Here is a 71,774-nt window from a genome sequence, read left to right as displayed (position 1 = left end):
GGGTGAGTCAGCTCAGATTTTCCAGCAAGTAAGCCTGGTATATTACTGCTTTCCAGGACAACCATCTTTAAAAAGCACTAGGTGATACTTACATAATGTGCAACCACTGGGGGAAAGTGGGTAGAGGCATAGGGAATCTCTCTGTACTAACTTTGTAACTTCCTCTGCATCTATAATTACTTCAAAATAAAAAGTTAAAAAAAAAAAAAGGGAAAAAACTCCAGCTGGCTAGACGTAATGCTGCATCGTAATAGAGGTCATTATTTTGGATTCTATCCTCAAACTAAAAGAGGCACAAAAATGCCTGAGTGAATTAGGCATTTGGATGGGCTTTTATTGTATCCATTTCTTTCTATCTTCTGATAGGTTTTTTTATTTTTCTGTCTTTTCCAGCTGTGTATCTTGCTACAGTAGAGACAATGTGATTGTTACTAGGTTGCTGGGAAGGCAGTGCCGTCCCAGAAATAAAGAATCCAAACTTTTTTGTGTGTGTATCATTTTGTTTTATTGGTAGAAAACTAAAGAACAAAACTGGAACATGAATTTTCCAGGTTAGAAGACACATTTTATTATTCTTCATAATCCCTTCCCCTTTAAGCCACGGCCACCTCCCACTCCCAATGCCTTGGGATATAATTGGACTTAAAGACTCATCAGTGTTAGTAGAATCCAAGCTTTCTAAAGCACAAGAGAAAAAAAACAGAACAACTCCCCTGGTATGCCTTAATTCATAGTTTTTGCAGGTGCCTCAGAAGTTTTTGCTGTTAAAAAGCAAACAAACAAAAACCATAATAGCTGATTCTGGAGATTGACGGAGCCAGGATATTAGGGTATCTGAACAGCAACAAGGTCAAATGACTTGGGTGTGAGGCCAGCGTTACGGGTTGAATTGCAACCCTCCCCAAAGAGGTTGGTGTCCTAACTAACCGTCTGTACCGGTGAATGTGACCTGATTGGGAAATAGAGTCTTCACAGATGACTGAGTTAAGATGAGGTCACGAGGGTGGGCCCTAATCCAATAGGACTTGTGTCCTTATACAAAAGGGTCATTTGGACCTATAGACAGACACACACATACAGAGCACCATGGGAAGATGAAGGCAGCGATTGGCGTGATGCTTCTAGAATCCAAGAAGGCCAAAGATTGCCAGCAAGTCACCAGAAGGTAGGGCAGAGGCATGAACAGATTGCCCCTACAGCCTTCAGAAGGAATCAACCCTGTGATACCTCGCTCCCAGGCATCCAGCCTCCAGGACTATGAGCCAATCATTTTCTGTTCTTTTAAGCCACCTGTTTGTGGTCCTCTGTTACAGCAGCCCTAGCAAACTAATACAGCCCAGCCTTAACTGTGAGCCCTTGGCAAATTCCTTTCTTTTATAAGATGTCACCAGCATTATCCATCCCATGTGCAGCCTGAGATAGCTGTGAAAAATAAAAATAAATATTGATTAGGCATATGTCTTTGGGGCACTGGGATAATACATATGAAAATATTTTAGTAAGTGTAAAACAGCAGAGCATGAGAGCTTATGATACCTGTTACCTCCGCTGAGTCATAATAAAGAAATGGATGGAAGATGTAGACGGGTTAAGAGTTAGGGGCAAGTTCTAGCATATTTACAGGACAAGATTTTTTACAGTACTCCCTGTAACAGTAATACCAGGAGCTACTGAGCACATACTGTGGACTGAATGCTTTCTGTCATGATCTCATTTAATACATACAGATCCCCAATGATGTGGGTGCTGCTATTATTCTGGCTTTGGACACAAAGGAAATTAGGATTGGGGCACCTGGGTGGCTCAGTCGGTTAAGCGTCTGACTCTTGGTTTCAGCTCAGGTCGTGATGTCAGGGTCATGAGATCGAGTCTCCCAAAGGGCTTCATGCTGGGCGTGGAGTCTGCTTAAGATTCTCTCTCTCTCCCTCTCCCTCTGCCCCGCACCCTGCTCCCCCAAAATAGGAAATTAGGATTAAGTAACTTGTCCAAATTTGCGGGACTAGGTCATGGTTGCCCCACATCTCAAGCCTTGCCTCTGAGCTCACCCTATTAATGGCTGCAGTCCTCTGCATGACTGTAAGGAGAGTAAAGCCACCTGGTCACCCACCTCCCTTTGCAACTCAGCTGCTGTTTGTCCAACAGTCTTGCTTCTCCAGCAGCTAAGCAGCTATAGATGAGAAGAAACAGGCAACAGTAGCTCACAGACTGTGAGACTGTGGTAGAATTGTCTCCCCCCACCCGCCAAGGTGGAGTTCTTAAAGGAACATGTGGTTCTTACACGTTGTTCTCAGATCCTAGAACTCATCCAGTCCCCGTGACTGCACAGAAGGGGACAAGCAAACCTTTCTTTCTAGAAGGAGAGGCTTTTCCTAGGTTAAATACTCTCCTGCAGGAGTGATTCACACAGCTTTGGGGATTTGAAGATCCAATAAGATCCACATGTGGGCACTCTGGACTCTGGACTCTAGCAGAGAAAGGCAAGAGTGAGAGATCATTCTAGACCACGACTCCACCCAGGGATTCACTGATGGAGCGCTGAGGTCGGTCATGGAGTCTAACCAAAACTCCCGATCATCCTGCAGACTTCGGGGGAAGTGAGACCGAGGCACAGCTGGAGGCGGGAACTATCTGCCTCAAACCGTTTCCATCTGTATTTTTCCCATCTCAGGAGGACTGACTTTGAGTTTCAATGAGAAAATGCAGGTTGTTTTTTACCCACTTACCATTGTTACTTGAGTATTCTGATCGCTTTTGAGAACTCCTAAGCAAGAGGTGGGCAGCGTGAGTGGCTGGCAGCCTGTGTCACTCACCCCTCCAGCATGGTGCCAAGGCTCTGATGTGATCCCAATGCCGCTGTCAAGCTGCAGGAAGACAGCCAGACAAGTCCTTTGCTCTGTACCAGCCTCACACGACTGTGCAGCAACTCTAAGGACCCGAAGGGCCCCTTTCCAGTACTTTCCAGCACTGCCTGATTTACTTGGCCAGGCACTGGGTTGTGTAGTCATAGCTCCAGTGTCACTCTGTACATCTCTAGCAACTTCAGGGAAGTGGCTCAATGTAGGGGGAGTTCCCAAACTCGGAGACAGAGGAACCCACTCACTCTGCTACTCGCTCAGCTATGTGATTTCTAGGCAAGTTGCGTAATTTCTCTGAGCATCTGTCTTTTCCTGTATCAAAAGAGGATTTTATGTCTATCTTGCAAGGTGGTGGCTTTGACTAGAAGTATTTTGTCTCTTCTATGACACTTCGTTGGAGATCAGTAGATGGTAACAATTACACAACAATTGAAGAGACTGTGTTGACTCCATTGACCGTATGCTCTCCCACCTCACAATGTTTCCATAACGATAACCACATTTCACTTTATCCATTCAATACACATTGAACGCCTTCTCTTTCCCAGTCACAGCCCGAGGTACGGGGTCTCTAACAGCTTCGGCACAGCTACCCTCCGCAAGAAGTTTCAGTCTCCAGCAGGAAATATATGAGTTGAACTTACAGGGCTATAAATCCAGGTAAAAAGCGATGAGTCTCTGTTCTAAATAGATAAAGTTGGTGGGTAAACAGCACCCCCAGGTCTGGCTCATGCAGAGCCAAGGTCCTAAAGAACCAGTAATTAGGGAAATAGAGACAGGAGAACTGGGCCTGTCCCAGTTATCTCTGGGGTGCTGACAGACATCTGGCATAAGTAGTAAAGAACCCGGGAGTTCCTTTGGTCCCTGGGGCACATTCGTCCAGAGCTGGGCTTGTGTAATTAGCAGCAGAAGCAGGCCTCTCTGGCTATAACCACAGGTGATTGGAGATTCTGTTTATGTCTCCCCAGCTGGGGATCATCACCCCCACCCCCCTTCAAATACACCAGTAAAAGCCTCTTCTTCTCATTGTAAAAGGATGCGCCACCCAGTTAAGCACCCGCTTCCCAGTACCCAAAAGAAAGGGGTCAACCAACACTTGGCTCTCTCCTTCAAAAAGTTTTAGACCTCCTAGAGGGGAGGAAGAGACATCTAAAATGGAGATTGGTTCTCTCTACAATCGCCTACTAGATGTTCAATGTAGAAAGTCCCAGCAGATGGGGGCAATCTACCCAAAGCCAAGAGTATTTCTGCATATTCCAAAGACTCCTGCACCTGCAGAGATCCTTAACGTAAGTCATCACCATGACAATGAGCCAAGGCCTGGGAAGTTTGGGCACTGTTGTCTTCTGTATTCACCTTCAGTCGTCTGGGAAGTGTTTTTCCACAGGCCCGACCCTCTGGTAAACAAAGTTTGCATGACAGATGGGATTACTCCCTCACTCCTTGCTTTTCAAAACCAGCTCAGGAAAAGAGTACGTATCCAGCTCTGACTTATTGCTTTTTTGACACAAACCTGAACAGGGGCCAAGGCAAGAGTTAAAAATAAGTCCGTCTGTAGGTGGAAGAAATTCCCAACTGAATGTTTGATTTCTAAGAAGTACTGGGAAAAACACTCAATTTAAAAACCAGACAACCAGACAAGTGTGATAAGGCAGATAATAGAAACCCTGGTCATGTGTTATTTGTAAAGTGCTTATATGGCTATATGATTGCCAGTGAGTAAGAGGAACTTGAGAAACTATTAGTAAACACTGTTATGATGACCTAATATTGTTGTTAGAAAAGGATGTGGAAGCTTGGAGTACGTGTTCAGGCTAAAAAAGAAAATTAGACATCATTGAGATTCTGAAATTGTAGAAAAGAGCCAGCAACAGCTGGTCACACCAAATGTCACAGATTAAGAACTGTAAGGAATGGGGTAGCGGGTTGTTGCCTTTTATGTTAAGGAAAGCTTACCGGGGGAAGAAACAAATATACCATACATGAGTTCTCCCGATCACTCCCTGCCAGACCAAAAAGAGTTGTTTTACCATCAGTAACACAGCCGGTCGGTCACAATGGGCTCCCTCCCCTACCGCGTCCGGAGTCCCAGCTGCTTAGCCCAGCGGCACACCCGCCCCCCACGCCGTTGCCCCAGCTACTGAGCAATGCAGGCTGAGTTTCAGGCAAATTTCATCAAGCAAAGCTAGTGTTTTCCCCACGTGCCCAGACGTGGCGCTCCTGGAGTCTACGACTTCACCCGCACAGCGGTTTGTAAGTCAAACGAAGCAATGATGTTTTTCTATCATAACCACGGCATAAAGGAAGGAAGATATTCCTCACCTAAGTTGCTTAAGGTCCAAGTAGAGATTTCCAGAGTGTTTCAAGAAGATTATGCCATGTCCACGCCATCCTGCAGGCTTCCAGGCTTTCCCGCCAGAGCACCCCTGCCTGTTTGTCCTCATTCCCTCCCACCCCTCTGCTCTTATCTTTCTTTCCCTTGACTTAACCTCATTTTAGATAAGACTGATCACAATTCAGTGCTACGGAAAAACTCGTGGGTGAAATTGGGACGCCAAAGGGAAGAGACACGGTTCTCCCATCATAAGGTCATAACTGCATAAAGACTTCACCACACTTTCCTAAGAAGTACAGGAGCGGATGAAGCGGCCCTTCCCTTTCAAGGAATCCATCACAGACTTTCCAGGAAGGTCACAGGCACAGAGAGTGTTTGTTTACCTAGTTTTGTTTAGCATAGAGTAGACTATTAGTCATTAGTCCTTGGTCCAAGGTTCAGGAACCGGGACAGAGTCCTCACCATTGCACCCCACTTCATTTGCTCGTGCTGGTGCTGGGGCTGGGGCTGGTGCTGGTCGGACTGGGCTCTGAAAGCAGAGATGCACTGAAACAGTAACCGTGACCGTGAACGGACACGCATTGATTGCCGTGCAGAAACTTTTCTGAGCATTCCCCCACAATCATCAGGAGACCTTCAAGGAAAGTATTATGAGCAGGCTAGTGACAAGCAAAACTGCAGCAAGTAATAACAAGGATTGAGTAAGAACTTCAGCGGCCTCAATGCGGTTAGGATAGGTGCTTGCAGCAAGTTTAAAGAGGAGATATTTCCTGGTGTGGCTGCCCAACAATGAGATAATATGCAGATATCAGTGGAAATTTGTACAGCGGGATGGGAAACATCATGCTCTTGTTACTTATGCGCCTACATACAAGGGCGCCTGGGGGGCTCCGTTGGTTGAGCACCTGCCTTTGGCTCAGGTCATGATCCCAGGGTCGTGAGATTGGAGCCCCTCATCAGGCTCCCTGCTCAGGGAGGAGTCTGCCTCTCCCTCTCTGCCCCTCTCTCTGCTCATGCTTTCTCTCTCTCTCTCTCTCTCAAATAAATAAAATCTAAAAAAAGAAAAAGACTAAAAAGAAACGTGCAGGTATAAATGGTGATGTCTTAGAGCCGGGGGAAGCTGTGGGAGGGTCAGGATTCCAAATCCAGAACTTTGAAATAGGGAGATGCAAAGTCATAGGTTTTGAGACTTTGAGTATGGTAGGCAAGGTTTATCATAAAAATAATTTGTTTTCTGTGTTGACCTGGTTGCCAGGGTGAGTGAAAAGCACTATTCTATAATTACTAGGGTTAGCGGAGATGGAATGTAATTTGGAGCCCAGGCAGCTGTTACTCCAGAGCCCTGGCTTAAAGGAAAAAGTATATTCTGTTATATTACACAGCATTTTATGTATGTTATGCATGTATTTTGTTTTACGTATGCATCACATGGGTAAATCAAAGCAGAGACAAATACTTTAGTCTATGGCAATCACGAAGTGTCCCGTAAGAGCATCTTATGGGGTATTAGGTGCTGGGTGAACACCAACAGCTCTGAATCCCTTTCCTTTCCTGCTGGCCACGCCTCCCTCCTAACCCTTTCCCTGGTGGCCCTTTTTTGGGGAACCCAGGCTCATACACCTGAGGCCCCCATCAATAGGTGAGTGTTAGCATGAGAATGAGTCATGCTTTGTTGTTGGGGAGGGGTTTGTTTTGTCCTGGCATTTACCCTAAACTGTTTGGAAAGTTTTCTCTCCTCCTTCTCCCCCCACCCAGCCCTGGCCCTCACCAAAGTGTTTACCTCCAGACAGCACAATCTGAGGCTTTATCTGCGGTCACTCACACTTTAAAATACAATTCAAAATATTTGAATATATATAATGAAAAAAGGGTCATATCTTTCATATGCTTCTTCTGGATTTTGTTGTAAATGTACATGAAAATATAAAGAACTCTTGCAAATCAATAATAATAATAATAATAATAATAATAATAATAAAAGCCCAACAGAAAAATAGAGCAAGCAAATAACTAAACAACTTTTACAGAAAAAATAAAAATTGTTAATAAACCTATGTTAAAGGATGGCGTCATGAAAAATAATGGAAATGGGAAGTCAAGTCAGAAAGAAATGTTTTTTTCTTTCCAAATTGATAAAATATTAAAATGAAAGACAATACGCAGTGTGGCCCAGGACTATGAAAACGCTTATTTTCATTCATTGCTGGTGGGAGTGTAAATAAACATAAGCTTTCTGGAGGGCAGTTTATTTTCCTATGGCGGGAACAAAGAAAGAATTAACTAACGAAGCTAAAGAAAACACTGGTAGGGGCGCCTGGGTGGCACAGCGGTTAAGCGTCTGCCTTCGGCTCAGGGCGTGATCCCGGCGTTATGGGATCGAGCCCCACATCAGGCTCCTCCGCTATGAGCCTGCTTCTTCCTCTCCCACTCCCCCTGCTTATGTTCCCTCTCTCGCTGGCTGTCTCTATCTCTGTCGAATAAATAAATAAAATCTTAAGAAAAAATAAATTAAAAATAAAGAAAACACTGGTAGAAAACAGCGGAAGGTATTTTTATAAGCTTCCTGGGGTAGGACCCTCTTAGAATAGAACCAATACTAAAAGCTGTAAAGGGAAAAACAAACTAATCTAACTACTTAAAAAAAAGATTAACGTTCTGTATGCAAAACTATATCATAAGTTAAACACAAATATCCCCCTGGAGAAAATCACTTCTGCAGTGTGTATGAGAGACGCTGTGGCTCATGCATTCTCAAATGCCATGAGACGGAATGTGAATGGCTATGCAAACTTTCTGCAGAGTAGTAGTATATCAAACATTAAAATGCAGTTGATGGGGCACCTGGCTGGCTTAGTCGGTAGAGCTAGTGACTCTTGATCTCAGGGTCGTGAGTTCAAGCCCCAGGTTGGCTGTAGAGCTTACTTTAAAAATATATTAAATAAATAAACTATAGCATTAAAACAAACAAAAAACCTATAGCATTTTTTAAAAAATGTGTTGGATCCCTCCTACATTGTTGGTGGGAATGCAAGTTGGTACAGCTGCTCTGGAAAACAGTGTGGAGGTCCCTTAAAAAGTTAAAAATTGAGCTACCCTATGATCCAGCAATTGCACTATTGGGTATTTACCCCAAAGATACAGATGTAGTGAAGAGAAGGGCCATATGCACCCCAATGTTCATAGCAGCATTGTCCACAATAGCTAAATCGTGGAAGGAGTTAAGATGCCCTTCAATAGATGACTGGATTAAGAAGATGTGGTCCATATACACAATGGAATATTACTCAGCCATCAAAAAGAATGATTTCTCAACATTTGCTGCAACATGGACGGGACTGGAGGAGATTATGCTAAGCGAAATAAGTCAAGCAGAGAAAGACAATTATCATATGATTTCTCTCATTTATGGAACATAAGAACTAGGAAGATCGGTAGGGGAAGAAAGGGAAGAAGAAAGCGGGGGGTAAACAGAAGGGGGAATGAACCATGAAAGACTATGGACTCTGGGAAACAAACTGAGGGCTTCAGAGGGGAGGGGGGTGGGGGATTGGGATAGGCTGGTGGTGGGTATTAAGAAGGGCACATATTGCCTGGTGCACTGGGTGTTATATACAAGTAATGAATCATGGAACTTCACATCAAAAACTAGGGATGTACTGTATGGTGACTAACATAATATAATAAAAAATACTATTATAAAAAAATAAAATAAAATAAAATAATTTTGGAAAAAAATGTGTTTGACTGAAGGTTGCTGGAGGGGAGGGGTGGAGGGATGGGGTCACTGGGTGATAGACATTGAGGAGGATATGTGTTGTAATGAGCACTGGGTATTATATAAGACTGATGAATCACAGACCTGTACCCCTGAAATAGACAATATGTTATATGTTAATTAATTGAATTTAAATTAAAAAAAATGAAGAACCCTATGACCCAGCAATTGCGCTACTAGGGATTTACCCCAAAGATACAAATGTAGTGATCTGAAGGGGCACCTGCACCCCAATGTTTATAGCAGCAATGTCCACAATAGCCAAACTATGGAAAGAGCCCAGATGTCCACCGACAGATGAATGGATAAAGATGTGGTGTGTGTGTGTGTGTGTGTGTGTGTGTGTGTATACATCCATATATATATATATACATATATATATCAACACACACAATGGAATATTATGCAGCCATCAAAAATGAAATCTTGCCATTTGCAATGATGTGGATGGAACTAGAGGGTATTATGCTAAGCTAAATAAGTAAATCAGAGGAAGACAATTATTATATGATCTCACTGATACGTGGAATTTAAGAAACAAGGCAGGGGATCATAGGGGAAGAGAGGAAAAAATGAAACAAGATGAAACCAGAGAGGGAGACAAACCATAAGAGACTCTTAATCTTAGGAGACAAACAGGGTTGCTGGAGGGGAGGTGGGAGGGTGATGGGGTAACTGGGTGATGGACATTGGGGAGGGTATGTGTCGTAATGAGCACTGGGTATTATATAAGACTGATGAATCACAGGCCTGTACCCCTGAAACAAATAATATATGTCAATAAATTGAATTTAAATTTTAAAATATGAGGAAGAAAAAAAAGTAAAAATAAAGAAAAAGATAAAAAATGTGTTTGAGGGGCGTCTGGGTAGCACAGTCGGTTAAGCCTCCGACTCTTGGTTTGGCTCAGCTTGGATCAGTCTGATCTCAGCGTCATGATCTCAGAGGTCCTGGGATTGAGCCCTGTGTTGAATGGGGCTCTGCACTCAGAAGGCAGGCTGCCTTCCCTCTCTCTCTCCTTCTGCCCCTCCCCACCCCACCACTGCTGTGCACTCACTCTCTCTAAAATGGATAAATACATCTTTTAAAATAATAAAATAATGTGTTTGATTCAACAATCCCACTTAGAATTTACCAATTCAGAGATATGTATAGAAGGATGTTAAAATGAAAAAAAAAGTTGAAATATGTATGTTCAAGGATATTCCTTGTAGCATTTGTATCATAGCAAAATACTGAAAACCAACAAAATGTCCATCACTAGTAGATTGGTTACTAATGATAGCATGTTATATTATTTATGTGACTGACTTAACGAGAGAGCTACATGGAAAAGATGTTTAGATAGGTCACCAACTGTAAAAGATTACAAAAGAGGAAATGCAGTATAATCTGTTCTAAATATATATGTACACATATGCTTGTATATTCATATAAACAAGTCTAGAAAGTTATACACTAAAAATAAGGAGTTATCTCTGGTTGAATGAGCTAACTTTCAATTTCAATTTTCAAATGAGATTTACTGTTCAATTCTCACTTTTCTGTGCTTTTGGGTTTTTTACAATGAACAGACACGAATTACTTACATAATCAGAAAGATATATTTCTGTTTTAATAAAAAAAATAAGAAGATAGGAGAATTATGTCTTTTCCCTATTCTTTCTACTATTTTTTATTTTTAATGCACCCAACAATACTGCAACATTATGGACATGGGAAATTATTTTCTCCAAGGGATGGCTGGCTGGCTTAGTGGAGCTTATAACTCTTGATCTCAGGGTCATGAGTTTGAGCCCCCATGTTGGGCATAAAGATTACCTAAGATAAATAGATAGATAGATAGATAGATAGATAGATAGATAGATGATAGATAGATAGATAAACAAAACGGACATTGTTGTTGAAAAAAGCACATGCGTGTTTCAAGGAAAGAGAGCATGTTGAAATAAAAAGGAATTTCACCACTATAGAAATAGGTGAAAAGCATCCCAATTTTACGGAGCTATTTTGTGATGTGGGAATGAGATGGGATAATGAATATGAAAGCCAAGAGAGGGACAGCATGGGCAGATGCCCCATGGCCAATTACGATGAAGACTGTTGCTGTATTGAAAAGTGCTTTTAGAGATGTGATATACACACACACACACACACACACACATACACAATGGACTGTTACTCAGCCATCAAAAATTGGAATGTTACCATTTGCAACGACATGGATGGAACTAGAGGGTATTATGCAAGTAAATAAGTCAATCAGAGAAAGACAATTATCATATGCTCTCACTTATATGTGGAATTTAAGAAACAAAACAGATGATCATAGGGGAAGGGAGGGAAAAATAAAATAAAATGAAATCAGAGTGGGAGACAAACCATAAGAGACTCTTAACCTTAGGAAACAAGCTGAGGGTTGTTGGAGGGGAAGTGGGTGGGGGGATGGGATAACTGGGTGATGGGCTTTAAGGAGGGCACTTGATGTCATTAGCACTGGCTGTTATATACAACTGATGGCTCACGGAACTCTACCTCAGAAACTAGTAATACACTATATGTTGATTAATTGCACTTAAATAAATTTTTTAAAAAGTGCTTTTAATATCACCTAAAGACTGACAGTTCCTTTTTTGAAAATTTCTTGACTATGCAGATGAGAAATGTGATACTTAGAGTAAACAAAGTTCAGGTCCTGGTATAAGTATTCAACAAAATATTATTTTCCCTGAAATCCAGAAACATGAGGTAATCTGCCCAAGATCACATGCTGAGTTAGACACTGTCAGAATAGAACTCCAGATTCCCAATCCTAAACTTGTTTTCCTTCTCTGTTTTATGAAATGACTTTAGTTCTAATTCTATCCCTCTTTATTTTTTAAAAATATTTATTTACTTAAGTCATCGCTCTGCCCAAGGTGGGCCTCAAACTCATGACTCCAAGATCAAGAGGAGTCACATGTTCTTCTGACTGAGCCGGCCAGGTGGCCCATGAATTCTATTCCTCTTTCAAACTTCGTGCTGGGCACTGAGTGGCTCAGTCATTAAGGGTCTACCTTGGGCTCAGGTCGTCATCCCAGGGTCTTGGAATCGAGCCCCGCATTGGGCTCCCTGCTCAGCCGGAAGCCTGCTTCTCCCTCTCCCACTCCCCCTGCTTGTGTTCTCTCTCTCGCTGTGCCTCTCTCTGTCAAATAAATAAAATCTTAAAAATGAATAAATAAATAAATAAACAAACAAATAAATAAAACTTAGTGGTTTTAGGGGTAGCTGGCTGGCTCATTCAGTAGAACATGTGACTCTTGATCTTGGGTTGTAAGTTCAAGTCCCATGGTGGGCATAGAGTTTAATCAAAAAAGATAAATAAAATCTTAAAACTTAGTGTTTTTGAGTATAACCTCTCACTATTTTCTGGTTTCTTCTGAAAACTTAATGAGTTACATATATTTTAGCAGCTATGTCTGAAATTTACAAAGGATACAAAGGCTTCTTTTTATTTTTTAATAAAGATTTTTATTTTATTTTTTTTAGTAATCTCTACACCCAATGTGGGGCTCAAACCCACAACCCCGAGATCAAAAGTTGCACGCTTCACCGATTGAGCCAGCCAGGCGCCCCAGAGGCTTATTTGTCTTGAAATGTTTTTGTGGATTTCTTTTTAGTGTTACACCACTTTTTTTTTTCTTTTAAGATTTTATTTATTTATGTGACAGAGAGACAGCCAGCGAGAGAGGGAACACAAGCAGGGGGAGTGGGAGAGGAAGAAGCAGGCTCCCAGCGGAGGAGCCTGATGTGGGACTTGATCCCGGAACGCCGGGATCACACCCTGAGCCGAAGGCAGACGCTTAACGACTGCGCTACCCAGGCGCCCCCACACCACTTTTAAAAACCTAGAATTATTAATAATTTGCCTTTGGATAATTAATTATGCTGCTTCTTGTTATTTATTCAATGCTTCTGATACTATTGAAGTACAATTCAAGAGATTCCCTTAAATAAGTTATGTCCAGGGGTGCCTGACTGGCTCAGGGGGTAGAGCATGAGACTCTTAATCTTGGGGTTGTGAGTTCAAGCCCTACACTGGGTATGCTTACTTAAAAAAAAAAAAGTTATATCCGGATTGGAGATCTATCCTAATATTAAGTGTTGGACATCGGGCCTTTACAATGAAAACTGACTTTCACCCTTAATTCTTTAAAAAAAAAAAAAAAAAAGGCACGAATTTTCAAATTTCTTCTTTGTATCTGGGTAGGGCAGGAAATGACTATATCTGATGCTGGTCTAAGAACAACCAGGTCCTATCTTTATACTTACACAAACATGTCAGTTAAGCATCCACTCTTGATTTCAGCTCAGGTCATGATCACAGGGTTGTGAGACTGAGCCCCATGTTGGGCTCTGAACTGGGCATGGAGCCTGATTAAGATTCTCTCTCTCCCTCTCTCTCTGCCCCTCCACTCCCCTCTCCCTCTCTAAAAAAAAAAAAGAGAGAGAGAGAGAGAATCTCTAGACATTATGAACCTTCAGTCTGTTAGAATGAAAGTCCAGTTTTTGTGCCAAGACTATGTTCTCCAGTTTCCACAAAGAATCCTGGAAAACAATGAGAAAAAAAAAACAACTGGAAAATTTCTGAACTAGGAAAGCAGAGGAGGCTTTCTATGTTCTCAAGTAGAAGAATGCTTCCTACATTTTTTAAAAATATTTTATTTTTTAAGTCATCTCTATACCCAATGTGGGGCTTGAATTCACAACCCCAAGATCAAAAGCCATATACTCCACTGACTGAGCCAGCCAGGCACCCTGAATGCTTCCCACTTTAGAGGCTATTCAAATAACTCCACTTTTGTGCGAGATAAATCCTTTTAGGACAAAACTCTAACTAGATATGGTTCCATTATAGAGTATTACAGCCTATCCATTGCAAAGTCCAGCTGGAATGACAGTTTTTCAGAATAGCTCCAATCAAAGACTGAATAAAAAACAGCTAATATCTAAAATAAAGCTACAAGGGGTGCCTGGGTGGCTCAGTCAGTTGAGTGTGTTCCTTCAGCTCAGGTCATGATCCCAGGACCCTGGGATCCAGCCCTGAGTCTAGCTCCCTGCTCAGTGGGGAGCCTGCTTCTCCTTCTCCCTGTGCCTGCTGCTACCCCTGCTTGTGCACTCTCTCTCTCTGTCAAATAGATAAATAAAATCTTTAAAATAAAATAAAATAAAATAAAATAAAATAAAATAAAATAAAATAAAATATAACTGCAATATATTCTCTCACTTCTATGAGGTTGTTTACAAAATGACTTTACAAAGATTTGGCCGTTTGAGCAATCAAAGGAGAAATGATATTATGTTGATATGTTTTCAAATTACCTGGACTTAACCTTCCTCGGTGGCATTCATAAGATAGTGATGTGATCCGCTATTGAGCTTGAATCTTTCCCATCCGCCCAGAACATACCAATCACCTGTCAGACTTCACTGTTCATATTCAAGTTCAGATGTAGATCTCTCTTTAAGACCTGCCCAAGAGAAACCCATGAAAATAGGCTTGAAGGGTAGTCTGGAACAGTGCAAAGATCCTCAGTGTCAGGAAATCCCCTGCATTGCAAAACTAAAATCTTATGTTTGAATCCCAACTCTGTCCCCTTTCACCAGCTATATAGCGAAGGACAGTTTTCATATCTTGAAAAATGGAAACAATACTTCTTTTACAATGTGGCAGTGACAACTGAAAAGACGCTATGAGATTTATACCCATTTACATTATCTTAGATCTCTAGGAGCCTACGGGTACAAAAAACAAAAACAGGAGACGCATTTGCTGAATAATGATATAAAACTGAAAACTTGTGACTTAAAAACAAAAACAAACCCTCAGCCAAAAATAGTATCTCGGGGAGATTCCCCTCCTGCTGGAAAGTGACATTAGAACCCACAACCACGACGAATCTTCTCAAGACAAGGCAACTGATGGAGGGCAGGGGTGAGTCTGGACATCTCAAGGAGTGTCTTATACAAGCCATCACTTTTCAGTCCTAGTCGGTCAGAATTTTGTGCTTCAGTCCCTAAAGTCCTTTTCCGATAGTAGAGTGTCCTTCCCTGAGCTCCATCAGAAATGTTTAACATACATACAGGTTACGACATCGTGGTAAAAAAAAAATGTATAATCAGAGAAATCACAAAGAGCATATTTATTTTACCAACTTGTCCTAAGGTAAAATCACATTTTTTAATTTTTTAATTTTTTAATTTTTTGCCGCTGGGAGCAGGGTGGAGGAGGAGCCTTTTTTTTCTTCCTCTTTTACATAGATGGATATCCAAGGAACTAAGAATAGAGCATTTCCCCTTTTCACTAAGGAGATCTTACCCAAGTAAGAAAACATTTGATTACACCAACAACCTAGTCCTCCCAGATGTCATTTTCCTCTTTATTTTTTCTCATTCTATTATTTTTTACTTTATTATTTTATGTATTGTGTTTGATTAGAAATGTATTGACTTGTTTAAAATTGTATCTAGGCTCCCAAGAAACCATAGCCATATGTATATTTCTTTTTCTCATTTACAAGATATTTCTTAACTCAGAAATGAGAAATCCTTGCCTTTCATACCGTTTCCATTTGCCCTGGCTGTTGCGTGCATGCGTGCATGCATGCGGGGGGTGGGGGGGTGGGGAGTGTGTCAGTAGAATCATAGAATGATCTTGGACATTGTGACCAAATCATCATGCAAAGCCATGGCTTCTGTCCAGATTCTAACAAGAGACTTCTTATCATTAAGAGTTTATGGTCCTGGGGCGCCTGGGTGGCTCATTCATTAAGCATCTGTCTTCAGCTCAGGGCGTGATCCCAGCATTCTGGGATCGAGCCCCGCATCAGGCTCCTCCGCTGGGAGCCTGCTTCTTCCTCTCCCACTCCCCCTGCTGTGTTCCCTCTCTTGCTGGCTGTCTCTATCTCTCTGTCAAATAAATAAATAAAAATCTTTTGAAAAAAAAAAGAGTTTATGGTCCTTTCAGTTTTAAGATAAATAAATTTTGGGGATCTAATGTACAGCATGGTGATTACACTTACCAATACCATATTATATACTTGAAAGTTGCTAAGAGAATAGATCTGAAATGTTCTTACCATAAAAAGGAAAGGTAATTATGTGAGGTGCTGGCAATGTTACCTAAAACCACGGTGATAATCATTTTACAATATAGAAATGAATCAAGTCAACACCTTGTATCCCTTAAACTTGCATGATGTAGTGATTACATCTCAATAAAGCTGGGGGTGGGAGAGTGTGGTCTTGAGTTTGGAAGTTTATGAAGAGAATCCAGGTGAGGTGGAAAGCACGTTTATATATTTTAAGATCCAAAGAAATACAAAATCAATTAAGGGATGACAGGATGGGAATTATAGGAGCCCATGGGTAGGAGAGTATGTTGTCAGGTCACCGTGGGCAATGGGACCTACAAGTGACGAAGTCCAAGTTCTAGACCGTAAATAAGGCTAAGGATATTTCATCAGGGTGGCTGATGAGAATCCAGTGAGCATTTCAACCCCCAGAATCACATGGGAAGATAACTCTCACATTTCTTTTTTTTTTTTTTTAAGATTTTATTTATTTATTTGACAGAGAGAGACAGCCAGCGAGAGAGGGAACACAAGCAGGGGGAGTGGGAGAGGGAGAAGCAGGCTCCCAGCGGAGGAGCCTGACATGGGGCTCGATCCCAGAACGCTGGGATCACGCCCTGAGCCGAAGGCAGACGCTTAACGACTGCGCCACCCAGGCGCCCCAACTCTCACATTTCTTTAGTGTGAAAAGATCGTTTCCTTTTATTTATTTTTTTAAAAGATCTTATTTATTCATTTGAGAGAGAGAGAGAGAGCACAAGCAGGGGGGAGAGGAGAGCATGAGCTGGGAGCCCGCCGACGACGTGGGGCTCGATCCCAGCACCCAGAGATCATGACCCCAGCCAAAGGCAGATGCTTAACCATCTGAGCCACCCAGGTGCCCCGAGATCGTTTTCTTTTAAAGCAACATCTTTCAACCTGGAGAAGAATTTGAATTAGGTGTAGAAATGGTTAAGAGAATCAAAGCTTTATTTGGGGAGGAGATTGTGCACATTTATATTCTACGTACATTAACGTTTAAGGAAATAGGACGGTACTGGGGCACCTGGCTGGCCCAGTCAGTGGAGCGTGCAACTCTTATTTTTGGGGTCATGAGTTTGAACCCCATATTGGGCATAGAGATTACTTAAATTCAAAAAAAAAAAAAAAAAAGAATAAAAGAAGGAGCACCTGGCTGGCTCAATTGGTAGAGCATGAGACTACGGATTCTGGGGTTGTAAATTCAAGCCCCACGTTGTGTTCAGAGATTACCTAAAAAGAAAAAAAAAGAGAGAGAAAAAAAGAAAAGACGACATGTACTGATTTTTGACCTATAAGCTATTCTGTGCAGTTAGTATTTAAGAAACTTGGGCCTAAATTTAAATGGGAGTTACAGGGCCAGCTCCTCCCCCCAGGACTCCTGCTCCACTGACTCTCCCAAACGCTTTTCCCCATCCCCACCCACCCCCTCAAGTAGAAATGTAATCTAAACAGTGCACCTTACCTTGTTCAAGATCTAGTCAAAGGGGCGCCGCCCCAGCCCCCGGCCCATGACAATACAATAGCGGTCATTTTAAAGGTCCACTGATGCCCCCCCACAGTTAACAAGGAGCCAGAGGGGGCAGTCCTCGCACGGCCCCTCCCCCGCCCCATGCCCAATTAATCAGCCTTGCTCCCTCACAGGGGCAACTCAGGCTAAACATCTCATTTACTTGTTTTACAAAAGCTCTTAAAGCATTAAAAATGTATCAAACTTCTGTTTCTCCCATTTGTGGCTTTTGTTAGGATGGGGATCAAGTCATGCTTCCTGCTCCCCGTCTCCCACAAAAATGACAAAAATAAACCGAACCAAAATCTTCTTACAAACACATCAAACAAGAAAAGGATGAGAAAACAATGCTTACACACGCCCACAAGTATCAGAGGTGTGCTGTTGTTTCTTTAAACTGCTAAACGCATGGAAATTATGTGCCTTTTCTTGTTTCCAGTTGTTCTGTAAATGCCCTGACCTCTCCTGTGATGGGCACACAAGCACCACATAGATTTTCCTAGATTGAATGGTGCTAGTTTTAAAAAAAGTTACCAGTGAGTGAGGCTAGACAGTGCCTCTCAAACTCTAAGGGGTGTAAGAACCACCCGGAAAGGTTAAAATGCAGATTCTGACTCTGTAGGTCTGATGTGGGGCCGGGGAGTCTGCATTTCTAGCTCTCAGGGGCTGCAAATGTTCCGTGTCCCCTCATCTCATACGGAGCGGCCAGGAAGGTAGCAGTGAGTTAGATCTGTCTAGAGCTAGAGAGTTTAGTTTTGCTCAGGAGGCAAAAACTTAAAAGGAACGCTCTGCCAAAGAAAGTAAGTTTGTTGTGTACGTGGCATTTTCTTTTCTTAGAAAACCTTTGGGGAGGGGTGCATTTTTTCAAAAGTCACACTGACACTGATAGGTCTCTCGTCTATCTGCATCCCCCCCCCTTTTCTTGCATCTCTATCATTCAGTCTATTAATGGTGATGCCACTGGAAACTACCCAGCTCCCTGGAAGCTCGGGACCTGTGGAAAAAAAGAAAGCAGTTCTATTGCTGGAGGTGGGAGCCAGCACATTTGGCTTAGTGGCCATTTATTTAAATAAACTCCTTTGGTCATAAAACTTTGGGCGGGGAGGCTGCGTTTTGAGGCAGAGATGAAAGTCAGCTGCCGGCTGCAGAAACAATGACGAGCTCATTCAATCCTCAGTGCAGTGCTGGTGAGCGGGGATGCAGGTGCCCGCGAGGCCTGACAGCAACATCCCTCGGGGGTTAGTTATGGCCCAGGCATCAAAGAAGGCCACCCCGAAGCCCAGCTGCCGGGAGGAAAATGGTAGCCAAAGGAAAAAACAAGGGTGGGGCCCCTGTGAAGAGACGAAATGTACCCTCACTGTCATCAGAGGTTACAATCAGCCGAGCAGATTACTGAGCCCTTGGCCAGAGCTCTGGAGGACTCAGATTAGAAAGAGTATGCGTGTTGGGGCGCCTGGGTGGCACAGCGGTTAAGGCGTTTGCCTTCGGCTCGGGGCGTGATCCTGGAGTTCCGGGATCGAGCCCCACATCAGGCTCCTCTGCTATGAGCCTGCTTCTTCCTCTCCCACTCCCCCTGCTTGTGTTCCCTCTCTCACTGGCTGTCTCTATCTCTGTCAAATAAATAAATAAAATCTTTAAAAGAAAGAGTATGCGTGTGCATGTGTGTGTGTGTGTGTGTGTGTGTGTAAGGATAGTGACGGGAAGGGTTGCCCCCACTGTCATAGATTTTATAACAGCTGGATCAAAACAGCCCAAGAAGAGACTGTGGACAGAGCCACTCTGGGCAAGTTCTACTTTTCTGTCTCTGTAGGCGAAATTATTATTACTACTACCAACGACTTCCTCTCTCTTCTTCCAAGTCAACCTTTGCCCCTGCTTGCCCAGGCAGGCCCTCATTTTCCTAGTAGGATCCTTTCAGTTTCAGAACGACAGTAAGTTAACAGGGCTTAGCAAGAGATGGTGAGTACCCCGTATGCAAAACCACCATGCCTGCCCACTGGAGAGAACGGCACACCTGGGAACAGAAAGTCGAAATCCGGAAGTTTCCAGAGACCAGACCTCACTGGGAACATAGGACTAGCTGAGGGCCTGCTGTCTTCCTGGAACAGGGAAGGGCAGGAATGTGCTCAGAATCCCAGAGCTTTTGAAGTCTGAGTTGAAATAAGGAAGGAGAAGGGAAGAAGAGGAAACGGAGAAAAGCAGGAACTGTTAGGGCTTCTGACTCACAGAGGACCTGCCCCTCTGCGCAGAGAATGAGGTCCTTCCAGTCAATCAGTTGTACTGTCTTCACCTTTCCCGCTGCCCGATAGCCTAAAAATAGAGACCAGCGTGGAACTTTATCTTCATAAAATGCAACCCTTTCTGGAAATAGTAACAAGCCGTCAGCCACTCACACATTGTGAATTAGTTGAATTTCGAGTTGGGAATTAGAACGGAGAAAATTTAGAGAGCAAGGAACCAAACCTTCATTGTACATTGTGGGCTCAGTCATGACAAAGGGTGCTTCTTGTTCAAGAGCACGGAAGGCAAAAGGCAGGGTCCGGGGACAGCCACTACTCCTGGTCTATGTCATCAGACGATTCATGTCTCCCTGGCACAAGTTAAGATCGATTTTTTAAAATTTTATTTTATTTTATTGTTTTAAAGATTTAAATTTATTCATTTGTCACAGAGAGAGAGAGCATAAGCAGGGGGAACGGCAGGCAGAGGGAGAGGGAGAAGCAGACTCCCCAATGAGCAGGGAGCCCCACCCAGGGCTTGATCCCAGGACCCCGTGACCCGAGCCAAAGGCAGACACTTAACTGACTGAGCCACCCAGGAGCCCCTAAGATCAATTTTTTATTTAAAATAGTCATCTGTTGAGCATCTCTGTGCCAGGTGCAGGAAGAAGAGCTGGAGACACAGTGGACATGGCCTTCAGCCCATGCAGCTTATGGTCTAGCTCAGGAGACCGGTAATTGAGCACCATGTCAAGTACCACCACCCAAGAAACGGAGAAGCTACAACTGCAGATGTGTTATGAGGCAGGAAAGCAAGGAATGGAGATCAAGAGGGCTCAAGAAGGAGAACTATTTCAGCTCAGATACAGAGAAGGTCTCGGTGGCATTTCAGCTGGGACCTGGAGGACAGGAGAGTCAGCCTTGACGGAGTCTAGGGCAAGTACAAGTAAGTGCAAACACTTTGAGGAAAAAGAGCTTCCTGTGAGATAGGAACTGAGGGAAGGACACGATGCTTGGATGTGATTTCAAAGATCTGGGTTCAAACCAGGACTCCGCCACCTGCCGGACTGTGCTCCGCACACACGTTAGCCCTGGGATTTCGAGGTCATAAGACACAGTGGTTACACATACCGTCCTCACCTTGATGGCCAGTGAGATTAGAACTCGTCGATTCCACATTTCACTCAACTCCTACTTCGGAGATTTACTGCTAGGTTTCCTCCACTATATAGACCATTCGCCATTTGTGAGGAATAGAAAATTTTCTTTTACTCTCCCTCTGACTTTCTTTCTTTTTCTTTCTTTCTTTCTTTCTTTCTTTCAAGATTTTATTTATTTATTTATTTGAGAGAGAGTGTGCGTGGGGGGGGGGCATGGGCATACATACATTTCTATTCTATTCCTCCTCTACGCCTAGGAGGAAAATTGGTCTGTCCATTTGAACTTTGTTTGCATTGTCTTTGAGCAATTACTATGAACATGATTTAAATATCCAAAAGTTACAAAAGAGTATACAATGAAAACTAGCTGGTCCTCATTTCCCTGTCTGCCAACCAGTCATTCTTTCTCTAAGAAGCACAGTTACTAGTTTCTTGTGAAGTCACTTTTTTTTTCTTTTCTTGGAAATGCCACATATGATCGGTGTTACCATTACAGCTTTTTAACTACAAAGCGGTACTGTTATCCTAATAAATCACATATGTGTGTCCCTTACAGTTTATACCATACAGTTTTTCCAAAGATTTTATTTTTAAGTCATCTCTACCCCCGGTGTGGAGCTCGAAATCACAACCCTGAGATCAAGAGTGACACGCTCAACTGACTGAGCCAGCCAGGCTCGCCCAGTTTATGCCCTATTTTTACATCTACTCTCTTACTTACTGACTCTTCCCCAAAACTTACGAGGTGGCACAGGGTCGCCACTACCAGTTAGCTGCCTGGGCCCCAGGGAAGTCAGTCCTTTGCCTACAAAGACGCTGGGAGTCAATCCAGGATTTCCGACTCTAAAACTTGGCTTTTGTTCCTGCATCAAGGATCAAAGTTACTCTCTGAGAGCAGCGATGTGCAAACTGACGGAATCCTGCATCCGGGTCTTCTCCGCGGTCTGAGGTCCCGTTTGCCCAGAGCTCTGCGTCTGGGTCGGGCTCCCTTTGCGCCCCCTCTGGGAGTTCTCCCAGCAGCAGGGAGCGGGGAGACTTCCACTGTGCACCCCAGACGAACAATGGGTTCAAGCGTCAGTCTCCTTTCCCGCCAGAATTGTATTTAGTAAGATAAATTTGTATATTTGTTCTTGCATATTTCCTTGCATATTGAGAACCAGCTCAAGAACAAACAAACAAACAAACCAACCAACCAACCTAAGCAAACCACAAGTCACCTGCTGAATCACTGGCTAGTTCTCCCCAGTCCCTGGCCTCTAGGGCCTCTAGACTCAAAGACTGAGAAAGTGATTCATTTCCTCTTTTTCTTCTAGTTTCCTTTCTCTGCCTGTTACCTCTTTCCTTTCTCTGAAGAACTCAACAAAGTGGTCCTGTTTATAATCCTTGAATTCTGGTTGGAATTTGGCTCGTCATGCTTATGCTTTGAGTTTTGCCAGACAGAGCCTGCCTGTGTGCTTGGGATGAGGAAAGCACCTGTTGGGAATTGTGCTCTGGGGGCTTTAGGGTGGAAAATGGCTGCCACTTTCTTGCCCTGCCCTCTTCATTCTGGGAAGGAGCCTTCCCCATGGGACACCCACAGGTGATAGCTGATTTGCCTGTATTACTCCTTTTCATTCTCAAAAAAAGCCCTGTATGGGAAGTACCATTGTCAGTCTCCCTTTCCAAACTAGGAATCCTTGTCTCAGAGAAGTGAAGCAACTTGCTTGCTTGAGTACACATACCAAGTAAACGGTGCAGCTGGGATACAAATACCATGAAAAAAAAAAAGGTACAAGGGAACTGGATACAAAATTCCCCCACTAAACTAACTCGTCCCTAGACGTTGTAATTCTTTGAGAGTCGGATCCTTATTCCAAGTACTTATTTTGTCAGAGAAAAAACAGAGAGGGACTCCTGGGTGGCTCAGTCGGTGAAGCATCTGCCTTTGGCTCAGGGCATGATCCCAGGGTCCTGGGATCGAGTCCCGCATTGAGTTCCTTGCTTGGCGGGGAGCCTGCTTCTCCCTTTGCCTGCTGGTGCTCTCCTGCTCTCTCTCTCTCTCTCTGACAAATAAATAAATAACATCTTAAAAAAAATACAGATAAACCCAGCAGGAGTTGAGGTTAGCATTAAGTCCAACATGCACTGACGACACTAGCTACGGACCATCAGAGCTTGGCCGGGCCTCCCTTACCCGTGCTCCGAACACCAACCGGAGCCTGCCCTTGGGCAAAATCCTCGCTCGCAGAGCCTGGTTGACAGTCAGGAGCCCACGTCTCCTGCGCCGCGCTGACTCCCGCACAGAGGGACGGACAGAGCGCGTGTGGGCGCGGATGGGGGGCGGTGGGTCTGTCGTTGACCCTCATGCCGCTGGCTGTTGGGGACCCAGGTCGCTGCCGCCCGCCCAGCGTCACGGGAGAGGGTCCCACCGCATGTCACTGGTCCCGGGCAAGATCCTCATTCAAACTGCCAAGTAAGGTTTCTACTGAATGTGGGTGGCTTTCGCGCCACGGTAAAGTCACAAAATAGTAAGTCGAAGCCTTGTAAGTGGAGCTTCTCTGTAAAGCTGACGATTGCCACCCCAATTTGGACAGATTTAAAAATCCTCTGGCAGTTTCGATGAAAATGAGGATGAGGTAAGTTTGGCTGCCGGTAACGAAAGCAGCTAAAATAGTTTGGAGGAAAGGTAGTCACGAGGGAGAAGGGGGGCTCCCGCCCTCAAGCAGTATGCAGCTTTATTTTAGGGGACCCCTAAAGCCACCTGTGACACATTAACCAATGAGCCAGAGACAGTGAAGCATAGACCTCTTTGCTGTGAGAAATTCTTCTGCAAGGGAAGGAACGTCAAGGAAATGGTGTTTTATAGACAGGTTGAAGGGTAAGGGGGTTCCACTGGCCAAGGACGGGAGTCCAGGCAGAAGACTTTTGCAAAAGTCAAATGTGTTCTTGGGATTCCAATTCTGAGATTATGAAAATATTCATCTCTTGATTTCTTCAAGTATTTTTTATGTGTTCAGTATTTACACTAAACCCTCTGCACTTTGTTTTGATGCAAATAATAAGGTAGGGATCTGGCACTAATTTGCCTCCTGGATGTAGAGTAAATCATCTTAGAACATTTGATGGGGGCCGCCTGGGTGGCTCAGTCATTAAGCGTCTGCCTTCAGCTCAGGGCGCGATCCCGGAGTACTGGGATCGAGCCCCACATTGGGCTCCTCCACTGGGATCCTGCTTCCTCCTCTCCCACTCCCCCTGCTTGTGTTCCCTCTCTCGCTGGCTGTCTCTCTCTCTGTGTCAAATAAATAAATAACATCTTTAAAAAACAAAAAGTGGAAGGTCCTTCTCAACATTCCCCTTAATGGCCATGCGTTCATTCAACAAATATTTGTTGAGTGTCTGCTATGTGCCTAGCACCATAGGTCTGGGCGCTGGGAACAGCGGAGAACACATCATGGAAGGTCTGAGCTTACGTGAAGTTTGAGTTCAAAAGTAGAACCTGACAATCGACAAGTCAGACAACTCAATAAAATACATCTCCTGGAAGACAGTCAGATGGAGAGTAGGGATGGGCAATTTTAGACAGGAGAGTCAGGGAGGGCCTTTCCAAGAAAGTAGCATCTGTTCTGAGACCTGAATGGCTGGGAGTATTAGTTATGGAAAGATCAGGAGAAAGAGCATTGTCAGCAAAGCCCAGGTTGAGGGCAAAGGCTCAGAGGCAGGGAGGAATTCGGTGAGTTTGGGGAAGCAGGCTTCAGGAGGTGGATATCAGATGCTTGGGTTTCCCCCTACATGCCCGCACCTCGTAGGTCCTCTAGGTCAGGGACCCTGAGTCCAATCATGGGTGCTGTCGGCAGATCAGATTATGCACCAGTGAGAGTAATCAAGAGCTCAGTCTATGCGCCAGAGTGGAACCGTGCCGTCTGCTAAAGCAGCAATTAGCCACACAGCTGGGTTAATGATTCTGCTCGCTCCTTGTAACACTCAAAGCTTCTGGACACTCCAATCACCTTCTAATTTCTAGCTCCCCTCTTCTGACTAATGGCGGCATGTTTTGCCCCTCTAGCTCATGCGGTTCATGATGACTGTCATGATTACCACGCATTTAGGCTCTCCTTCCCCATTCCACCGCACGCACGCTATGGGTCAAATTGTGTATGTATGTATCATTACTGGTTTTATCCTTTTTTCCTAAGCCTGTTTATTCTGGAGGTCCAGGCTTCTTTTATCTCTAGAGGATAATTAACAGGTCTTCCCCCTTCCTTCCCTACATAATTTTTTTTAAATTGTGAAATATAACACTCATCCAGAAAAGTATACCATGTACAAATTATTTTCACTTAACTATCTTGTAAAAATATTTCCACGTGTCATATAATTTCATAATAAATCATAATTCATTTTAATGACTTGCTGTTAATTTGGATATATTTTATTTCTTTAACTAGATTGTAAACTACTTGAGGTCAGGTATCATTTCTTTTTCTTTTTTTTAAAAAGATTTTATTTATTTGACAGAGAGAGACACAGCGAGAGAGGGAACACAAGCAGGGGAAGTGGGAGAGGGAGAAGCAGGCTTCCCGCTGAGCAGGGATGCTGGGCTCTATCCCAGGACCCTGGGATCATGACCTGAGCGGAAGGTAGAGGCTTAACGACTGAGCCACCCAGGCGCCCCTCAGGTATCATTTCTTAAGTGGCTTTCCATCCAATTTGGGGCTCCACCCTACAACCCTGAGATCAAGAGTTGTATGCTCCATCCACTGAGCCGGCCAGGCGCCCCATCCTCCTATTGTTTTAAACCACTCATTTTGTGGGACTCTGTTGTGGAAGCCTTAGGAAACTAATATAGGAGAAAATTGTATTTATGCTGAAACATATCAAGTATTGCTCTAACAGGATGTGGTCCTATCCTAGTCAGGAAATGTGGGAATTTTAATAAGATAGAGGTTCAGACGGTGACTGTCCTTGCTGACCCTACCATCTTGCATGAGAATGACCATACTATATGTCTTCACGAGTCACACCATCTCCACTCTCAGCTCAGCTAATCTAGTCACACTGCAGCCAGAGTGAACTTTCTAGGATCTGATCCTATCACCCACATGCTTAAAACCTTCCGTGGTTCCCCCGTAGCCCCCCAAACAATACTCAAACTCCTCAGTTCCCTCTCCACTCACCTCTCACCACTTCTCCTCACACTGCCTGGCGTTCCATCTCTGCCTGGAACATACCTCTTTCCTTTGGCCTCATTGCTTGGCCAATCCTATTTATGCCTCAGTGTCTACGTAAGTGGCCTTTCTTGCTTCATTGCCCTCCCAGGCTGTCCCACAGTCCTCCATAATTTCCCTGATGCACATTTCGGCCTGTGTAGTTCGCTGTATCACCCTCTAGCCTTGCTACTCAAGGTGAGGTCCCAGGGACAGACGCGTCAGCCTCCCCAGAGTTTAGAAGATACAGGACCTCCAAGCCCAGCTAGGTCTTCACAATTGGATGTGCATTTTAACAAGATACTCAAGTGATCCTTTTTTTTTTCTTCAAGTGATTCTTATGTGCATTGAATTTGTGAGGTATTGGTCTCTTCCATATCATCTCCATGGGGGCAGGGAGCGCTGTGTCCCCAGAACCCAGCACAGTGGCTGTTTAAAGAGAGATTTAGCTGATTTAATGCGTGAGGCTGATTTCCTGTTAACAAGCATGTCTTACAGGAAAAACAAAACAAAACAAAACAAAAAAGTCTCCTTTTATCGGAATAAACAGACTCAGCTCTCCAGCCTATGTATTTTGTCACAGTTCCCTTTCAATTCCCCTTACACATCTCTCATATTCTTTGTTTTCCTGTCAAATCCTATTCTCTGCACGACATATGTGAATGACTATTCTATTACTAATCATGTTTTCTGTTCTGTTTTGGGGTTTTTTGTTTTGGTTTCTTTTTAGTAATTTTTAAAAACACGCGAATGACAACGCAGGCATGGTCAGATTTGCACTGTTATTTTTGAACTTGGTCCATGAAAACTGATACCTGCTAATAGTTTTAAAAATTGTCCTCCCCAGTTCTTTTTCCCTCCTCTCCCCTTCCCTTTCCTCCTCCCCTCTCTTCCCCCTCTTCTTTCTTTCTTTCTGACAGGTAACAGGGGATTCTAATGCTTCATGATAAATCTTTGTATTGTGAGTCCCAGTGATCAAAATATCCTGATATGTTTATATTTCTCGCAAGTTCTCAGTAAATGATACGTCACTTTTTCAGAGAAGTATAGAGGTAAGAGAGACTTTACACACTTAGCTTCTAATTCCTTTAATAGAATGTTAAATCTGAGAATTTACGGACCATCTCAAATCCACAATCTTAAACCGTCCTCCATAAATTGCTGATTTGACCCGCCTCTGAAGCCCATCTCCCCAACTTCTCTCCCCCTTCTCCTTCCAGCAAGTTGAATTTGCAATTCCCTAAAAGGCACCACAGGCCTCAGGTTTGTAGCTAGTATGGGTCACGTGGCTAACAACCTTTTATAATGATAATGTTCGAGGACAGGACTGGCACACCCTTTGTAGGTAAACAACAGTAGGATTTGCTTTGCTTTTGTTGAGTGTATCTGCATTTCAGGGTGCATGATTTGGTCAGAAGTTTACTAATTTATCCAGTCAAAAAGTTAATGGTGTCCCTTCACTCTTCAGTCAGTCAAAATGAGCCCTGAGAGGGCCCCAGTGCCCTTCAGATAGTGTTCGAGAAAAAAAATTAGGAGACAGCATCCTCTGCTGTGTTTCCGTGTCAGGTGAGAGCTCCTGAATTCTGTCCGCTCTTAACCCTGTGTATTTACCACACTCACAACTAAGTTGTTTAGGGGCACCTGGGTGGTTTAGTTGGTTAAGCGTCTACTGCCTTCGGCCCAGGTCATGATCTCGGGGTCCTGGGATGAGCCCCTGGTTGGGATCTCTGCCCAGGGAGGAGTCTGCTTCTCCCTCTCCCTAGGCACCTCCCCTCTCACTCCTGCTCTTTCTCTCTCTTTCAAATAAATAAAGAAAATCTTAAAAAAATAAACGAAGTTGTTTAACTTCAGGAGTAGTTTTGTTCCATGATTATAGCGTCCTCTATACTTCTGCAGGGCCCGCCATAAAATACTTGCAGGTTTGTGTTGAATGAATGATTTCAGGAAAATCAACAAGCTCAAATGCCTACTGGGGGCACATAATGTGAATGAGAAAAGCGACAGCAGGGACCGTGGCCGCGGGGAGCTCCCGCCCCAAGTCTGAGGGGGAGAGGCAGCCCCCACAATTCTAGCCTGCTCTGCCCATTTGGAAAACGGATCCCGGGTTTTCAGAGCTTCACGTTTTACAAAGAACGCCAGAGATCGGAGCTTTTAAAGTCATCTCTCAGTTTTTAAATGTTGGTAACCAATTCAAATTTTCACACGACATTTTGCAAATCAATACCGTGAGGCAAACAGAACACTCCCGAGAACCGCGCAGTTCTAAGTAGCCAATTTGCAACTTCTTCATTGAATACTGCAGATAATTAAGAACATTCATTTTCCCAAAAAAATGTGATTACTGGGAACGCCACGGTGGGTTAGAGCTGCTGCTCCGTAGGGGGCCTGACTAGGTTCAGATCCTGGCACGACTCTGCCAACGCGCGCTCCAGAATCCCCTTGATCTCAATAAACCAGTTTTCACGCCTGCAAACTGGCCTTTATGGTAAGAGTGGCAGCTTCGCAGCGTTGTTCTGAGGACAGAATGAGAAAATGCCTGCCCAAGCCCTTCTCACGAAGCGGCCCTCAATACGTGCTAACTAGTCCAAATTACTACTCTTCTTTATAATAATGGAATTATTCAAGGACCAGCCAAACATCGTGTAAATAAGTTCATATTCCCAGACACCTCATTTCTCCTCCCACAAAAGCATTTGAAGGTGTCCCATATGACGACTTATGCTTTATATGTCACTCAGCTGCATCCAGGTGGAGTGATACCGACTTTTCCAGAGGGAAGATGCCCCACACAGTCGTGGCTGGGGTGGAAAACTAACCCCTCACCCCCGCCTCTACACACACACACGCACACGCACACACGCGCACGCACACACCCCACCTTCCAAATCAAACCAGTGTTTGCTTGCTCGCGTTTCAATTTGGTACGTTTGTCACTTGCTTCTGGCATCCTCTCCACTGTTCTGAAAGTTTTCATCTCACTTCCCCGCAACCACCCATGCCCTCCGAGTTCGAGCTTCCCTTTTCCGATCTCGTTCAGGGGTCTGCTTAGTTAGTCTCTAATTGCCGGTTTACGATAAGGACCAAGCGCCTGGCCACCCCACCCGCCGCCTTCCCGCTAGAACTTTCCCCTCTCGCGACTTCTCAGCTCCGCCACAACTGCAGCTGACTCGATGCGGGGCGGGGGCGGGTTCTCAGCCCGGACCCCCTCCAACCGGCCCCGGTTCGTGAAGGGAGTAAGTGCGAGGCGGGGCAGGGTCGCCGCGCCGATCGCTCTGCGCCCCCTGCCGCGGGTCGGCGCCGCCGCGGAGCTCGAGCAAGTCGAGGCAGGTCCCCCACGGCGGCTGCCCTCGGGGGCGGGGTCAAGGGCGGGCGCAGAGTCAAGTTTCTCTACGTCACGGTTCTTGGGAAAGTCCCCTGACATAAGAGGAGAGCGCGGGCGCGAGAATCGCCTAGACCCGAGAGGTGCCCGGCCCGGGAGCAGTTCGCTCTCCAGTCCGGTCGTGCCCGCCCGTTCCCGCGCGTTCCCTCCCGTCTTCGCCCCCCGAGCAGCTCGCCTTCTCCTGCCCCAAGGGGCTCGGGTTGGGGGGCCTAAGGTCCCCGGGGTTCTGCAGCACAGCTCCCGGTGGCTGGGAAGATGCCTGGGAAGAAAGCGCGTAAGAGCGCGCAGGCGAGCCCTGCGCGGACCCCGGCAGGTAGGGAGCAGCTAGGGCCCGCGGAGATCTTAGAGGGGGCCGGGGCGGGGGTGGGGGCTGGGGCGGGGGCCGGGGTCGAGGTCTCGGTCCGGGCGGCTTCAGCCCGGGCAGGTCTGCGCCCTTGCACGTGCTTTGCGGGACGCCTCCAGGAAGTTCTTCGGGGGTTTTACACAGGACGGTGGAGATGGTGAGGTAGGAAACCCTATTTGGGATGCAGATTGGGATTTTAGCGGAGGCGGAAAGCCTCTTCTTCGCTTCGCTTGCTTTCCATCCCCGCTTGCCCTGCCCCGGGGCCACGGGGAGAAAAAGTGCAAGTGCAGGCTTCAGTCACGAGGAGAAAGTCATCGTCACGGCAGGTGGGGACAGGAGAGGCTCCGGGAGCTGCCTGGCGAGCAGCCCTCTTCCTCCGGAGTCGGGGACCATTGAGGGCCCTGCTCTGAGTGTTGCCACTCTCGCCCCCCCGCCCAAAACAAATCGGTCCATAATGCTTGATCCTATCGCGGCCCTTCCACAGAGGACTGATGGAGCGTTACGGAGGCCCTACGAGGACCACTTCGGTCAGGAGCCTATAAAATTGTGCTTCTTTGTTGAGTGGGACATTTTAACAATCGTTATTGCTTGCGGAGATGGGATAGGAGAAGAACAGGAGTTGGTCTCCAGTGGTTTGTTTTTAGTCCATCCACTCTTCTCCTCCTCCCTCCATAAAGCAACATCAAATAACTTTTCAGACCGGCCCTCTCCCTTATAAATCTTACCGAACGAGGCAGCCATCCGCTAAGGGGCTGTAGCAAAGAGGGCAGCAAGGCTCTGGGCTCGAAATCCGTCATTGCATCAGACGGTAATGGCCCCCTTTTAAAGTAGTTTCGATTTATAGAGCCCGTGACGCGTGCAAAGGAAGTGGGGCATTGCCAACCTGGCCATGGCTAAGTGGGCACCAGGGTGCTGTCGCTGGCTCTTACTTGGGAGGCCAAAAGCTTTGCCCACCTTCTGTGATGTCCAAGAATTCTCCGGTTTCCCGAAGGCCTAACCCGAGCATAACCTTTCTGCCATTTAACTTCATTCCTAATAATACGGGACAGCAGAAAGGGCCCTCTTAAACTCGATTTGATAGTAATACATCTTTTTATTGAGATGTGACATATGACATTGTATCAGCTTTGTTCGATATATGTATATATCAAATGATGATTTGGTTTATGAATATATTGTGAAGTGATGCCAAATAGCTTTAGTTAACATCCCTCATCGCACAGTTTCAATTTTTTTATTACTATATTTATAGAACTGTAATTAACAGAAAGATTAAGGAAACAACTAGCAGTCAGTTTCTGCCCCATCTTTTGGTGAAAGAGATAATTTTTTCTCTTAAAACCCTTCTATAGTCCTTTTTCTTAAATTAATATTCATTTAATGATGATATCTCACTTCTAAAAAACAGTAAACTTGTGAATTAAACATATTTTCTGCTTCACTCATAAAGGCACAGATTAGGTTTATAAGAAGAATTTGGTTTAAAGTAAAATGTAAATTTCTAAGTTGTTTTAGAGAATATAGACTTATTTTTGATATGAGATTTTATGAGTCTTACAAGAAAATTTCAAAGAGTTTTTCAATGAGAGTAAGAATGGGTGGCTCAGTTGGTTAAGCTTCTGCCTTCAGCTCAGGTCAGGATCCCAGGACAGCCCCGCATCGGGTTCCACATGGGGCTCCCTGCTCAGTGGGGAGCCTGCTTCTCCCTCTCCCTCTGCTGCACCCCCTGCTTGTGCTCTCTTACTCCGTCAAATAAAAAAAAGTCCTTTAAAATAAGAGGGAAAAAAAAAGAATGCATTTAGATTTGTCTATTAATGAAGGCTTAATTGGAGCTGGGAATTACTGCCATTTAAAAAATAAATCCTACTTGAAGACAACATACAAGACTTTGGAATTTGACTTCTGTTCCCCTAACCAACCTTCAGTGAGCGAGAAGAGGCTGGCCAAGGCTCTCTAACTCTCTGGCGTATGACAGAAATGTCCATATCGAAAGAAAGATAACATTTACCTCATGCAGTGTGCTTTTTTTAAAAAAAGATTTTAGAGTAAATGTCTTTATTCTTACCTATTCTTTTTTTGGTTTACGAGTCACAATGTGTCAGTGTATGGTGTGTGTGTGTGTGGGCGCGCACGTGCGAAGTCACCTTTCTCACATTCAGAAAATGGGTGTACATAAAGCTAAAGTTAAGATAAATGCTTCACTGAATAAATAACTCGGCTCGTCCCTTGGATGGGCACATTAATTCTTGCCGGTTGCGGTCGGTAATGTCAGTGTAATTTTAATGTTTTGCTTTCCTTTTCAGAGCCCGAAGTGGAGTGTGCCATTCAACTCAGGAGATTTGGAGACAAACTGAATTTCCGGCAGAAACTTCTGAATCTGATATCCAAACTCTTCCGCTCAGGAACCTGACTGCTTTGGAAGCTTTCGAATGAGGAGATTCCTTTAAAATGGAAGATTCCCCAGTAGCTGCAAACTTCATCAATTAGAGGAAATGCCTTGTAATGGAGAAGATTGGGAGGGAGAACTCCTTGCTTTTTGGATGCCCTTGGAAGCCGAGATGGAATACATCAAAGACGGATTTCTTTTGAAGTTGTCCCAGAAGTCATTTTTTTTTTTTGGATTGTGAGGGCATTATAAAACCATTTTGTTTATTTTAAAGCAAGAATGGAAGAGCTTTGAAAAATAAGGAATTAATTACTTATACATTTTGTTTTTACTTTGAAAATTATTCTGGTCATTTTGCAGAAGGTTGCTGTCCAGCCTACTGTAACCGGAGTTGGCAAATGAAAAGACTGTGGTCTGGGGCAAAGAAAGAATGTGTTCAGTGTTGGGTTTTAGTTTTGGATGACAACTCCAAAGTGATGTATAATACTTGCTTTATATATTACCGTGTTCAAAGTAAAGATTTCATTCTGAGGACACTGAATATCATAGAAGGTGTGGATCCCATAGGTCACTACAAAAGATACAATGATTTGAAAGCTTGTTTCTTTTGACTTAAAAATGTATCGCTTCTGTTCAGATGACCCTTCCTCAAATTATGTTTCTGTGAGTCTTAAATGGAAAGTCTATACTTCGAACAATGTGATAGAAGTGTTACTTGGTGCCAGTAAGATTCTTGAAGGTAAAATGTTATAAAACATAAAGAGCATGGGGATTTTGTAGAATGAGAAATAATGGGGGAAAAATTCGTTTGAGACATTTTTACTGCTGTAATTAACACTTAGTAAAACAAATATTCTAAAGTAACTTGATAAGAAGATGAATTTGTTTCTAAAGACGTTTCTGAAATCTGTAAAATGCCCTTTCTCATGCTAGTCAGTGTATGTCTTCCAAGACGTGATCTTTTAAGAGAAATTAAGCATGTTTTACATAGTTGGGATATACTTAAAAAAAAAAAAGGAATGGATTGCTCATCCAGAATAAAAATGCCACATATGTGTAATTTGCATTAGAATTATATGTAGATTCTAAGAAAGGTTTCATGAATTTCACTTTTTTATTGTCGAAAGCCCAGGCTACCAATGAAGTCCCCAGATATATAAAAAAAAGAAATAATGTCATGATTGAATTTCAGCAAGAAGACTCTTATTTATTTTACCTATTTATGATTAAAATATTTTTTGTTTAGTTTGAAGATGTCTATTAGTTAAAGCTACATTTTTAGGTTATGAGACAAGGCTTTCATAACCACTTGGACTTTATAGTAAGAACGCTCTGGCTGTGGTCACTTTAGATGAAACTTTACCTCAGCATCTGTTTTCTTCTCAAGTATTATTTAGTGTTTTTTGTCTGTCCAGAGGCAGATATCTTGCCATTTGGATATTTATGTTCTGTAACTGTATTTATACATACAAAACTTGAATACTGTAGCTGTAAACTATTAAAAATTATTACCATTCTTTTCTACGTCTTCCTCTTTGTCATCACGTCGGCGGCCCAGTGTTCATTATGAAACCAAAATTGTTTTACCGGTTTCCTTCAGCAGGCCCCTTCTGACCACCACCCCCTCAGTCACAGTTTTGTCCCCCGAGTGGGACATACAGGGACATTTAGCATGATTTCTGCTGTCAAGGGACTTACCATTTCATCGGGAGAGGAAATAGTGAAAAAGAAGAAATCCATGCCTGCGGGAGGTCTTGAGAAACTTAGTGCCTGGGGAGTGGTTTATTGAAAGGAGCCCGCAGAGATCCGTGATCTCCTTAGAGGTGCAGCGCGCCCCGGTCCCTGGCTGCTCGCCCCCGTCCTGGGCTGCTGGGGGCGGGGGAAGCCCTCTGCCGGGCGAAGAGGAGCTTCTGGGCGGTTTCCTTGACAATGGCCTCACACTTCTCCCTTCCTCTGCCCCAGCCCTGAGCAGATGTATTGCTTCATCTGAAGCCGGTCATGTGCAGGAGTGGCTTTCCTGTTAGAGGGTGAGAACTCACCAGATACTCCTAGTTGGTGGTGTCGAACTAATCGCATCATCAGCCTGAAACCCGCGGAGTGTAATCGCCTCGCTCAGACGGGGGCGTGAGGGAGAGGAGGGGCTATGGGAGGAAGGTGACCACATGAGAGGGGACTGCCAGGGAAGGGGATGAAGGGCTGCCCCCAGGGCATCACAGGAGTAGGCTCCATAAAGGGGGTGGGGGGCAATCTGCATGATTTGATTTGAGGGTCTCTGGAAGAGGAACTCCTGTCCCTCTGCCTGTCTGCGTAGCCAGAAGTTGGTGTTAATGAGTTTTGCTAAAAGTATCCTTGCTACTCATCTTTCATACGAGGAGTAGCACGGGAAACTTTGGCACGATGCACAGTCTTCAGGTATGAGGACTAGATATTTTAGAGAACGCTTTTTTTTTTTAAAGATTTTTATTTATTTATTTGAGAGAGAGAGCGCATGAGCAGGGGGTAGGAGCAGAGAGAGAGGAAGAAGCAGGGAGCCCCATGCAGGGCTCCATCCCAGGACCCTGAGAACAGGACCTGAGCCCAAGGCAGACGCTTAACCGCTTAACGGACTAAGCCCGCCAGGCGCCCCAGAGAACTCTTAATGTCAAAAAATTCCCAGGCTGCCCACATAATTGTAATTGTAAATATTGACTAGTACAAAGCTACCAGGAATTAAAAAAATAGTTTGACTTGCATTTATACCTAGGAGAAAACCTCCATAACCTTTATATTTGAAAAGTCACCTAGAAATGGCAATGTGTTATTAGTAAAATGCATACAAAAAATATAATTCTGCTTATAAATTACTTATAGTTAGTTTAGAAATTGAATAAGAAAAAAATCACTGCCTTTTGCAAAAACGTGTTTGCAATCCTTCCCATGAACAAAGTTACTGTCCTTCCCTCCACAGCAAGTATAGGGGAAGGCCTCCCTGGCTTTGTGTCTTGGATTAAAACAGTAGTGAATCACTTCAGCAGAGCAGTCTCTCATCTTTTGAACTGTGGCAAAGTGATGGACCTTTAGGAAAAAAATAAAATCAGAAATGCAGTAATACCAGAATTAAGAAGCTGTGACTATTACTGAAGTGACTGAAGAAGATCTAATCCCATGGAAGCTCCATTCTGAATCCTAAATATACCAAACCATTGAAAATGTGTGCCTCAAATTTCAAGAACGGTATTTTGTTCATTTTTTAAAAAGATTTTGTTTATTTGGGGGGGTCTCTGGGGGGGGGGGCAAGCAGGTTCCACGCTGTACAGCACAGAGCCTGATATGGGGCTGGATCCCACGACCTTGAGATCATGACCTGAGCCGAAACCAAGAGTCGGATGTTCAACTGCTTGAGCCACCCAGGTGCCCCTATTTTTAATTTTTATAAACTGGACAGAATTTCTTCTGAAGCTATCTCCTCTTATCATTTGAATGTGTAAAGGAATTAAACTCCCCAAAACAAATCTGGTCAGGTAATGGGCTACACTTCAAGGGATAACATTATGTGCTTTGGTAAACTGCCCTTTGCTGGTAGGATTTTTGTTTTTGTTTTGTTTTGGGTTTATTTATTTATTTTTGTAATCTCGACACCCAATGTGGGGCTTGAACTCATGACCCGAAGATCAAGAGTTGCATGCCTCTCCAACTGAGCCAGCCAGGTGCTCCTCCTATGTTGATAGTTTTATTTGAGATGTTTTTATCAGCTCTCCTTCCATTATTAATCAAGAATACATGTATCTGATTGTGTAATTTACATGTACACAAACAAGTTAAGAGAAAACCAGCAACAACCATCTCCTCAGTAATTTGAGATTTTGCATAGTCAACAGAGTATAGCTCATAGAGCTTTACCAAAGTCTCTGCCAAAGCAAATTGTCCTTGTTTGGTGAATTTCTTTATCTCTGTGTATGTATCTCTCTTGTGCTTGGGGAAAATGCCTGTTTTGTCTCTCTACAAATATTAAATACTGTCCAAGTAACGGATCATTTCAGGGACTATGGGGCTGGGGAAGGATGCAGGTAAGAAATGGGGAAGAAAGAAGAGGGACAGAGATCTCTTTGCGCTGCAATTTGCACTTACTTAAGGATACAGAAATCCAATCAGAAACCTTAGAAATTTTCGAGTTTCACCATCTTGAGTCTATACTTACCCCATTATCTCATGTATAGAACTGAGTCCATACAAAATGTGGTCATGGCGCTCCTTAATGAACACCGTAAGTTTTAATTTAACTTTTTTAAAGTAAGTTCTATGCCCAGCTCACAATCCCGAGATCTAGAGGCGCGGTCTACTGACTGAGGCAGCCAGGGGCCCCGAACACTCTAATTTTTTATGTGTAAATCCAGTAAAAGAGAATTAGTTCTAAAGAAACAATGCAGAAGAGGAAGCAAACACTCCAGTCATGGCCTTGTCACTTTGTAGCCCTGAGAACTTGGAAGTTCATTAACTTCTCCGAGCCTGGGCTGCCGCAGGGAAAACTGGGAGGAATGCTCCTTCACGAGGCAATAGCGTGAGGACTGATACTACAGGCGGGTGGAAAAAAGGTCACTTATCATCTGTCTATCACCGATCTCTTTATCATCTATCAATGTATCTACGAGATAAGTTGTTTCCTTTAGTCTGAAGACTCTGGGTGCTGTGATTTGGGTTTTTGAATCCCTTGCAATAATTCTGCCCCCACCCCACCCCCCACACGCACACACAACCCTTTGAGCCAGGACCACATAAATTGTGAAGATCTTGCCAGACTCTTCGAACCTTTGTCAGAGGGAATTCTCCACAAGGAAGACACAAGGCATCTTGAGAACAGTCACCACTGGGCATAATGGAGAGCAGAGAGTGCCCTGCTTTGGAATCAAGGCCAAGCCCTCAGTGACCTGTGAGGTCTGAGCAGGGCAGCCTGTCTGAGCCAGAGGGATTCCTCTGCATCCCCTCTACAGTCATTTGTGGTTTGAGACAGAGAATAGAATGGCGGAGGGGTCTGGAGAAAATCTCCTACCACACTCCGGGTCCTACCAGCCCCCTCCTGCACTCAGCATAAGAGAAAACTGAAGGGTTTGCAGAAGGAAGTAGAAGAGTGGGTTTAAACCCCCTGTCCCCCAAAATCCATTTTTCCAAATTCTTCTCCCAAACATTGACTCTAAGTCCAGGAGGAGGCTGGGCAGAAACCTCTTGGACTTAAAAGTATTTTCTTGGACCTGAAAATTCCCCATGGGCTCTGGCCTCCCTGCTGGTGGTGTCACTGTGTCAAGAGGGCTTCTTATATGTAGCTGAAAATAGATGAGGTCACCTGACAGGACACACCCTACCGTGCGAGTCTCTCACGTAATAGGTCATGGTTCAAGAGCAAAACCTTTGTCAATACAATCCAGGCTCTCACTTTAGCTTCTGTTTTAAGGACTTTCAGAAATCAGTTTAACAAATTCAGAGTGAAACAGTCACACCCACCTGCAGTCTTCTTCCAGATCGGTTACTGTAAAAAACACCAGAAAAATGAGGGAAGTGATGAGTGACAGGTGGGGATTTAGGATTCCTTTACTATGCAAGTCTGGGTCCCAGACTGCTCCCGTAGGTGTACTGTCTGTGATTAGAAACTGCCCAGTGCGTGGAGCCTGGGCTTGGGTTTGGGCTGGAAATGGAACGTACAAATAGCCCTTTGAGATTTCTCATGTCTTAGTAAAAGGCTTCTTTTCTTTTCAGCGTGTTCTCTCACTATTGATCTCTAATGGAGCCGTGAGATTTGCCCATTTCCAATTGCACCTCGATTTTTAAAACCACAGACTTTCTTTCCCTGCAATTATCATTGACTTTGGACTTTGGACTTAGCCCCTGTTTTGCCACGTCTCCTTTGCAGGGCGCTGGATCAATGGCTTCATCTTGGTTTTCTTATAAAAGGGTATAAGATACACGGATTTCAAAGCATCTTGAGAATGGAACGTGGTGAGAATGTGCAGGCTGTCTGGCTCACAGTCATGCTCAGTGAATGTCGGTTAACTTCAGCTTCAAGACGGAGGGTTAGATATTAGCTTCCTTACAGAGCTATGGAAGATCTTGCCCAATTAAGATTATTAGACTAAAATGAAAGCTTTTGAAAAAAGGCAGTAGGGCAGTGGTGGGGCTGGAGAGGAAGTGGCAGTTTTTCCCTTGATGAGGCCATCTGTTTTTAATTTATAACCTTCTAGTGATGGTAAAACATTGATTTTCACCCCGTACATAATGGGTTTCATGAATACTATTCACTTGCCCAAAGCCCCCTGCATGTGGTCATAGAAAGATTCAGGTCCTAATATACAGAATACTGCCTCAAAAAATAGGAAGAAGGTCTGTGTTGTTATTTTGGACTTGGCTAGATTTGGGTAAGTCTGCTTTCAGCAGGGAATCATAAAGGGCAGGCTCTCCCCTGAGATGAAACTGTGAAACTGTTCATCTGGAGGACAGAAGTTGTATCCTGCTGCTTTTGCTTTTGGCTGGAGGAAGCTTGAGTTGCATTCAGCCACAGGGTTTTTCTGTAGAGCTTCTTTGAGTCTGCACTCAGATGAACAATACTTACACAAGATAAATACTTTTTCGTGATCACTGGCAATGTGCCAGGCACTTTAGAAACAGTTTTACCGTATCATCTCGTGGTCACATATTTGGAAACTATGATTAGCTTTCGTATTTTATAGTGGAGGAACTAGCCTCAAAGAATCAGCAATTTCCCCAAAGTCGATTGGCAAACGGGTGGAATGCACATGGGATCTGAACTTGTGCCTTTCTAACCCCAAAGCGGTCTTCCCAGGCCACCGCAATACAGCTGCTTCCCACAAGGGACTGGGGAAGGGCCCCATCCCAGAGCGAGGCTGGTTTGTTTTCCACTCCAGTGCCTCATTAAATACCGCCAAGTTTTATACCTCTGGGTTTTCTGAGGGTGCGAGGTTGATTATTAAGCCAGCTGATATGTGAAAGATACTGATAAGTGCCGGCCAGTTCACACCCCTCTAGCACAGCACTGCCGCTGGTTGCTTCTAGGTGATTTCCAACCTGCAGGGATGGAAACATGACCTCAGAAACGGTCTCACGTTATTCCAAGAAACAAAGGAAGAGAGGGAGCCGTGAGGGAAGGTGCTGTGCCATCTCATCTCTAGCAGGGATTTTGTAGTGGGTGAGCATGGAATTAATTTGAAAGATACACTCCCTGCCGGCTCGCTTTTTACCAGTTAATGCCAAAACGGCACCTACTAGGACAGACCTGCAGGAGCTATTTGTAATGGGAACGAATAGGATTCAAAGAAGCCAGTCAAAACAGCAATTTGTGTGTTTTGTTGGCTGCCCCCGCTGTATCCGCCCTATTTTCAGCAAAGCTGAGCAGCCCTTAGGAAGGAAGAAGAAGTTGTTGCCACCATTTTTTTTTTTTTTTACCCAAACAATAGAGAACATCTAAATGAACCAGTCTGCCTTCTTGATGATTCATTTGGACAAGTGTCGAAGGAGGGGCAGGGAGCAATGGGTGGTTGAGGCGATTATGAAATCCTTTTGTTTTACGAAGGTTACTTTTTAGTAAGAAATTCCCAGATCCTCTGTGTTGAGGAAACATACATGTTCATCAGAAAGCAGAGGGGGAAAATAACCTCCTTTGTCCATCTTTTTAAAAAAAGACACAACACAACACAGCATCTGTAAGTAAAGTGATAAAAATGCTCCTGTCCTCTTCTTGAAACTTTTATTGGTGTTGCATTAAAAAGAGCAGATTTCTGAGAATTAGGACTAAACTTTTATTTAACTTTCATGATACAGATATAGAAGAATATAAGGAAGTCAGGCTAACACTTCACAGATGACCCTTGGGGCCCTGGGAAAGTACCAGCCGGGATGATAAATCTGGGCTTTTCTTCCAGACTTGAAATTGACAGGAGGAAGAAGGCTAGTGAGATGCCTAGGTACAGCTCACTTGTTAACCACACTTTTTCACGAATAAGCTGGGAAGTGATAGATGTGTGTATTTCTATATGTTTAGAAACACACCCTGCTGTCATTTTCAACCCAAGTCAACTTCATAATAAATATTGCTAACGGGAAATAGATATGAGCCCTTTTCTTTTTTACAGCATTTTACTGCTTCATCCCTAAAGACTATGGAAAGTTTCCCAACCCCGATTTGCCTGGACCTGTCCTGGTTTTGAAACTGAAAATCTCATGTCCTGGAAATGCCCTCCAGCCTGGGCAATCTGGGACAGTTCACTCAGTACTGCGTGGCTGTAATGTGTTTGCACGTATACCTTTGACAAATTAATCTCTGACGATCTTCATTGAAATAAACTATATCTCACTTCTCTTTTCCACTCTTGGCTTATTTGTGAAAAGTGGGGAATCATAACTTCCTAGCCCTGTGGAATCCCAGGGTTTGTAAGGGGACTGAAGGAGCTCATGGGTACAAGGCTCCCAGCCCAGAGCCTGGCAGTTAGCAAGCCTCCAGAAAATGGCTGCTGAAAAAAAATGCTCTGGGGGATTACGAAGAGTTTATGAAAGCCAAAGGTTATCACGGTTTTTATTGGAATTATTAAGTACGTACTGAGTGAAGACAGGAAGAAAGCTGTGATTCATGGACTTTGCAGTTTAGTTGAGCACAACCAGATGAAACATGCAAATGGTCCAGAGTTAACAGTTATAAACCGTGAGGGTGTTCGTTGGAGAAAGGGAAAAAGTCAGGTAGGGTCAGATTTTTCTTCTTTTTTAAAGATTTTGTTTTATTGTTATTATTTTTTATTTTTTTTTTTTTTAAAGATTTTATTTATTTATTCGACAGCTGTGCCACCCAGGCGCCCCTATTGTTATTATTTTTTAAGATTTTATTTATTTATTTATTTATTTATTTATTTATTTATTTGAGAGAGAGAGAGCACAAGCAAGGGGAGCAGCAGGCAGAGGGAGAGGGAGAAGCAGGCTCCCCACTGAGCAGGGAGCACAACGTGGGGCTCCATCCCAGGACCCTGGGATCATGACCCTAGCCGAAGGCAAACAACCAACTGAGCCACCCAGGTGCCCCAAGATTTTATGTTTTTAAGTAATCTCTACCCTCAGAATAGGGCTTGAACACACGACCCAGAGATCGAGAGTCGCATAGGTATTTTGTATTTCAGAGAAAGATGTTGTTTATCAGAAGTCATTTCACTATCAGAATTGCCAATGACTCAGAAGTCTTCACAGACAGCTCTACCAAGTTATCATTAGGTCACTTCTTCAAAGGTTGGTGGACTTCCTCAAACATACCTATTTTTATCATCTTAATCTGTCTTTCATCTCCATTTTTTCTACAGATACTGTTTTCTTAAAGGTTTCTAGTAGCCCAATTGCCACATCTTGAGGCCTCTTAAGATTGCATCATTCTCAACCTCAGAGCATCAGCTCCTTCTTCAAACTTATGTAAAGTGATTCGCATACCACATCGTGTGCCGGGGTCCTCTTCACTCTTCTTAGCAAGTTCCTCTTTCCTCCTGGTCTTTAAATGTCAGTTTCTCAAGGTTCTGCTTTCACCCTGTCCTCTAAGAGTAATGACCTTGCGTGGCCCTTGAAGCTAATTGATTTTTAATCTTCATCTCCATCTGGCTTCTCCCCCTGGCACCAGGCTGGACTCTGTCACTCTGTGAGACTGTTTCCCTTTCTAGGATTTGTTTATAGTTTTCATTAATTTTGGACTCCTTTCCTTCCCAATTTTGCTGCTCAAAGCTCTGTTAACCTTCAAGTCCAATGTCAATAGCTATTTACTTGGAGAAGTATTTTTCGATTGCCCACATCAGAAAGGACATTTTATCTTTTATGTGTCCGTAGCACATTTTTCTTATTATGATCCAACACTGATTTAATTCATATTTAGGTTAACTGATTTTATGTCAGCTTCTCTCTCTCTCTCTTTTTTAAAGATTTTATTTATTTTATTTGACACACAGAGAGAGAAAGATCATGAGCAGGGGGTTGGCATGCAGAGGCAGAGGGAGAAGCAGACTCCCCACTGAGCAGAGAGTCTGACTTGGGGCTCAATTCCAGGACCCTGGCATCATGACCTGAGCCAAAGGCAGATGCTTAACTGAGCCACCCAGCTGCCCCTACATCAGCTTCTCTAACTTGATTAAAGCTCCTACAGGTATAACATAGATCTAACTTGATTTTTTAATCCCTGTGTATCAGCAAAATGATACTCATTCACTCATTTACTCATTTATTCATTCATCCATAAAATAATTTTTGACCGTGTGTTCCAAGAACTACATTTGACACTAGAGATATAAAGATAAAATAACCAAGAACACATGTCACAGCCTCAAATGTCTCAAGGCATAATGGAGACACCAAGGCAAAAACACACTGTTACAATTAATCTGCTAAATACAGTGTTAAGAGGTGAACACAGAGTGTTGCTCTGAGGCTCACAAAGTGTGTGTGTATATGTGTGTGTGTCTGGCAGGAGGTATTGTAGTCTTCATGGAATATACGTTGTATGAAATGAGTGCATGAGATATATATGGCTGTGTAATAAATTACCCCCAACTTCAGCAGCTTAAAACAATACACATTTATTATCTCACGGTTTCTTTGTCAGGAGTCTAGGCATGGATTAGAGGGACCTCTGCTTCAGGATTTCTCACTCCAATTGCTAGGTTGCAATCAAGGTGTTAAATAGGGCTGTGGTCTCATATGAAGACTCAAATGGGTATGATCTACTTTTAAACTCTCGCATGTGCTTGCAAGGACTCAGCTCTTTAATGCTTGTTGGACTAAGGTCTTCCGTTCTTAACTGGTGGTTAGCTAGAAGCCCCCCTCCCAATTTCTTGCCACATAGGCTTCCCCATTTTGCTTCATCAGAGAAGCACTCAAGAAAAATGTGTGTGAGAGAGGGAAAGAGAGAGAGCAAACAAGACAGAATCATGATCTTTTATAACCTAATCATGGAAGTGACATCCCATCACTTTTGTTATATTATTTTTGTTAGAAGCAAGTCACTAGGTTCAACCCACGCTCAAAGGGAGGGGAATACACAGAGCACAAATACTAGGACTTAGGGATTATTAATACCTATTTTTAAAGACTGTCCACCACCACAATGAGTGAGAATGAGAATTTCTCTCAGAAGAACCCACAAGAGCAAACATAGGATAAGGAGAATAACACAGCATGTAAAGATACTTTGGTGCTGCTGGATCTTAAAGTTTAAGTTAGGAGAGATAAGTAGGGTATGGATTGTCATAGGAAGGGGCTTGGGTTAAGTCTTGTAGAATGATTGTGCTAGTATAAGTTGGGAGCAACTAGAAAGTTGATTTTTATTTTATTTTATTATTTTTTTTTAAATGATTTTTTATTATATTATGTTAGTCACCATACAGTACATCCCCGGTTTCCGATGTAAGGCTCGATGATTCATTAGTTGTGTATAACACCCAGTGCACCATGCAATACGTGCCCTCCTTACTACCCATCACCGGTCTATCCCATTCCCCCACCCTCCTCCCCTCTGAAGTCCTCAGTTTGTTTCTCATAGTCCATAGTCTCTCATGTTTCATTCCCCCTTCTGATTACCCCCCCTTTCTTTATCCCTTTCTTCCCCTACCGATCATCCTAGTTCTTATGTTCCATAGATGAGAGAAATCATATGATAGTTGTCTTTCTCTGCTTGACTTATTTCACTTAGCATTATCTCCTCCAGTGCTGTCCATGTTGTAGCAAATGTTGAGAACTCGTTCTTTCTGATAGCTGAGTAATATTCCATTGTATATATGGACCACAACTTCTTAATCCAGTCATCTGTTGAAGGGCATCTCGGCTCCTTCCACGATTTAGCTATTGTGGACATTGCTGCTATGAACATTGGGGTGCATATGGCCCTTCTCTTCACTACGTCTGTATCTTTGGGGTAAATACCCAGTAGTGCAATGGCTGGATCATAGGGTAGCTCAATTTTTAACTTTTTAAGGGACCTCCACACTGTTTTCCAGAGTGGCTGTACCAACTTGCATTCCCACCAACAATGTAGGAGGGATCCCGTTTCTCCACATCCTCTCCAACAATTGTTGTTTCTTGCCTTGTCTATTTTTGCCATTCTAACTGGCGTAAGGTGGTATCTCAGTGTGGTTTTGATTTGAATTTCCTTGATGGCTAATGATTTTGAACATTTTTTCATGTGTCTGTTAGCCATTTGTATGTCTTCATTGGAAAAGTGTCTGTTCATATCTTCTGCCCATTTTTTGATTTGTTTATTTGTTTCTCGTGTATTGAGTTTGAGAAGTTCTTTGTAGATCTTGGATACCAGTCCTTTATCTGTAGTGTCATTTGCAAATATATTCTCCCATTCCGTGGGCTGCCTCTTAGTTTTTCTGACTGTTTCCTTGGCTGTGCAGAAACAGAAAGTTGATTTTTAAATATCTCAGCCTCTGCCTATACAAGGGATGGATGTGAGAAATGTAAGTATGAAATCTGGAAAACCATAGAGGATATTGTAAAAAGATGATGAAGGGCCTCAATGTTGGCAGTGGTTTGGGGTAGGAGAATCAGGGATAGTTCTTAGATATGAAGAAGAGGTAAAGTTGATTGACTTTTATTTGCTGTAGTTGTGGGACATGTAGGTAGAAGCATCTAGCAGCCGGTTTGGATATACAACCCTGAAGCTCAGGGAAAACTTGGCCAAAGTTTGGGAGTCATATGAATATCAGTGGTAGTTACAACTAAAAAAGTTGTATAGAAAATAAGATAAAAGATGAACCTGGGGGACATCTGGCTGGCTCGGTGGGAAGAGCATCTCAGGGTCTTGAATTCGAGCCCCACGTTGGGTGTAGAATTTACTGAAAATAAATAAATAAGCTTTAAAAAAATGCACCTGGGAACACAAGGTTTAGGAATATACAGAGAAACAGAGGCCAGTAAAAGAAAGAAGAAGGCATAACTATAATGGTCAAGAGAATATTTGCACTCAGGTGAGGAGAGGTGGCGACCAACAGGGTCAGATGCGCAGAGAAGTCCAACAAGACAAAAATTAAATAGGGGCACCTGACTGGCTCGGTCAGTGGAGCATGCGACTCTTAATCTGGGAGTTGTGAGTTTGAGCTCCACTTCTGGTGTAGAGATTACTTAAAAATAAAAAATAAAATCTTTTTTAAAAAAGATAAAGGTTGGATACCATTTGCACATTCATGCACTCAGTCAAGCTTTTATTCAGAGATGACTTCATGCCAGGCGCTGAGATAGGTGAGGGCCGTGGACCAGACAGACATTATCCCTGCCCCCAGAGAAGTCACGAGTCACCATCCAGGTGGGGAGATGGACAGTAGAGATGGGTGTAAGTGCCCAAAGAATACAAACAGAGTGCCATGAGAGAAACCACAGGGAGCAAAATATTCAAGTGGAATCTTCCTAAAAAGCAGAGCGGAGAATAGCCTCAGAATTCCCATCAGGGCATCTCTTGACCGAGCCAGGGTGGAAGGCTGGTGCGCCGAGCTCTAGCAGCAGTCCTGTGTGGCTTCTGTGTTCCATGTTGCTGTTTAGATCCATGGGACAATAGGAGGAATATCACCTTCCTAGGACAACCTTACAAAGTACCACAGATTGGGTGGCTTACATCAGATATTCATTCTCTTACAGCTCTGGAGGTCAGAAATCTGAAATCAAGGCGTCAGCAGGGCCACCCTCCCTCTGAAACCTGTGGGGGAGAATCCTTCCTGGACTTTTCTCAGCCGGCAGTCCTTGGCCTTCCTTGATTTCTAGATGCATGCATCACTCAAACTCTGCCTCCATGATGACATAGCATTCTCCTTGTGTCTCGAGGTCCTCACATGGCCTGTTCTTCTTATAAGGACACCAGTCATGTTGGACTAAGGCCCACCCTAATGATCTCATCCTAACTGGATGACATCTGGAAAGACCCTATTTCCAATGCAGTCACATTCATAGGGACTGGGAGTCAGGACTTCAACATATCTGGGGGACACAATTTAACCCACAGCAAGAGGTATTCAGGATAATTAGTAAACCTCAAGAAAGCAGTTTAAGTGGACTTATGAATTGTAGTGCTATTTTGTGCTTAACCTGAGATCGGATCCATAAATGCACTGGTTACGATTAACCATTGCCTTTCTCATTATTTGTGGTACCTTGGTAGGTTTGGTCAGAGAAAATGGTTTCTGCTGAGTACTCACCACTAGGAGACAAGGAAGAATATTGAGCTGGTTTCCTCTTACCTCAGGTTCTTACTGCGGGGCGGTTGGGGGGGGGGCTTACCTTTGCCAGGCCTTACTCATCATTTGCCTAAAGAGAAGTCTGACCTGACAGGGAAATCGTAGGGGGTGTCAGGGTCTCCCCTGAAATGCTGTTTAAGGAGGTTGTTTACTTCTGCAGAGGGGGGCCATTGCTTTGTCAAGGGAGCCTATGACTCAGTAATATTTGTGAGCCATTGGACTGGATCGGTGGTGGTTTTTACATTTAGTTGCCCCAGGAGACTCCCTGCAGAGATTTAAAATGCCTTGTCCCAATCCTGGGGACAGAGATTCTCATTCCATTGGCCAGAGGTGGGGCCAGAACGTCCATGGTTTTCAAGCTCCCCAAATGATTACAGCGTGCAGTTGGGCTGGGAACCACCAACCTCTCTCCTTGTATTCAGATTCTGACCCCCTCTGCTCTTTAAAAAAGCAACAGGGCCTATCTGTCAAAACCATCAGTGCTATGGGGGAGGGCTTGGTAAGGCCCATGAGTATCATGATTTAAGGTAATTTCGGTGTACATTTAAAGAATGTCCTTTAAGCTCCTGGTGGATTCTACAGCCGCAAGGAGTGGGTGCAGACAGCTAGCCTCTGAGGCCTCTGCCCCACTTCCTCTGCATACAGGCTTCCAGAAAGAATTAGAGCCACAGACAGGGACGCTGCATAGCTTCCAAGGGGGTGTGGAGAGAGGGGGTAGCTACGCAAAGCCCCCAGCTAGGTGGGAGGGGGTGTCTACAGGAAAGGAGGAGGATGGGGGGATGATGAGAACAGGGCCTCTAATGTAAGCCTGAAAAAGTGAGTCAGTTTGCCGACCTGTTGATGTTGAAAAGGGCCACAGTTGCCTTTGTCGGGTGACTCAGCAGCTAATTTTCAGGAAGTGTGTTTTTTTTTCTTTCTGTCGGTTTTTTTTTTTTTTTTTTTTTTTTTAACGAGCTAGTGAAGGCGAACCAGTGAATAGGTAAGTTCCTGGGACTGAAAAAGATATCAGCCTCTTTTGTCAGATATGGAGAACGCTTTTTTTTTTTTGGTGCAAAATAGTGGTTTTATTAAAGCAGGGGGCTAGAACCTGTGGACAGAAAGCTGCTGCCCCTGGAAATAGCTTTAATTGTTTAATTAGCTACTCCCAGAAAGAATCCAGTGACCCACCCTTCTCTACTTTTCTCTGCCAGCTGTGATGGTATGAACCAGGGGTCTCTGCCATCTGCAAATCAAGGCTGGACACTCAGAGAAGACGCTGGTCTACAGTTGATCGCCCAGACATGCAGAAACACACATGGCCTCCCCCTTGTCGTTTATCTCTCCGCAGACAGGAGAGCTGGGTGTGGGGTGTGGTGAATCTGCTCAGGGACATGGCCCCCTGGGACTTAAAATTGCCCCTGCCGGCAGCTGGGATGACTCAGACCACGTTCTTCAGCCAACACAACGGGGCCTGCCAGGGTGGGGCCCAGAGCAGTTGGACACAAGAGACCTTCCCAGTTGCTTTATTTTAAGCCGCAGGGTCTTGTAACAGGTTTGGTAGGAACTGCAGTGTTGGCTGGGGAAGTAGGAGGGATTAACTACTGTCTCTAGGTCCCCGGTTTAATACTAGTTTAGCCTTTCGGTTGCATAATGTGTCCCAGCTACTGCTTTAGGTCCTTTGTGATTCCATTTAATCCTGACAGCAGCACTCAGGGCTAAGTGTGGTTATCCCCACTTTTTTTTAACAAGGGGGAGGGGAAGGGGAAGTTGAAGCTTAGAAGTTTTGGAAGCTTGCTCCAAGTCAGAAGACTAAATGCAGAGGTAGAGACCTGCCTGTCTTCCAGGCCTGTGTCCTCCTTGGTCTTCTCGATTGAGCTGCCGCTGGCCTCTCCCTGTGGGAAATTAGTCCCAGAAGCGTGGCTGAGAGCCTGTGATATGCAGGGCGCTTTGGAGAATGTCAGTGTTGAAACGCGTGGCTCTGGCTAGCTAGGCGCACTAGCTTCTAGGTACTTTGGGAAATGTTCATTTTAGTTTTGGTTCTTTGCATCACTGGTTGTGTGACCCTGGCTAATTTTCTTAGTCCAGGATTCCTTTCTGTTCAGCTATAAAATGGAGACAGCAAGACTATTGTCTTGCTAGACAAGTGAGGGGACTGGGACAGCGTATTGAAAAGTAATGTGCTCGGAAAAGTGAAGCTTCACTTATCTTTCACAAGATACCCGGCTTCCTAAGATAACCAGCTGGGCTGGTTCTGAACAATTTTAATGCTTTAATATAATCTTTTTAAAAAAATTTTTATTTATTTATTTGACAGAGAGAGAGAGCACAAGGAGGGGGAGCTGCAGAGGAAGAGGGAGAAGCAGGCTCCCTGCTCAGCGAGACTCAACTCCTAGGACCCTGGGATCACGACCTGAGCCAAAGGCAGACGCCCAGTTGACTGAGCCACCCAGGCACCCCTGTTTAATATAATCTTAAGAGTATTTTAATTACAAAGATTAAGCTGCTCTCTTTTTATCCATATGTTCTTTTTTTTTCTTTTAAAGTTTACTGACATGGTGATTTTATTTGATTGATTGATTTTTAAGCAATCTCCACGCCCAACGTAGGGCTCAAACTCACAACCCCAAGATTAAGAGTTGCATGCTCTACTGACTGAGCCAGCCAGGTGCCCCTTATTCCTTATGTTCTAAATTTTGATGTTTTACTTAAAGCGTCTGAACAGTAGAGTGACCCAAATTTGGGGTTTCTACTTAGCATCATTAATGAGTTTAGTATTATTAGCTAACCGTTAGCCGAACATTTTGAGGCTGTTAGACCTAAGAAACCCGTAATACACTTAGGCTGTTCAGTATGTGTATAATGCCCCGACAACACACCACACTTCATTCACATATTCCTGCATTAACTCATTAATACATGACTTATTCGGCACCTACTATGTGCTGTGCATACAGTTTCCAGTCTCAGTTAGAACCTCGCACTGATGTGGTGTCATCCTTCACATGAGTTTCCTTTGCGTCAGTAGAGGGGGGCCGTGCAGAAGTCATGGTTGTGGGAATGGTTAAGGTTGATATCTTGGCTCATGGCCAGTAGGTAGCTTTTCAGATAAAGCCGGTGATGACCAAGAAAGCAATATTTTTTTAAAAAAAGATTTTACTTATTTGTCAGAGCGAGAGAGTACAAGTAGGGGGAGCAGCAGGCAGAGAGAGAAACAGGCTCCCTGATGAGCAAGGAGCCTGATGCAGGACTGGATCCAACGACCCTGGGATCATGACCTGAGCTGAGGGTAGACGCTTAACGACTGAGCCACCCAGGTGTCCCAAGGAGGCAATATTTTAAAGTGGGGAAAGCCTTGGACTTAGAGAAAGGAGAACCAGGTTCTTGTCCAAATGTTGCAACTAACTAGCTGCGAGAAATTGGAAAATCACTTATTCTCTTGATGCTAATTCCTACCTGAAAAAAATGTCAAGTGTGTGTGTGTGTGTGTGTGTGTGTGTCTGTGCGTGTATGCAGGGGTGGTAATTCCTTAAGTCCCATCGAAGATTTATGATCTTGGCTAGTTTTCTTGTGATTTGCCACCTGTTCTATAAGCTGAGTGCAAGAATAAATCAAACCAAACCACCCTCTTACCCAACCAACCAAACCACCAAAACTTATCTCAGCAACATTGCCCATCTCCTGCTTGGATTCCCGGGAATACACCAAGCAGTGGAAAACAGGTCTTAGTGCTGCTTTGTGTATATTTATGCTTATCTCTCTGGCTGTTTCTGAATCCAAAGAAGACTCTCTGGTCCTTTTCAGAGCCTCCCATCGTCAGAGAAGGGTAACAAAAATCAAGGTTTCAACTCACCCTAAATAATAGTCCGAGTCAAGGGCAAAATCCCGCCTGTGGCTTTCTGATACTCTCAAATGCAAAATGTTTTACAATGATCAAGACATTGTAGAATATTCTTGAAGCCTGACCAGTTACTGCCACTTGTAAATCATTTCAAGTTTTAATACTTTAAACACACCATGATGTGATTTTATCTTGTTCAGTCTGCTGTGAAACAGGGAAATAAGCCATCCTGAACTGGCTAATGTTTAATTATGTCCAATGCAGTATTTCTAAACCGTGTTTAATATTGCCTTAGAATCTAAACAGGAAGCTCCTTTCCATGGTTGTAGCTCTGACCTGAACACCCCAGATGACATGTGCCATTGGAATGCCACCAAACACGTTTCATCTGCAGGTGGACGCTGGTGCCTGGCAACCCATATGCCTCGTGTGGTGTCTGAGGGGTGTTTCCTTTTACCCGATAGCAGGCAACTTCTCCGTCAGGTCCAGTGTGACCACATCGTCCTATCTGATTCCTTGCCAGAGATTTCCACCAGATGAGAGATCGCCTTTCACTGTAAATCTTTTCCTAGATAACTTGCAGCTTTCTTTGATTATTTTCGCCCCCCAGACAAACATAAAATGAGGGTGACATTTCTTTCCCAGCTCTTTATTTTTATAGCATGGCAGGAAGACGCTTTGATAAATTAGCTGAGTTTTAAGTGGGTTACTCCTGGAAACTCCTGCTGTTGGGCAGGGAGAAACCAAGCTCTGTTGTCTCAGCGGAAAATTGTCATCGCAGAATCAGAGCAACAAGGGCCAAACTCCTGGCTTTTAGTTTCCAAGTGGAAGATGAAAAAGATTTGGAGGAATCGAAGGTCAAGCAGAGCCAGTCCTCCCACAGGTGAAGACTAGATAAATTTGCCTAAGACAGAAAAGACTGGAAGAGCAGGAGAGTTCAGTGAGGCTGGGGACAATGGAACGGCATGTGGACAGTAGCAGGGTCCGCGGATGTGACTGCTGTCTGTCACCAGCACCAGGAAGTCATGAGAAAGCACCCTTCGTCTCCCTAAGGGTCCTTTCCTTCAGGAAGACTGCCCACAAACAACACTTGCCTGTATCACGAATCTTTGTGCATGGGTATCGCCTTACGGCTCACCATGGGGTTGTGGGGTAGTGGAGGCTGATTTCAGCAACGGAGGAGGTGTGGGCTGTCAGGAAGGTTCCTATCTAGTTCTTTTTGTCGTTTCCTTAACATCCTAATATGCTGCCTCTGAACAGAAGAATATTGGTCTTGGCAGACCCTCTGTTTCCAGTCTTCACACTTCAACAGACCTAGTAGAGATTGCAAAACTGTCGGAATATGGGGATTGATCAATTTACTGAACAATTGCAAATGAGTGAATTCAGATGTGTTAATTCTGTGCTCTTTTGAGGCACACATAAGAGCCAGAACTATTCATTGCATCTAAAAAATTTTAGTTCATATTATTCATACAATTTATTGTTAATTGAGGTATTGATTCATTTTAGAAGCCAATGTACATGGTTAATTTGGAAGGATACAATGGGAGAATCATTTCTCTTTATCTGCACTCTTTTTTTTTTTAAGATTTTATTTATTTATTTGAGAGAGAGAGCATAAGCGGGGGGAGGGACAGAGGGAGAAGCAGACTCCCTACTGGGCAGGGAGCCTGATATGGGACTTGGTCCCAGGACCCTGAGATTATGACCTGAGCCAAAGGCAGACGCTTAACCTACTGAGCCACCCAGTTACCCCACTTTATCCACACTCTTTTCTTATCACCCGAAGCTAATATATTAACAACTGATTTAATTAGACAAACTTAATGGAGGATGGCTGGGTTTTCCTTCACTTGAGTATTGTTCGGTGCAGGCCAACTGCTAAAAACAATCCCCAAACATAAGTGAGTTAGCAAAATGAAAATTTCATTGTTGGTCACATAGAGTCTAATACTCATGCTTTTGGTCGAGAGGTGCTCTAGGCTTCTCTCTTCCAAGGGGTGATTCGGGGACCCAGGATCCTTCCATCTTGTGCCTCCACCATCTCTTGGCTTCAAGGTCACTGCTATAAGTTGAATTGTGTCTTCCCCCTGCCTGAAAATCCTTATGTTGAAACCTTAAGCTTCAGTACCTAAGAACATGACTCCACTTGGAGGCAGGACCTTTAAAGAGGAGATAAAGTTAAAATGAGGCTGTGAGGGGAGTCCTAATCCCACCTGACGGGTGTGCATATAAGGAGAGGACATTTGGGCACACAGAGAGACACGAGGGGCGCACACGCACAGAGGAATAGACCTAGTGAGGACACAGTGGGAAGCCAAGCAAGCCAAGGAGAGAGGCCTCAGGAGGACCCATCTGCTGACAACTTGATCCTGGACTTCTAGTTTCCAGAATTTTGAGAAAATACATTTCTGTTGTTTAAGCCATCCGGTCTGTGGTATTTATTATGGTAACCCTAGGAAACCCACACAGTCACTTTGTCGTCATCCTGAGAACAGAGGAGGGGAGAGAGATGAAAGTCCCCTCTGGGAGCTCTCTGTGGGCAGTGTTTGCTGGTGGTGAGGCTCTCTCTTCCATCCGTATTCCTGGGCCCAGAATTTGGTCACGGTGGTGGTGGCTTCGAAATATATCCTTACAATTCTTCTTTAAGTTGTTCATATATGTTTTAAACACTCTTGGGTACATATGGGGTGTATTACAATGAAATGATTAAAAAGCAAAAAAACTAAAATGAATCCTCGTATCCCACCACTTCAAAAGCATTACCTGTCTAATAGAAGGTTTAGTTATCTCCTTTTTCTGGATGTCAGGGATCCTAGATTGAGAGTAGGGAGGGAAAAACACTCTTCCTACCTTCTTCTAGAGAAATCTCTCATGGTTTGAAATTTGTGTAGTTTTTTGTTGCTATGGTTGTCTTATGTTTACATGGGTGGACTAAACAATGATTAGAGTCATTTTCATAAAAATAATGAGCAGATTATTATTTTCTGTTATTAGAGGAATTCGATTTTTTTAGAAGAGACTTAGGTGTTTTGGTTCTCTATAAAGTTGTCCTGAAAATAGCCAGATGTGTTTCTTTAACAGAATTGCATGCTGGGGGCACCCAACAGTTGGTAGAGTGTGCAACTCTTGATCTCGGGATCGTAAGTTTGAGCTTCACATTTGGCATGTAGAAATTACTTAAAAAACTAAAATCTTAAGAAAAAAGAATTACACTCTTCCCAATAATGTTTCAAAATTAGTGTTTTTCTGCACACATGCAAGCTCATTTCCTTCATTCTGCAGTAAAGATGTTCAGAAATGAGTAGTTTACAAAAACCCTTTCTCATATTTTTGTGTTTGTATTTGGGCTTGTCATATTTGTTGGAGAGTGGAAGGCTCCTGAGGTCTGAATTACAGTTTCCATTGATGTCTGAGATCATCACTCTTGGTGAGTGCTATTCAGAATTACACCATATGAAAAGCAGAACTAGGTGGTGGCCAAGGGCATAGAGTCTGGTTTTGAACCCATCACGCCATCTCTATGAGACAGTAGGCAACTCACTTAACCTCTCCATGGCTTGGTTTTCCCAACCGTAATCTAGGGATAATACTAGATCGACTGCACAGGATTATTTTGTGGATAAAATGAGTTAATATATGGAAAGAACTTAACACAGTGTCTGGCATAAGGAAGCGCTACGTGAGTGTTTGCTATTACTGTGATTTTATACCGAGCAAAGTATCATCATCATCCCTGGACAAAAAGCTGTTACTGTTGCTTGCCTTAGCATCACGTCTTCCAGGAAGAGTAGGAACTACCCACGTGAAGAAAGCTAACATATTAATTTAAAAAATGAGGATGGGGTGCTGGGTGGCTCAGTCGGTTATGCGTTCGACTTGATCTCAGCTCAGGTCTTGAGCTCAGGGTGGTAAGTTCAAGCTCTGTGTTTACTTAGGGGAAAAAGAATAAGGACCATTGCACAAGAGACTGAAATGAGAAAATGAGCTTCTTCTCGTGGAGATTCACGAGTCCTGGTGTGCTTCCTGACAGGTGCCTCAGAAGTCCACTCCTTCAGTAAAGACTCGCTCTTCAAACCCACTGTCGCAATCACAGCCCAGTTCTCCAGACTGGCCCAACGGGAGAGACTGGGCTTGATGGCGAAATTCCATCTCTGAGTCAGAGTGTTGTTATTTTAACCAGAGGAAGGAACTGTATAATTGGTGAGAAAGACCACGTTTAATGCCAAACAGTGAGGAGAGTCTGGCAGTCTGAAAGGACAGAACATCTAGGCCAAGGCTTGCCAAGTATGTGTGGGAGTGTCCATGACTCAAATTCTGGCACTGAGTCAGAATAAAACTTGTTTCTGCAAGTGGGTGAATGCGATTGGGGGCAGCGGGGAAGGACACAACTACTTACTAGGTGATCTTCTTTGTGACTTTTCACAACGAATTCTCGCAGGGTCTGACAAGAAATATCCAGAAGACTCCAGGTTTAAGTCACCCTGCTCTGGCCAACCTTCTAGTTCTCATTTCATGCTCGGAGGAAGGTTCTCTCCCTTCCGGCCTGTTCTAATATCACCTCATGGGATGAGCCACCTCAGCCTCCCCAACCAAATATTGAACCAGAAGAACTTCCCAAATGTGGGGGACTTCAGGAATGGGGAGAATAATCAAAGATCTTGTACACAGGGTGAGGCAGCAGTACTGGCCTCCTAAAGCAGAAATCCGCCCTGAAGCAAACAACCTTGAAGGTAACTGAGCAGAGAGCATGGACATGGCCCCGTTAGGCCCTGACACTGAGTTGCTGTGTGAACTCCGGCAAATCAGTTGAAAATTTCAAAGTCTCAATGTTCTCCTTTGAAAAATAAATATCGTAAAATCTGCTAAACTAGTTGGATGCAAGGCATATCTTCTAATTGTGGAGGTGGAAATAGAGGCATATTCCTTCTCTTCCAAGTGAACGGGCCTTTACCCTGAAGAGCCAGCCCCGTGGGGTAGGAGCCAAGCAAAATGAGCTTGAATGCTGCCTCCAGTCTTTCCTAGAGCAGTAGAAAGAGGTTCCCGGTTCTCTCCCTTCAGACAGGGGATTGCACAAGCACCCCAGGGAAGTGGAGGGCACTGTCTCAGCAGCTTACTGGCAGATAAGATAATGGCTTCTGAATCGTGCAACTCACAACACTAGTAACACCAAATGTGGGGGAGTTTTTTCGCCCCCATTGAGCAATTCTCCAATTCTCTGGATTAAAAAAAAAAAAAAAAAGAAGTTTTAAAGTAAGTTTCTACCTGCCATGTTGGGGCTCAAACCGATGACCCCAAGACCAAGAGTCACACGCCCTACTGACTGAGCCGGCCACGTGCCCCTAATTTTTTGGATTCAGTTCAATTCTGGAGCGTCAGTTACGTCAATAATGTCCCAGGAGTTAGCGCAGACCCCACAGGTGAAAGGCTCACTCCCCGAGACTGTCCTCCCACCTGTACTTCTGCCCGATTGGCTATAAATTGGGGATTCCCTCGACCTCCTCCTCACATTCCACGGTTACTAGAACGGCTCACAGAACCCAGGGAGACGCTTCATGTACATTTCCCAGCTTACTAGAAAAAAATACAACTCAGGAAAAGTCCAATGGCAACGCGGCGTAGGGCCGGCGTGCGGGAGGGGGTGGGGCTTCCAGGCGGTCTCTGGGCGCAGCGCCCTCCCCGCCCTCCGCGCCGTTCCACGTGCTCGCCACCCCGAAGCGCCCAAGCCCAGCCGGTTAGGATTTTTATGGAGGTTCTGCTGTGTCTGTGTAGTTATCTTCGACGTGGTGGTCCCACCACCATTTACTAAACAACGCTCTTTACACCCTTGATTTGAAATGCCACCCTGAAGAACAAATGACACGCTGGAATGTCTGGTCTGTTTCTGGAATCTATACTATCGATAAGTCTTTTGCAGCTTCCAGGTGATTTTAATCGTATCTGCATTTTATGTTTTACTATCTGCAAGAGGGAGTTTCTAGAGAGGATCTCCCGTATTTTCAAATTGTGAAGGAAAGGTGTGAGCAGAAAGGTGCTGGAAGACGGAAGATTCCTGACGCGCCGGGACATGGTTTCCTGAGCCGTTGAGGAGTGAGGCTTGACCAGGAGCAGGGCGCATGGGACTCTGTGAGGGGACAGAGGAGGTTAAGGATGGTGGCAGCAGTCTCGCTGCCCTTCCAGGGCGAGTGACCTTTCCTTTTGTTGCTGAGGCGACGGCGGTCTTCGGCAGCTGCACTTCGTGTCTGTGATGCTCTGTCCATCCCAACAATCCCTAATGGAACCGGGGAGACGGGCGCCAGGCTCCGTTCCAGAAGTTCACGAGCAGCCTGAGGAGTGATGTGGCCGGAAGAGCTCTGTCCAAACGTGGGACGCTAACTCGGTCAGAATCTCCTGTGTGGGGTTGCTGACAGTCATTCTCTGGTTCTCGAATCCTTCCTATAAAACATAGATGGACGGCACGGATACAAAGGTACGTTTCAACGCTGCCTCTTTTCTTTCTAGACCCAGAGGGAGTAAAGGAGAGTAGTGTTCCTGGCCAGAAGCAAGGTGAGGACTGGAATTTCCTTACCGCTCTGGTCGGGAGGCCAGCTGTCACGCGCTGCAGAGAAAGGGACAGAGGCCGCTGTTTCCTCCCAGACTTGGGTCCTCTTCTCATTACAGAGAAGCAGCAAGTCGGCCAGGCTGTGTCAGGGGGTGAGTGGACGTTACTCCAGGCGGCCCCAGGACAGATGGCCACAGAGCCCTTCTTGGGATGGGGCTGGCTGATTAGCTTGGCTTGAGTAACACACCTGTCGTTAAAAATAACCAGCCCTGGGGCGCTTGGGTGGCTCAGCCAGTTAAGGGACCAGCTTTTGATTTCAGCTCAGGTCATGATCTTAGGATTGTGGGGTGTAGCCCTGTGTGGGGCTCTGTGCTCTGCGTGGAGTCTGCTTGTCCCTCTGCTTCTGCTCCCCCCTCCCCCGTCCTCTCATGCACTCTCTCCAAAATAAATAAATAAAATCTTTTTTTATTTTTAAAATTTTAAAAATTTTATTATGTTCAAGTAGCCAACACATAGTACATCATTAGTTTTTGATGTAGTGTTCAAGGATTCATTAGTTGCGTATAACACCCCGTGCTCATCACTAAATAAATAAAATCTTAAAAAAAAAAAAAAAAGCCCAGAGTCAATCAAACATTGCAGCTAAAATTCCAACTTCTGATCTATACTCAGAGGTCATCAGTCTGCTTTATACTTTAAAGTTTTAATGAATTTAAGAGAACAGTCTCTACTCTTAAGGGAAAAGAGTGTCTTTACAAAATGGCATTTGCTTTTTGGGACCCACAAAATTCAGAGGAATTCCTCTGGGGACCCTGCCAATTCATTAGGTTCATTGTCTTCAATATGTGGTCTCCATGTATTTGGAGGGTAGGCAGAGGCTTTCCCAGAAGCACACACAAGCTGGGTAGTTTTAAGGAATGGATTTCCTCATGTTCAACTTGTGTATGTATATTTTCCTAAAATTTATCTGCCTGAGAGTTTGCTGTCCTGTCCTCTTTTATAACCACCCCTTCTCCATTTATTATGACTCTTGTGGAGGCTACTGGCCTTGGTGTGAACACCCCGCATATGAAGGCCAAGGGCAGCTGGGGCTGTGGGTGAGGAGGGGAGCAAGTGAAGGCCTGGTGATGCGCTGGTAGGTTCGTTTGCAAACGTTGGGCGTTTTCAAGTGGAAGAGCACGTAAGCCTGTGGTTACCCTTTAATCCGAGGACTATTCAAGTGATGTTTTTGATGACAGATGACTAAAAAAGTAACTTATTTTTCATGGTAAATGCTCAAAATAATTTTATCAGGAATGCTGAGAAATTGTTCAAATAATTGAGGTGCATTTTTATAGATGAATACCTTCTATTTCTATTTATTTATTTGAACAAAGTTTTCACAATTGTTTCCAAAAAATGAAAATAAGAATAGTCTTATTCTTATGAACCAGTCTCAGTCTGTCATCCACAGATTTGTAAGTAATTGAAGAAAAGCCCCAAACTCAAAACCATTAAATGAAATAGTCCCATTCATTTATTAAGAGCTTCATTCTCAATACATTTTACTTTTTATTTTATAATTTCTGTTTTATATCTTACTTTATGTTTACTTTATATTTAATGACTGAAAATATGTAATATTCAGGTGCTTTGATCAATTATTTACTGATAACAACTGTAAAGATAATTCAATCCAGAAAAAATAATGTTTTTATTTATGGTCAAAAGAAATAGTTTTTTCAATTTCCATGTATATACCTATTTTTGTTATAGAATCATAGGGAATATCAATACAAGACTTTCAAGCCTAAAGGATATAATTCTGTGGGAGACATGGAAAGGCACAGAACCAGGGTCTGCCCTCATTTCTCTCCCTCCACTCTGAGGTTTAGGTGCCGGAGGCCATGTGATGATTGCTGTTCTCAGGTTCTCGGAGGGCATCTTCCAAGTGGCAACAAGTATCATTGAACCCTAATTATTCAGGAGTGGCTTAGTTGGTTAAGCGTCTCCCTTTGGCTCAGGTCGTGATCTCAGGGTCCTGAGATCGAGCCACACATTGGGCTCCCTGCTCAGCAAGGAGCCTGCTTCTCCCTCTCCTTCTGCCCCTTCCCCTGCTTGTGCTCTCGTGCTCTCTCTCTCTCTCTAAAATAAATAAATAAAATCTTAAAAAAAAAACAAACCCTATATTCAGGCTACAGTAAGTTGGTCTCCAGTATTTAAAAGAGAACAAAATAAGTTTTCATTTTTCTTCTTCAGGAGAACAGGAGGCAAAGCCATACTATGAAGGGGTGAGACGGGTGGGGGGCGGGAGAGGAGCTGATATCCTCCTATCACTTGCCTCTGTGATCTGACTGTTGCTTATTCCTCATTCAGGTAAAATCCATTTAGCACGGTGGAGAGTGGAGAGGGCCGGGGTTGGGGTGTGTATGAGTGTGTGTGTGTGATTTGTTTCACAAAGTCATTGAGGGCCACATCAGATAGAGGTTCTGATTAATAAGAAAAATATGTTAAAATACATAGCCTTTTTAGATAATTATGTATATACATCCCTTTCTATATATATGCATTGTATTCTATATAAATAACAAAGTAAAGGATACTGTCACAAAGCAGGTGTGATATGAAGGTATCAGAATGTAAAATTAAGCTCTGTCTTGGGGGTGGTTGGAAATGAAACCCAGCCAACTTCAACCTCATGTGGTTACACAGTACCTGTCATAACCCACATGGTTTAATGGGTGACATCCATGTCTGCCCCAGGTCTTAGCATCCACAGTGCAGATGGGGGAAGAGAGAGGCGCATTTGTGAGAGGTTTGGATAGGCCAGGCCTGGAAGAAGGGGAACATCACTCTGCTCAAATTCCATGACTAGATCTCAGTAGAATGGCGATACCGTATGTAAGGGGGGCTGTTAAATGTAGTTTTCCTGGGTGCCCTGGAAGAAGAGGACTCTGGTTGACTCCTCAGCTCGCTGTATCTGCCATCCTGGGGTAGAAGGTTTGGAGAAAGCTGAGAAGGTTGAAAATAGCCACTGGAGAATGAGAGGAACAGCTGGCCAGGAAAACATCAATGTCGAGTTTCAGCATGGGGGCTGGTGAGTTTTTCTCCAGCAGCTCACAACAACAGGCAGATAGTTGGTTAGATCTAGCTTGGAGTTTGGGGGATCACAGAAGGGCAAGGGAACAAGGGAGGTGAAGGTCTTGGTAGGAAAGAACCAGAGGTGAGGATCAACCCACATTTCACTGAGAAGGATGAGAGAGGACATGGTTGGTTGGTAGAAAAAGAAGGGCTCAAGGACCTGGAGGTCTGGCTGAAATTGGAGAGAGAGGTAGTAGATGAAAGGGGGTGAAAGCAGGGAGGGAGAGCTTGCCATCCAAGAAGGATGTGTTATGGGCTGAATGTGTATGTCCCGCACCCCAGAATTCATATGTTGAAACCCTACCCCCCAGTGTGATGACATTAGGACGTGGGGCCTATGGGATGGGATTAGGCCAAGAGAGTGGAGCTCTCATGCAGGGGGTTCACGCCTCATAAGAGTCTCAGTAGAGTTTGCTTCTCTCTCTCTCTCTCTCTCTCTCTCTCTCTCTCTGCCAGGTGATGATAGAAGAAAAAATAGCCACCGGCAACCCTGAAGAGGACCCTCACCAGAACCCAAGCCTGCCGGCTCTCTGTCTCTGACTTCCAGCCTCAGAACTCTGAGAAGTAAGTTTCTGTTGCTTATAAGCCACTCAGTCTGTATTCTTCTGTGATGGCAGCCCGAATGAACTAAGACAGTGCACTTGAATGTACGATTTTGGAGCTGGGACAACCTTGGGTAGAGCTGAGATGCAATGTGTGGCCAAGGAAGTCTGGGTAGGGGGTGGGGAGCTGCAGTGAAGGTGATCTTTTCTCTTCTTGATTTATCGTAGATTTGGGGGCTAGGTCCTACTACACACCTGTTATCTTTGCCATCAGAAGGTTAAATGATTGGAATCTAAAGCAGTTAAAAATAATAAGTAGATTTTGTTTGTAAAATATTAAAAAATAAATTTTCAGTGATGTGGATTTGTATACCATGAAAAAAGATGTTAAAATGCATAGCCTTTTTAAGGTAATTATGTTAACTGGTCCTTTTCTGTATATATGGATTCTATTCTATATAAATAATAAACTAAAAGATACTATCACAAGGCAGATGTGATGTCAATTTAGCAAAATGTAAAATTAAGCTCTGTCTTGGGGGTGGTTGGAAATGAAACTCGGCCTTCTTCAGCCGCGTGTGGTTGCACTGTACCTGTCATAACCCACATGGTTTGAAGTGAATGGAAATGAAAAATAACACCAACAGTTTTAAAGTATGATACCTTGTGTTATATTATTAGATAATATTATTAACATCTTCATACAGAAATGGGGGTTTTAGGGGGCTTCATTAGAAATAGGTAATGATTTAAACTCTAATGATTAAAAAATACTTTTATACTTTAGCCAAAGGTAGTCAAATTTCCTTTTTTCTATAAAGCCTTCCAGGTGTCAGATAGGGAGACTTTCCGGGTAGGATCCCTTCCAGGCAGAAACAACTGATGTAATTATTTGGCTGATGTAGGCAAGAAAGCTACCCATTAAGTGATGTCTGTATCACTCAGGTGTGAAGAGTGGGGGCAATCCCATAAAGAGATTGCTTTAGAAGTCTCTATCCACACTTTGCTTGGCTCTTGCTCACTATATTAAAGCATAGCTTTAAAATCAAATGCAGGGGCGCCGGGGTGGCTTAGTCAGTTAAGCATCTGCCTTCAGCTCAGGTCATGATCCCAGGGTCCTGGGATCAGGCCCTGCACCATCAAGCCCCATGCACGTAGGGCTCCCTGGTCAGTAGGGGGACTGCTTCTCCCTCTGCCGCTCCCCCTGCGTGTGTGTGCTCTCTCTCTGTCAAAGAAATACATACAATCTTTTAAAAAATAAAATAAAATGCTAACAATATTTTTGTGTTGCCTTCGATAAATAATCTGTCATCATTTAGGCCACAAATAGAATCCAAGAAGTTGACGACTGACAGTGTAATGCAAACAGCATAGGACGGGTTGCTTTACCTCCTGCTTCCTTCTCTCCAGGTAGCTGCTGGTCCTCAGTGAGAAGCCGGAGCTGACCTAATCGGGACTTCTTATCCATACCTGCAGGTACTGCTTCCCTTGCACCAACCTGAGTTCATGAGGAATCAGAGGTTTCGCTGTGACTTAGAATATCCCCTCTTATTCTAGAGACTAAAACTCTAAGGAACATATTTGCGTCTAAGTGCATAAAAGGTTAAACGATCCGTACAAAACAATGTTAAAAATTCTCAAAAATTCACAAAAGTCCTATATCTTACAAAATAAAAAAATGGGATTTTTTTCCCTTCAAGCCTAAGTCCAGGACTTTATTCCAAAAAAAGAAGATCTCCAGTATACACTTTTTTTTCTCTTCATGTAAACGTCATTGTAAATTCAGTCTCTGAACATAAAATGAGTTGCCACTGTCCCTACATAAAGACAGTAAGTGCAGACTTCTTCAAATCTGTATTTTAACCACATGGCTCTGCTCTTTTTTAAAGATTTTATTTATTTATTTGACAGAGATAGAGACAGCCAGCGAGAGAGGGAACACAAGCAGGGGGAGTGGGAGAGGAAGAAGCAGGCTCCTAGCGGAGGAGCCCGATGTGGGGCTCGATCCCAGAACGCCAGGATCACGCCCTGAGCTGAAAGCAGACGCTTAACTGCTGTGCCACCCAGGCGCCCCTCTGCTCTTTATCTTAGAAAAATGATGGCTATCATCTGTTTTCTATAGTGTTACTTGTTTGTTAACGAAAGCCAACAAGTATTGTGGGATTAAGTCAGGATGACAGAGTACACGGGAAAAAAAGTAAATCCAGTTTGTAACTGCAAATGGGGTCATAAAACAAGAGTATGTTCCCTACGAAAGTCATGTTCCAAAAGGATGAACAGATGTGATGATTTCCCCAACAGCCTGAAGTGTTTTTTTTTAATCAAGGAATTATCTTTGGTTTAAAAACAAACAAAAAGGATGTAAAAAAAAAAAAGAAAAAGAAAAGAAACAACAATAATAGCAACCTGCATTATTGTACCCAGAGCAGGAGAAGTTGTCCAACGCTTAGACTTAATTTCATCAGTTGAGCATCAAGGGAAAAAAACCTGTCTTTAAAAAGATAACTCGGCCTTGTGTCAACTTGCTGTTTGGCCTCCAAACACAGTGTACATGTTTAGAAATTGTGGACTCCTAGAGGATATTCAATGACTAAAAAAGATTTTTATCATTGGTTAATGCTCTAGGTTGAATAATTTCCCCTGCGAATTCATAACTACCTGGAACCTCAGAATATAACCGTAATTAGCAATTAGTTAGTTTAAGATGGGGGTCATGCTGGATTGGATTGGGCCCTCCATGAAATGACTGGTGTCCTTATAAAAAGACCTAGTGGAGACACAGAGACACAGGAAGAACGCCCTGTGAGGATGGAGGCTGATATTGGAGGGATGGTTCTAAGGGCTGGGAATGCTGGCAGCCCCCAGAAGCCAGGAGAGAAGTGGGGCGGGATTCTTCCCCGGAGCCTTCAGAAAGAGCATGACCCTACTGACACCTTGATTTTAGACTTCTGGCCTCCAGAACTGTGAGAGAATAAATCTCTGTTGTTTGAAGCCACCCAGTTTGTGGTACCTCATTCTGGCAGCCCTAGGAAACCATTATGGTTAGATTGAGTGACATATGGAGGTGACAATGACATTTTTTCTCAATGTTATAATGATCAACCTAAAGCACAGCCCGAGCCAACCCAAGATGCTTCCTGTTGGAAGAGTGCAGTTCACAGGTTCTTTGGGTCAGAGTTTACTCAAACAGAGCTGATAGATTTCCTTCCAACTAGAGAATAATTTTCTATTTTAAATATAGTACACTTCATGGTATCTTTAACTTCAGGAAATTGAACTCTGCACAGAAACATCGTACATTGCAGTCCCTGAAAATACTACTTTTCATAATTTGATTTTGCATTTTCCTTTACCTCCAAGGTTAGCCTCAGAGAGATATCGTATTTAATTCTACTTTCAGCTAACAGTTATAAATGCTATGTTTCTCTGTCCTTTGAATGCGCTCCAAACCGCTCTGTTGCTTATTTACCAAACTTTATAAGGCTATGAATCTTTATTGTGATTTTTTTTGAGGCTTAGACAATAATTTTATATGCTGATCAGAGCACAGAGATTACTTAAACTAACAAGCGATGATCCATCTCAAAAATGTAAACAGAAAATTAATTCATCATTTTGCTCATGGTTCTTTTGTGGTGCATTCATCAGCCTCCATTCCTTCTTTTATCCTAATGCACTATACTGTTTTATGAACTTTCTTCTGTGTGTTAATATAAAAAGGAAGGTATTATGATCCCTTTTACACAGACACCTAATGGACTGAAGGACTTGCTCAACATCACATTTTTCTTACCCGTGTGTCTTCTCCCAAGGATCCTGCCAGCTCTTCCTCCTATTCTCAGTCCAAATCTCATCCTGTGGCACTCTCAATTTGCTTTCTTTATCAGGAATGAATTCCATGTTCATCAGTATGTGCCCTGAAATGGCCAACCAACTTGTTCTTGGAAATGGGTCCCCTTGATCAGCGTAGGGAAAGAAGGCAGAATGGAGAGGCAAGACCTATACTGCTCTGCAGCCAAGATGGAAACTAAGGACCGTGGGCTAAGTCTGGCCATTAATCTATATAATCACAAATGCATAGATGTTTGTCTTCTGGTGACATTAACCCTGGAGCAAGTGAAGTTTGGTCTGACAGCTGGCTTCACGTTTTGATTTCTCTATCGTGTGGTCTGATCTTGTAAGCATAGAGCTAATCCTTGTTCACCCACACGATCACAAGTTTTGAGAAAGCGTTTGAAAGGTGAGGGGATCACATAAGCTAAGATGCATAGTTAGATCATCTGGAACTTTGCTCTGTGTATGAAGTGAATGCACATGGTGCCCACGTTCTTGGAAATACAGATAGCTTTCATAGAGATAAATTAAACATCCAAGTTTAAACTTGCCAGCCAGCTAACACAGGAAACATACTAGATTTACATAGTCAGGATTTTAGAATTTGAGAGATTTGGGGGTCTCATGTATACACTTTCTTTAATGGCAGCTCTAACTAGTAGCTGTTAAATATTGTCAATCCAGAGAAAATGAGAAGAAAGTCAGCCCAGTTCTGGGAGCCAGTACTGTGGGATGGTAGCTTTAAACATTGGGGAACTTACTAGTGGTTGTTTTAGAGGCAGATGGCCTCATAGGTCACTAATTCTGTGGACAACATGAAAGAGAATAGAGGTGAGTGGTCAAAATAAAGGCATAAAGAAAAAGTAAAGCAAATAGCAGGAGTTACAGACCTCCAGGTTATGAAACACCACCCACCATTCAATTGGACTGGTGATCATCTTTTCCTATGAAGTATCAAGTTCCATCTTTTCTAACTTCTATAGCAAACGAATTAATTATTTTCTTACAACTGGGGGTGTGAGTTTGTGTTTTTAAGATTCTTCTTAGACTTAAAAAAAAATATTTAATTTTTAAGCAATCTCTACACCCAACATGGGGCTCGAACTCACAATCCCGAGATTAAGAGTCGAAGGATCTACCGGACTGAGCCAGCCAGGCGCCCTGGTTCTTAGACTTTTTAATTCCTCTTTATATCAGGTTAGATTTTAGTTTACAAATGTGTTATAAAAAAGATCCTGTAAAATGTTACAAGGAGAACCAGAAGTGCACATTTTGCATCTCAACCTGTCAACAAATTTCGAGGACAGGCACATGAATGAGATGTCTCTTGACGGCTGATGTGAACTTCCTTGCTGCCCAGCTTTCAACCCATCTGACTAAAAACAATACTTAACCTCAATGTTTTTCTGTCATTTCAGGATCACACTGTACTGAAACATGCCACTGTGGTACACAATTAAGAAGGGAATTGAAACAAGGGAAATTTTTACTGTTAAGAAATATAAATAAGAAGTGTGCCTGGGTGGGTTAGTCGGTTAAGAGCCTTTGGCTCAGGTCATGATCCCGGAGTCCCGGGATCCAGCCCCATGTCAGGCTCCCCGCTCAGCAGGGAGTCTGCTTCTCCCTCTGCCCCTCACCCCTCTTGTGTTCTCTCTTTCAAAAAAATAAATAAGTAAAATCTTTTTTTAAAAATAATTTTTTATTATGTTAGTCACCATACAGTACATCCTTAGTTTTTGTTGTAGTGTTCCATGATTCATTATTTGCGTATAACACCCAGTGCACCATGCAATATGTGCCCTCCTTAATACCCATCACCAGCCTATCCCATCCCACCCCGCCCAAGCCCTCAGTTTGTTTCTCAGAGTCCATAGTCTCTTGTGGTTCATTACCCCTTCTGTTTACCCCCCTTTCTTCTTCCCTTTCTTCTCCTACCGATCTTCCTACTTCTTATGTTCCATAAATGAGTGAAACCATATGATAATTGTCTTTCTCTGCTTGACTTATTTCATTTAGCATCATCTCCTCCAGTCCCGTCCATGTTGCTGCAAATGTTGTGTAATCGTTCTTTCTGATGACTGAGTAATATTCCATTGTATATATGGACCACATCTTCTTAATCCAGTCATCTGTTGAAGGGCATCTAGGCTCCTTCCACAGTTTAGCTATTGTGGACAATGCTGCTATGAACATTGGGGTGCATATGGCCCTTCTCTTCACTACGTCTGTATCTTTGGGGTAAACACCCAGTAGTGCAATTGCTGGATCATAGGGTAGCTCTATTTTTTTTTTTTAAGATTTTATTTATTTATTTATTTGACAGAGATAGAGACAGCCAGCGAGAGAGGGAACACAAGCAGGGGGAGCGGGAGAGGAAGAAGCAGGCTCATAGCTGAAGAGCCTGATGTGGGGCTCGATCCCAGAACGCCGGGATCACGCCCTGAGCCGAAGGCAGGCGCTTAACCGCTGTGCCACCCAGGCGCCCCTAGGGTAGCTCTATTTTTAACTTTTTGAGGGACCTCCACACTGTTTTCCAAAGTGGTGGTACCAACTTGCATTCCCACCAACAGTGTAAGAGGGATCCCCTTTCTCCACATCCTCTCCAACATTTGTTGTTTCTTGCCTTGTAAATAAGTAATCTTTAAAATCTTAAAAAAAAAAGAAATATAAGAAGTAGTGCTTTCTTCATTGTATCATTTCTATGCTTTCTAATCACATGAACTCTACATGGATTGTGTAGCAGGAACTTCATCTTGCTTTCTTTGGCCCAATATTTGGGGCAGCCCCCCACTGCCACCCTCAGTAAACATTAAGTGTTTAATAAGGAGGCAGAAGCCCAGATGTTGGCTCCCAGTGTTGAAGGAGTCCACCAGAGACTGTGGACACTTTGGGAAGTCACTCTTCACCACAAAGCAGCGTGGTTAGTCTCTCTCTCTCTCTTTTTTAAAAGATTTGGGCTTCTTAGTGTTAGACATTGAATTGTGGTTGTTCATTATAAAAGTCTATAATAATTAACATCAAAATATAAATAATTGAAACTTAAGCATACAAAATTTGATGAGTGAAATAGTGTCCCAGAGGAGAAGTAAAAATCCAAGGCTACCCCTAAAGGCAGGTTTTCATACAGCTTGTGTTAGGTCACACAGTATTATGTGTGTACGTGTGTATCTTTGGGGGGGAATATGAGTTTACTAGGGCTGCCATAACAAAGTACTATGAATAGTACAAAGTACTACTGCTGCTTAAACTGCAGAAATCAATTTTCTCAGAGTTCTGGAGGCAGAAGTTTGAAATCAAGGTATTGGCAGGTTGATTTCTTCTGAGGCCTCTTTGGCTTGGAGATGGCTGTCTTCTCTCTGTGTCTTCACAGGGTCTTCCTTCTGTGTGTGTCTGTGTCAGATTTTCTCTTCCAGCAAGGATACCAGTCGTATTGGATTAGGGTCCATCTTAATGACCTCATTCTAACTTATTTACCTCTTTAAAGACCCTGTCTCTGAATATCACCATATTCTGAAGTGCCAGAGTTAGTATTTCAACATAGGAATTTTGGAGGAACACAATTAAGTCCATAACAATGGGTATGTGGCCTTAACAGCTTTATTGAGGCATAATTTATGTGCTATAATTTTTACCCATTTTAGGACTCAATGGTATTGTTCCAAGTCTCATAGAGCACAATGATTTAATGGCAGTGTTAATGGCAGCCCAATTGTTCCATTCTCAAATTACTTCCTAAATTTCGTATTTTAATAAAGGGCTTAAACTATTACTTTTACATATGTAAAGCCTGGAAGTATAAGGGAAGTATATGGGAAAATACTGGAAGTATATGGGAAATCTCCACACTTCCCTCTCAATATTGCTATGAACCTAAAATTGCTCTAAAAAAATTAAGTCTGATTAAAATTAAGTCTTAATAAAAACAAAACAATTGCTTATTAGCCTGAAATTTTCCATAATCAATTATATTGGTATTAATACATTTTGTACTTGGCATTCTGTCTGCTTTTGTTTTTGCCTAGCCATGGTTTTCTCATAGAAGGATGAAGGCACAGGCCCCAAACATTGAAGGCTTTCATCTACTGTTAAGTACAGTTTGCTAGAACAGAAAGAGCACTGGGCCTTGAGTTGGGAGATCTGAGTTTGGTCTGAGCTCCATGCTCTCCTCGCTGAGCCCTGGTCTCCTCAACAAAGTAAGACCCTGCTCACCAGGTGGGATTGTTATAAGCTTCAAGGTAAAAAATCCTTGAATATTGTAAATTTCAAGGTAATTGTAAGGTGGTATGAATTTTTGAAGGGGAATAAAATGGGGCTCCTAATTAGAATCAAAATAAACTCTTCTGAATTGTTAACAGTTTATTCCCTTACTTTGAGGCATAATTAATTATCTTGCTAGAACCTCAAACTTTAAATTGGTGTATGATCTAATTATTAAGGCACCAAACCACCAGAAGAAATCGGCTCAAAATCACAAAGAGCGATTAGGATGTATGTTAACTATTTTTTTTAAAAGATTTTATTTATTTATTTGAGAGAGAGGGAGAACAAGCAGTGGAGAGGGGGAGAGGGAGAGAGAGAGAGGGAGGCAGACTCCCTACTGAGCAGGAAGCCTTACGTAGGCCTTGATCCAGGACTCGGAGATCATGACCTGAGCTGAAGGCAGACGCGTAACCCACTGAGCCACCCAGGTGCCCCAGGATGAATGTTAACTATTACAAAATCAGGCTGTCAAGTTCACAGACAGAAGTCACACTGATAACACCTTTAAGTACGTCTCTTATTAGATTGCATTTAATACACTGGGAAAGGTGTTTTCAGTTTGAAGTTTCCTTTGCTTTTGCTTGCAAAGGTCTTTTCCCCAAAAGTTATGTACTATTTGAACGTAGGGTTTGAAAAAGAGAGTCATTCCCAGCGCTGCACTCTGCTGTCTCTCTGAGTTCAGATCATCCTGACTGCAGCCAAAATGCTTTGATGATGCTGACGTCACACTTGGGTCTTAATTGAAATATACGTAGTGAGGCAGGTTTATAGTGAATTGATTTATCATTAAACAAGGCTTCCTCAGAACCCATACTTTTAATAGAGATCTTTAGCCCTTGAAGAAATGCACCCGAATAGAAGGTAGGCTCCTTCTTTGTAAAATGGAAGGTTTACCGTGGCAGAGGACGTAGACATGGGGAAGAGGTACGAATATGCAGGATGGCTCTTAAGTATTTTAGGAAATGATATGATTCCCACAAAATTATTGGTGCTTGCTTATCTTTTTAACTTTTGTAAGAGTCCACTGAGCAGTCTGTGTGGGAACCCCCTTTGTGGACCAATGACCAATGAAGTTTGCAACTTCAAGTCAACTAAAGTACTGGTTAATTATATTTAGAACTTACGACTGGCAATTCTTAGATTGAATCACTCAATTTCTAAAGAACTGATGTATTCTTAAGAACATTAAGGCTTCTTATATATATTATAAAACATCTTTCTTTCTAAATGAATTTGCTTTATCAAATGGAAACCATTAGTGGTGCATTGAACCATATGTGGAAAGAAATCAGATAACAGAAGGTTCTGTTCGTTTCCCCAGGATGTTAATTTTAAATACTCTTTTTACAAACAGATCTATCTTAATGCAGTTGCTTTTCCTTCATTGAGACTGAAGTCTAACCTGGCAGGAGAGTTCAGTGTCTCAACATACATAATATTTCTTAGGAAAGCCATTAAAAACAGCTGGGGCTTAGAGAGTCTCCAGGTCCAAGGCCATGGCTAAGTTGTAAAAGGCAAGTGGAGGATATCCAGCTGCAGGTTCTCCATTAGATGGGAATCTCAAGGGAAGAGCAAAATATCTTTCCTACTGAACCCTCCAGAGTATATTTTGCTCTTAAGACAAAAGTGGAAGACAGGGGACTCTAGAATTGTTTGAGGTGTAGTCTTGAGGGGTATTGAGATTGTATTCCGAAAAAACAAACTTAGGTGGAACCTCAGAAACAAAAGTGGTACCAAGGTAGCCTGTGGCCTTTTCAGCATCCCAGGTAACTACGAAATCTGTGTTTGGAACTCCTTGCGAGCTAGGAGGCTAGAGACATTGACACAGGCACAGACCTATGTTTCAATCAGAAAATCTCTTCCCTTTATTCCTGTTCTTTTAAAACAAGAGTGAACAAAAACCTGACATTTTCCCAAGCACAATTTTCCACATCATTGCCTCTTTTCATCAAAATGCTTCCAGAATACTCATCTCTAGATTACTCCCTGATTAGTGAGATGTGTAACTTGTAAAGGAACCTACCTTTTTTTTTTTTTAAAAGCCCAACGTGGAGCTTGAACTCACAGCCCTGAGACCAAGACTTGAGCTGAGATCAAGTCAGATGCTTAAGACTGAGCCACCTAGGTGCCCCAGCCCTTACTTCTAAAGAGATTTAGAGAAGTGTTGAGCAATTGGTTTTAACCCGAAATAGTGTGAGCTGAGTTGCTGGGTTTGTTAACGATTACTCTGAATGGTGTTTCTGTGTGCAGTGGCAAAAAACACTAGAGCTTGTATTTGTTTTCTCTGACTGAAGGGGCTGCGTGTTCTGGCACTGTAAGGACTTGCTGCATTTCTCCAGTTTTCAGATGGTTTCCATGATTCCTTTTTCCTTCTTAGGGCATCAGTCCTCCGGGGAGGTGGAAGATAGTTCTCATTTAGCAGAAGACTTTCCCTTGATCAGTCTTCTGCAGCCGCTGCTGGTGGGAGAATTTCAGGACATCTCTGTAGATAGAATAAGCTAATGTAGACAGAAGGACATCTCCTGGGAGGCGGGCCCTGAGGAAACCTGTGGGGAAGGGGGGGGGGTAAAAAAAAAATCCACTGATGACCTTCAGTAGAAGCAACTAGATAAATGACAAATCAGTCTTAAAGGAAATACATTAAAGGCCAAGTTTTCCAAAACAAATTGGTGCTCAGTTGTGCATATCAAAAACGTGTGTACTAGAGAGGGAAACGGATTTCTAAATGTGATTTGCTAGGGTTAGCGTGGGCCTACATTTTCATCCAGCACGTATTTTCATCGTCAGATATCTCCCTGGGATCCTGTTGATTTTTAAGAAATACAAAAATGCTAAAGACATAATTTCTGCCAAGATGCAACACAACTTAATAAAGGTTTTAACAATCTCCAAACGGTATTTGCATGATTAAAAAAACCTTTTTGGGGAAATGTCATTGTACAGCAAACACAAAATATATACATGAAATAGTTCTAAGGCTTTTAGTACCCTCATAATGAAACACTGACAAATCATATATATATAGATATAGATATCTATATATCTGTATATAGATATCTATATGTATATCTATATATATCTGTATATCTATATCTTTATCTATATATATTATATACAGTATATATATTATATCTATATATATTATATAGATATCTAT

The 71,774-nt window shown here is 43.4% G+C and overlaps 1 protein-coding gene and 2 long non-coding RNA genes across 3 annotated transcripts; 1 reads left to right on the top strand and 2 right to left on the bottom strand.

The window, feature by feature from the left end:
* Window positions 1-546: 546 nt before the first annotated feature.
* Window positions 547-5,295, bottom strand: LOC103676006. The gene is made up of 3 exons (XR_571977.2): window positions 5,178-5,295; window positions 2,724-2,861; window positions 547-1,422 (listed from the first exon to the last, which is right to left on the bottom strand). It is a non-coding gene; the product is annotated as an uncharacterized LOC103676006 (long non-coding RNA).
* Window positions 5,296-29,592: 24,297 nt separating this feature from the next.
* PMAIP1 (phorbol-12-myristate-13-acetate-induced protein 1) lies at window positions 29,593-33,792 on the top strand. Its single transcript, XM_040632462.1, has 2 exons — window positions 29,593-29,859; window positions 32,193-33,792. The coding sequence occupies exons 1-2, from the start codon at window positions 29,802-29,804 to the stop codon at window positions 32,297-32,299; spliced, it is 165 nt and encodes a 54-aa protein (XP_040488396.1). The 5' UTR covers window positions 29,593-29,801; the 3' UTR covers window positions 32,300-33,792.
* On the bottom strand, window positions 31,109-34,268 carry LOC121103243. Its single transcript, XR_005835383.1, has 2 exons — window positions 33,974-34,268; window positions 31,109-31,654 (listed from the first exon to the last, which is right to left on the bottom strand). It is a non-coding gene; the product is annotated as an uncharacterized LOC121103243 (long non-coding RNA).
* Window positions 34,269-71,774: the final 37,506 nt, after the last annotated feature.

This window comes from Ursus maritimus, unplaced genomic scaffold (genome assembly GCF_017311325.1).
Source record: "Ursus maritimus isolate PB19 unplaced genomic scaffold, ASM1731132v1 scaffold_18, whole genome shotgun sequence".
In the NCBI taxonomy this organism is placed as follows: Eukaryota; Metazoa; Chordata; class Mammalia; order Carnivora; family Ursidae; genus Ursus; species Ursus maritimus.
The sequence above is the reverse complement of the archived record's forward strand: the minus strand, read 5'-3'. Positions and strand labels throughout refer to the sequence as shown.

Coding starts and splice junctions, on each gene's coding strand:
- PMAIP1 (XM_040632462.1), top strand. CDS start 29,802: ATGCCTGGGAAGAAAGCGCGTAAGAGCGCGCAGGCGAGCCCTGCGCGG. Junction 29,860..32,192: donor CCCTGCGCGGACCCCGGCAG/GTAGGGAGCAGC, acceptor TTTCCTTTTCAG/AGCCCGAAGTGGAGTGTGCC.